Source organism: Lissotriton helveticus, chromosome 2_1, assembly GCF_964261635.1.
Source record: "Lissotriton helveticus chromosome 2_1, aLisHel1.1, whole genome shotgun sequence".
In the NCBI taxonomy this organism is placed as follows: domain Eukaryota; kingdom Metazoa; phylum Chordata; class Amphibia; order Caudata; family Salamandridae; genus Lissotriton; species Lissotriton helveticus.
Window position 1 is genome coordinate 1,647,350,814 of NC_136059.1, and position 72,089 is coordinate 1,647,422,902.

Genomic DNA, 72,089 nt, shown 5'->3' on the forward strand with positions numbered 1-72,089 from the left:
AGGGGACCGGGCACTGCTCAACATGACCGGACACAACAGCACCAAGGTGAGTAATGACCAGGGACTGGGGGACGGAGGGAGATGGGCACAATGGCATACATGCACAATTAAGTATAGCACATCTGTGGACAAACCATGCCCCAGTCCCCCAACTCCCACCAAGAGTCCAATGTACCCAAGTATGCAACATCTCAGAACTGTATAAGCACAGAAGTCAGAGGCACACCGCATAAAAGCGATAAGGGGCAGCAAAATCGGATCTGCAGGGGCGACTCCCCCAAAATGCGGCAGACACACATAAAATGCAGAGCACATCAACATTGACAACAATGTGGTACAAACAGCAAAACGTCCACAACTGGTGCCGCTTGTGTGTAGAAACTGGCCAATCACAATTGCCATTGCAGAGAAATGTGAGTTGACATTGTACAAGTAAAAAAACACATCTGTGATGCTGTCGAAATGTCCACTGTCCCGCATCAAATAGGCAGCTACTCCCAAACAGTCACAATGTACACTGTCATGCAGCCTGAATGTAAACATGAACAATGCGTCAACATACATGTGAACACAAAGTTAAACTCCCCTTCACATTGCAGAAGGAAATCCAACACCTCCTGCAGAGCAGCCCGAACCTCTCTTCTCATATGATGAAGAGGATCACCACACCTTCGATGCCGACGCCCTCCATCAGCTCATGGAGTGCCTCCACAACCCACCTCCAGGAGCAGGGCAGCCCGCTGTTACGAGGAGATGCCACCCCTGCACAGAACACACAGCAGGCAGCAAGCAGCAGGCAGCAGGCAGCATCCACCACCACGGCTGCCTTCCAGGACCCCCACAAAGAACACATGCACCTGCCAACGCTGTGTGTTGGGATGCCAGGAGAAGCTGGCTAAACAGGTGCGGGTGGGGTTCGACCACATGGCAGCCAAACTAGATGCCATATATGGGTGTCTAAGTCTCATCAGGAACCACTCACAGTCCCTAACGGACACCCACAGTCCGCTCCATGCTCTCCAACGAACCATGGCTGACATCGTTGGAGTCCTGACTCAGAGACAAGAAGAACTGTCTAGTCAGAGTGGCGCTAGCAATGTCACCCAGGAGTTGGGACACATGCGGAGGATCATGGAGAACATTGACAGGATGCAGGCGGAAAGTGCGGCTACCACGGCTGCACACCAGCTAGAAGTAGCTATGTTCCTCAACATCCTGGAGACCCTCCTCATGGCATTACTGCCACAAGGCCTGGCGCTGATCCATGCTACTGCTACCACTCCATCCACATCTCCGCCCCCTGAAGTGTCAGTGCAACAGAGTGCGGAAGACATTCCACCTCCAGCCAGCAGAGGACGAAGATGCGGATGAATCTGCCTTCATGGTGAGAAGGACGCAGTAGCATTCATCTCCGCCATATGGCCAGTTTCTGCTTGGTTCTGCCCTCTGCATCATCACCTTCCACTGTCCCCCGATACACTTTGTGACACTCACCTTGGACCTCGACTTGGACTGCTATAGTCTGTTTGGTCGCCAATGACACATGAATGAGACTGTGGACTGAGCTCTTCCCCTTCCATTGAACTTGTCATTCCCTGAAGGACTATGTCTGGCCCTCGATGTGCCAACAATGTAAAGTGGGGTTTGCATGGCCCTGTACTGCTCCAGCTAAAACACTCCACTGAATGTGCATTAAACATTAATATTCACACAGATGTGTCATGTCTATGATCTTTCAAGTGTGGAAGTATGGATGAATGTAGGCTTAGTGATTCCCCCTTATGTCCATGTTGCTCATGTTGTGGGACTTGGGTCACAGGGTGACACATTGCCGATTGCGGTCCGGGTGGCGCTGGCACTACAACAGGGACACACTAATTAGTTACTTCCTTGTCCAGCCCAGAACAGAACCATACCCAGAGCCCCGGGGTCATTGTTCACACCCTTACGTGGGACTGGCATATGCCAGGCCAGCCCACTCCGCTTACGCTCACAGGTGGGGGGACAATGCTACATGTCACAGGTCTTCCCTGTGGTGATCTGCTGATCACAGGTCTAGTTGTCAGCATGCCACAGACACTCCCTCATGGCTGGTTTACACCCACACCACACACATCCAGCACACGCCTCACAGGACATGTGACCCTGCCAATAAAAAGGGCTTGGCGCACGTGCTGGACGTCATTTCCACGCTCTATCTGGGTGTATCCGTGTGGTTATTAGTTATGCATGAGGGCCTAGGGCCCTGCCACTTCCCATTCCCCAGTGCCGGAGGTGACATGATGGTGTCCGCACCACGAGACTCAACCATAAAGGGTCCATGATTTGCGGGGCACAGACTTGGTGACACCGGATACACTGCGGCCGCCACAGGCACACTGCCACTGGACTGTGACTTTAGGTGCACTGAGGTAGGGGCACCTTAAGTGCTGAGTGGGTGTGTAGCCTGCCATGATGCCCCATTCTGGCGGTCTGGACTGGTGAGGATTTGTGTGAGCCCTGCTGGACCGCAGTGTAGGCCAGAGCCAGCGGGCAGTGCTGGCCTACCACCACTTGGCATTGCCTCTCGAGTCACAGAGTTAGTGGCACCTGAAGCGCTGAGCGGGTGTGCAGCCTGCGATGATGCTGTGTGCACTGATATGATCTCTGCCATAGTGAAATCAAGTCCCAGAACCAAGTGTGTGACCTGAAGGCCCGCGGAGCATGGCTGCATGATGTGGAGGGTGCCATGTTCGCGGGCTCCGGACTTGGGGCTTGCACCGGCACATGGTGGGCCCTCTTGGAGACACGCCGGTGGCGGAAGGTGAGTAGTGAGGCCTGGCTGCACAGAGGCGGGCAATCACCACTGGGCGGCGGGATGAGCTGGGGTGCAGCAGCCTGTGTGTGCAGGGGATAGCAAGCGATGATGGCGTGTGCAATTGTATGGACTCTTCCACTGCAGTACATACCGGTACGTGGTTGGAGACACACCGGTGGCAGCAGGTGAGCAGTGAGGCCTGGGTCCGCAGTGTTGGCACTCTTTCTCCCTCTCTTCTTTTCACTGTCTCTCTCTCTCTCCCTCTCTTTCTCTCTCTCTCTCTCTCTCTCTCTCTCTTTCTCTCTCTCCCTCTCCCTCTTTCTCTCTCTCTCTTTCTCTTTCCCTCTTTCTCTCTCTCTCTCTCTCTTTCTCCCTCTCTTTCTCTCTCTCTCCCTGTCTTTCTCTCTCTCTTTTTCTCTCCCTCTCTCTCTCTCTCCCTCTTTCTCTAGCTCTCTCTCTCCCTCTCTTTCCTACTTTCTCCCTCTCTCTCTCCCTCTCTCTCTCCCTCTCTTTCTCTCTCTTTTCTCTCTCCCTCTCTTTCTCTCTCTCTCTACCTCTTTCTTTATCTCTCTCTCTCTCCCTCGTTCTCTCTCTCTCCCTCTCTCTCTCTTTCTCTGACTCCCTCTCTTTCTATCTCTCTCTATCTATCTCTCTATTTTGTTCACTCTCTCTGTTCTTTGATGAGCACAGGCCACACATTCATATCTAGAATTTTGTCTTGTAGGCTGTGACCTACAGATTGTCCTGAGAAGACCCGCCATGACTCTTCAAAATAGTTGTTTGGAGTTTTTTTGAATAAAATGTTTTCTTTGGTAATTCAAAGATGAATGAGTGATTCTCTTTTTATCTGAACACACATGTGTATTGATTGTTGTAATTGTGCGACGTGAGGTGAATTGTTTTGTGCATGATTTCATGAAGTTGATGTAACATATCTTTGTCCGGGGGGCGGGTGGGTGGGCCTGGGTGTGGTGGCGGTGGGTGTTGTGGCCCTCTTGGGTGTCCGAGCTGCATGATCAGTAGCTCAGTAGCTCCATGGCATCTGTTGTTCTTCTGGTGTGACTCTGGGCTGAGCTCCCGTTTCTGGTGCAGGTTGTCAATCGATTTTACACCTGGTCAGAGCAGGTGTTAAATTCCTGCTGCTAACGCGCCATATTGCCTGTTTTGTGATCTTATCGCCGAACTGGCTGGTCATTGAGAATGTTGCGGAGTGGTGTTATCGCGGCCTTTTGCACGGGAACGCCTACTCTGCATCTCATTAGCGATAGTTGCCGTTGTCATCTATGGCGATGTTTTTGAGGCTGCTATCGCTGGTAAACTGGTGATATGGGGCGATAAATTTATCGCCACTTTGGCTGCGATAAAGTGCCGATAACTCAGCGATAAATCCTTGAGAATATGCCCCAGGGAGACTTAGTTATATTTTATAAATTTCGAAGACACAAGCGTTTTATGCTTCAAATGCAATAAACATTAGTAAAAATGTTACGAAAATAAGTCAATTGCAACAGATGTTAATTTGTGTATATTTGGTATTCAGTTCATAAAAAATAAAGTATACAATAATAAAAGCTGCTTATCCAATGTGCATGATACAGTGAAAGCAAGCGCAAATGAATTAATTATACAGGGACGGTTTGCAGAAAGCAGATTTGATAACAATTTTTTCAGACAAGTGAATATATTTTGATAGGCTGAATTGCAAAATATGAATGGCTTTGGTAGTTGTAGGTCTAAAGAAAATCCTGATATTTTCTTGCGGACTTCTTTTATGTAGGCTATTTCAACCCAGAATAACAAATCCATGAGCCATCTTTAGGACATAGATATAATTAGTTTGCATTTTTACAATTTAGAAGGGGACATTTGGAGGGTCATATAAGGTCACAGACATAGACACATTAGATGAAAAAAATGCCATAAATATAGTTTGGATTTGACGTAATAACTCACCTAGGTCCAAAAAGTCTTGAATATTAGAGCTAAAGGTATTTTTGAATAAATCTACATCCAAGTTGGACATTGACGGGCCATACAGGCATGCACTCACCATGTCTCACTCAACCAGTGGAGATACAGAGTATTGGCAGATTGACTCAAAGATGGATAGTGTCAGTTGAGAGACGTAGATGCAAGCTCAGTGTATAATCATTACTAATCCATGTAATAAAAAACGAATATACCCTGCCATCATTTCGTTTAAGGTGGACATTAAGGGTACCATGCCTCAACCTAAAATCAGAAATTCGACAGTTGCTGTGAGCTATGCAAACATTACTAGGCACAGAGGATGCTCGAGTTTACTACTTAGAGGGGGTCTCTAACCCTCATAACATACCTGCCTCTCAGACCAGGAGTAGGGGCAGAGCCTCAATGGAGCACTTAGTAGCGTGCGGAGACCTTCGTACATGGGTTGATTGAGTTTGCTGCTGCAGAGGGGGGACTCTAACCCCCATAACACACCTGCCTTCCAGGGCTCCGGAAGAGTTTGAATGTATTTGTAGGTACCAAGGTCTTTTGGCCGGCTAAGGCAGAAGGTAGATGCCCATCCACAGTGTTAAGTCTTACAACAAGTTCCACTTGCCCTGAGTCATTCTTGTGGGGCCTTTGTATATATGTTAGAAAGTACTGTGACCAGCAAAACCCCAAAAGGGGACACAGTCCAAACGTGGGTTTTCATGTAGTAAATAGAATTGCCACGTAGGAACAAGACACAGTGAAAAATAAAATTATTGAAGTATAATCAAACAACAGAACAGAAAACAGGTTGAACCAAACTTAACATAAGAGACAGGAGGCCTCAGAGTACGGTTACGTTGACAGCTGATGGAGGTGTCAGAGAGGGTGTCAGAGAGGGCAATGAAGGGCCTTGAGTCAGGCTGGAATATATTTGTAAAGGAGGGAGAAGCACTGAGCTGTAGCTCAGAGCATCTGGCTCAGGGATAGAAATAGATAGCTTATTAGATTTGGGATAGTACGACACAGATTTGGAATTGATTACAATATCCATAGACACATGGATATATATATTTTTCCTCACAATATCCCTCTTTTAGCAGAGATATATCACATACCATTGTAAAAATATATATATAAACATATCTATCTATCTATCTATATCTATATCCATATATTTATATCTATGTCAGAAAGTTTCTCCAAGGGCAAAAAACAGAAGCCACCAAGGGGAGAGAGAAGAGGTTCCTTTAATGTCAGTACAACCAAGAACAGGGCGGATGCATTTCGGCGTGTTGTTTAGCCTCTTCAGCGCCGGATGGTTGAAGCAGGATACGGGCGTAATCAGTGGTTAAATACCAATCCACCCACTGCCAGGGGATAACAGGCTCCGCCCCCCGATCAGCGTAAGGTAGAACTCGCTGAAAAGTTAAGCACATGCAGGACGCCCCATGCGTCAGTACTGCATATACCAGAATGCCGTAGGCTGGTCTTCTGTAGCAACGGGGGAGGATGGAATGTTGCGGTGCAAAGTCACCTGAAAATAACAGAGCTGGTGCCTCCTCGTCTCCCCTAAACTGCACCAGCCTTGAAGTCCCCGGCAAATTCGTCAGCAGGGGCGGAACCGGGAGTCCAGCCTGCCCAACGTGGTGTGCAATGACTCCAACACTGCTCATTTCATTTGCCGGCTCCGAAGGTGAGCCCCAGTCCTCCCAGTCACCTGGATGCGAATGTTTCAACCGAAGCAGAAAAGCCAGCGTGACTGGGGCCAACTTGCGGTGCAGGGGCCTCTGGGAGCGCACTACTGGCTGTTGCGCTAATTAAATGTCAGAAAGTTTCTCCAAGGGCAAGAAACAGAGGCCAACAAGGGGAGATAGAAGAGGTTCCTTTAATGTCAGTACCACCAAGAACAGGGCGGATGCATTTTGGCGTGTTGTTTAGCCTCTTCAGCGCCGGATGGTTGAAGCAGGATACGGGCGTAATCACTGGTTAAATACCAATCCACCCGCTGCCAGGTGATAACAGGCTCCGCCCCCGATCAGCGTAAGGTAGAACTCGCTGAAAAGTTAAGCACATGCAGGACGCCCCATGCGTCAGTACTGCATATACCAGAATGCCGTAGGCTGGTCTTCTGTAGCAACGGGGGTGGATGGAATGTTGCGGTGCAAGGTCACCTGAAAATAACAGAGCTGGTGCCTCCTCGTCTCCCCTAATCTGCACCAGCCTTGAGGTCCCCGGCAAATTTGTCAGCAGGGGCGGAACCGGGAGTCCAGCCTGCCCAACGTGGAGTGCAATGACTCCAACACTGCTTATTTCATTTGCCGGCTCCGAAGGTGAGCTCTAGTTCTCCCAGTCACCTGGATGCAAATGTTTCAACCGAAGCAGAAAAGCCAGCGTGACTGGGGCCAACTTGCGGTGCAGGGGCCTCTGGGAGCGGGCTACTGGCTGTTGCGCTAATTAAATGTCAGAATGTTTCTCCAAGGGAAAAAAACAGAGGCCACCAAGGGGAGAGAGAAGAGGTTCCTTTAATGTCAGTACCACCAAGAACAGGGCGGATGCATTTCGGCGTGTTGTTTAGGCTCTTCTGCGCCGGATAGTTGAAGCAGGATACGGGCGTAATGACTGGTTAAATACCAATCCACCCGCTGCCAGGTGATAACAGGCTCCGCCCCCGATCAGCGTAAGGTAGAACTCGCTGAAAAGTTAAGCACATGCAGGATGCCCCATGCGTCAGGACTGCATATACCAGAATGCCGTAGGCTGGTCTTCTGTAGCAACGGGGGTGGATGGAATATTGCGGTGCAAGGTCACCTGAAAATAACAGAGCTGGAATATTTATATCTATATCTATATATGCTATGGCATTTTGAAGGTCCTGCGCAAGATCTTGGATCTCTTACCTATTAGAGACAGGAAAACTCTGGTCCATGCACTGGTCACGTCCCATCTTGATTATGGGAATGCCCTGTTGTTTGACTAATCTTTGCGAAATTCACAAAAAAAAGTCTATCCAGGTCAGCTCCTATCCTGAAAGTTTGGGGCTGCTGAGAAAAAAGGGGCTCTCAAAACGCATTTTCCCCATATTAATTCCATGGGAAATTTTGCAACGAGCTACAGCCCGAACTGCTAACGGAATTACCCCAAATTTGGCAGAAAGGTAGAGCTTGGTTGAGAAAGTTACCTTTTTATAACTGTGTAAATCCGTTCAGTAGTTTTTGAGAAATTCAAAAAATAAGAATAAAAAAATCAATTTCCTATAGGAAACTTTGTGCAAGGCTACAGCTGAAACTACTGAACGGAATTACCCCAATTTGGCACAAAGGTAGTGCATGGGTCAGAAAGCAACCTTTTTTTTTAAATGGTGTAAATTCGTTCAGTAGTTGCTGAGGATTTAGCTTCACTGTGATTGGCTGCCAACATGCCAAACCAGGAAGTGTTGGTAGCTATCTTGTGGCTCGGTAGAAGCGAGTCGCTAGAAAACAGAGAAACAAAGGTAGAAAACAAGAGAAGGGGGCAGGGTAGAAACACCCTGACCCCCTAGGCTGCCTGCTCAGGGGGTCCCAGAAGGACCCCCCAGGGCCCAAATAACCATTAAAAAAGAAAATCGGCGTATTTCGCGCTAGGGTCGCGGGTTCCCATGTTTTATTTTTGTTTAATGAGGCCTAGGGGTGGGCTAGGTTCCGGGGGCATTTCTTAAAAAATAATAGCCGGGGCTGTCTGGGGCTGCGGGGGCCCGCTGGGGTCCCCGCAGACACGGGCTTCACTCATGTCGGGAAGGGTGTTGCGCGGCCCCTCTCCTGGAGCCCTCCATGTGCCTATAACTTTGGCGTCGTTTGACGAATGTTTACGAAATTTTCCAAAAGGTTTCTCTTTTTTGATCAGCTCCTATCTTGAAAGTTTAGGAGTGATTGGTCAAGGGGGGGTTGAAAAAAAAGGGGTTTCCGTAAACGTGTTTTCTCAATGCATTTTCGATATGAAACTTTAGACAAGGCTACAGGTCAAACTGCTGAACGGAATTAGGCTTGGTCCAGAAAGCACGCTTTTGTATAAATGGTGTAAATCCGTTCAGTAGTGTTTTGAGAAATTAAAGGAAATATATATATATATATATATCTGGTCGGTGCCTAACTGCCGAGCACGAGCTTGCCTCTGATTTGCTGCTAACACTTCAAACCAGGAAGTGTTAGCAGCCATCTTGTGCCTTGCATCGAGTGAAAATATAAAAGAAAGGTTCCGGGGGCAATTTAATATAGCGGAGCTCTGTGTAATGATGATTTGGACGCAGTGAAGGTTTAAGATTTATTAACAATAAAGGAGAAACAGGTGAGGGCCAGGCAGCACGACTTCCACTCCAGGACACCAGTAGGAAGATAACTCTTTCATGCTGTCTGTGCCCAACATGACCACTTCGCAGCTATGCCTTTAGAAGCCAGTCTGTCGGCTCACAGCTCTCTACCTTTGCAAGCTAGAATGCTGCTGTGGCTGTTCCTTTGGGAGCGGACGGCTCATAGTTCTGCCTCTGTGAGTTGAGCGGACAGGTCGCAGTTGTTCCTCTGCGAGCCTGGGTGCGAACTGGTTATAAGTCACACTATATGAGCATTGAAAAGCCATTTTGTGATTCAGTCCGTCAGCTGGCATCTGTTCGAGTCATTTCTGAAAACATACCGGAGCTCTTTCTGTGAGAGATACCCTCTTTCACGGTTGTCTCCAGGTAACGCACCTTCTTCCCACATCACCAGCATACCCCCAACAACCAACTTGGGCCAGGAAGTGTCCCTGTGCAAATCATTAATAAAAAGTTGCTTGTGAGGTTGGACAAATAAGAATCTTAGTCATGTATAGATTTACATATATTCATGTGTACAGTATCATAACAATATTATTAAAACTGGGAGAAATTATTTTATCGAACACCAAAACAACGCAATTATAAAGGTATATTTCCTGTTTAATAATATTCTTTGTAAAATTGAAAAACATATAATAACCATACAAATATAAACAGGTTTGAAACAAATTAAACAATAATTATAATACAAAAATAATTTATACAAAAACCATAAACATATCAATAACGAATGACGTGCTCTCTTGTACGAACTTCTCACAAGCCTATGTGGATATCCACGTTCCAAGAACTTCTTTCTCATTATAGTGGCCTGTCTATCGTAATCTGCGAGATTCGTACAATTTCTACGCAGGGTGCGTAGAAATTGTATGAATCTCGCAGATTGCGGCCTTGGCTATGTTGGAGAAACTTGTAGGTCTACTGGATGTTTGTTCTTAATACTTTTAAGAAGGGATTGAATAATGATATTCCGTGGGAGAATGCGATATTTTGATCAACTTATCGCATTAGTATTTGTGATTCATATCTCGTCTCCCTGACCTAAGTATAAAGACCAGACTGCCCTCTACTAGTTAGAGTCTCTGGGCGATCATATCTGTGATCTATGATCCCCCTTGACCAGGAGCGGGATATGATATACTTTGTCAATAGTGTGGAGGATCGCAATAATCCAATACAGATGTCGAGTTCCTCACATTTACATAGTGGTCTGCTGTATTTTTGAAATATATTTTTTATTTTTCACTTTCACCATTACCGTTAATGCTAATTGTGGAATGATATTTTAATCATTTACATAGTTTTATTGTTTTTGGTTTATTAAGTGTTTGTAACAATAAATGCATTGCCCAAAAACGATCCTCCCCGGAACCGTCATCTTTTTAGGTACCGGTACTTTAAGATCCCCAGGCAGACAGAAATGTGACCAACCATAGAATAGTTTTATAGGAAGTCAGCCGTCATCGCTGTTGATACCTTCCTAACGGTCGTAGAACGCCAGCCCTCAGGACATCAACCTGCCTATTCGGCCCTTTCCATCAACAAATGCCGACTACATTCCTGCTAATTAATTTTATTACCGGTAAGGAGTGGATTTACAGAGTATGCTATAATGGACTACCTTGGATTATATCAAAGTTATTTGTAGCTTTTCCTTATGGGAATAATTTAGTGTATATTAACATAAGTTGTATTTCATTATATTTTTTGAAATACAGATTCATTCGAAAACAAGGCAGGAAGTCCCCGTCCTGACGATCGTTTACAGCCCCCGACATGAATGATTATCGTCCGGGTGAAGAATACAATTGCTTTGTGCATTTTTAATTAGTAAGTGTCAATCTTCTATGCGCTACAAACCCGCTACAAATAGTCTAGGTCGCACGTTTCGAATTTAATAATAAACAATCTTTGACTTCCCTATTGTGGGGTTGTGTTTTACATCTGTAGGCTCGGTGAAGAAGAAAACTATCAACGTAATACATTTCTTAACCAGACTGAAAGCGAGTTTTACTCGAGGTTGGCTACACATCACGTGGCTCTAGGATCCCTTACGTGTATCGTTTGGTAAGCGCGTTTGTTGCTACAAGGCAATGAAATATGTCGCTCTCTATTAGCTAGTAAGACCACAGTTACAACAGATTTTGACAGCGTTTATTTTCTTCATTTAGGATATAACACTTAATATAGAATACTTGCGAGTCTTGATGTCCGCTTTGGAAGCCGACATCTGGTAACCAGATTGCTGATATCTAAGTAGAATACTGGGTGAGTATATTTAGCGTTTATATTAGAATAAATGTAGGAAATAGGAATTAGAAAATGACGATTTATCGTTCATAGGACTTATGTTATTTGACTGAACTGTAATATTAGATGTTTTGACTTTATAAACCACATGTTAAAAGATGGACTGTTTCCTGCAAGCCAAATTTACCCACAGTAGTAACTGCTAGGACGACTGTTTAGGACATATACAACCTATATTGTAGGTGTTTTATGCTTAGCATTGGCAACATTATAAACCTCTTAATCAGCAAGGTTAATATGTGGCAACTGCTCGAATATGCAAATAAAAAGCCTGTTCCATGTTTAAATGAATACTACATGATGTGAATTAGTTGGTAGACATGAGTGTTTTTATCTTATATAAAAAAAAGAGAGGGAAATTAAAATCAATAATTTCTTTCCTAATTTCTGTCGAACACTAAAACGTTTTGTAAATTTTTGGTATTAAGATGTTATTGTAAATAATTGATTGTATTTTATGTTAATTTATTTATGTATTTCAGAAATGTTTATGTGGCTCCTGATGAAGGCGCTGGTTTAAACGCCGAAACGCGCGTCGAGAAAGTATAAATTGGCACTTTTTACTTTTTCTTCCTCCCATTTTATTGATTGCTTTAACATGTATGAATTTTGTGATAAATTTTGATCGTCATTCGTTATTGATATGTTTATGGTTTTTGTATAAATTATTTTTGTATTATAATTATTGTTTAATTTGTTTCAAACCTGTTTATATTTGTATGGTTATTATATGTTTTTCAATTTTACAAAGAATATTATTAAACAGGAAATATACTTTTATAATTGCGTTGTTTTGGTGTTCGATAAAATAATTTCTCCCAGTTTTAATAATATTGTTATGATACTGTACACATGATTAATTTCCCTGTTCTTGAAATCATCAATTTTTTAACAGGGGGTCCTTGTTGTTTACACTATAGATTTACATATAAAACATTTTATTAAAACAAAATAAAAAATAAAACTATGTACAGCTGTGGCGTGTCATTGCTGGTCCATTTGTGATTCAGAGCCTGCAAGACAAGAAGAAAAATAAGATGGTGCGTCATGCATCCTGCAAAGGAGATAGCGCGAGAGAAAAAGAGTGAGAGAGAGAGAAAGAGAAAGAGAGAAAGAGTAGAGTAAGAGATAGAAAGAGTAAGATACAAGGGAGAGAGAAAGAGCAACAGTGTGAGAGAGGGGAAGACAGAGAGAGAAAGAGTGAGAGAGAAGAAGAGAGATAAATAGTTAGAGAGAAGAATAGAGAAAGAGTGAGCTACAAGGAAGAGAGAAACAGTGTGAGAGAGGGAAAGACAGAGAAAGAGAGAAAGAGTGAGATACCAAGAAAAGAGAAAAAGAGAATCAGTGCGAGAGAGGAAGAGAGAGAGAAAGAGTGAGAGAGGGGAAGAGAGAGAGAGAAAGAGTGAGAGAGGAAGGGAGAAAGAGTGAGAGAGGAAGCCAGTTAAAAAAAGAAAGAGTGAGACAGAGAGGAAGACAACAAGAGAAACAGTGTGGGAGAGAGGAGTAGAGAGAGATAAAGAGAGAAACAGTGTGAGAGAGAGGAAGATAGAGAGATAAAGAGTGAGAGAGAGGAAGAGAGAGAGCAAGTGAGAGAGGGAGAGAGACAAAGAGTGAGAGAGAGGAAGAGAGAAAGAAAGAATGAGAGAGAGAGGAAGAGACAGAGAAAGAGAGAAAGTGTGAGAGCGAGAAAGGAAGATATAGAGAGGGAGTGTTCACACTGGAGAAAATCTTCAAGCTCAACTTTGTGCCACCTGTGTGTCTCCAACTATGTGCCGGGCCAGTGTACTGTCAAGTTTAGTGATCTGAAAGACAGTATAGATTTAGTTATTGCAGAGTACATACAACTGCACACGCTTAATTCTCTGTTTGAACCAGTCTAGACCAATCTCCCTTCCTGTTTGCAAGAAGTGGTAAAATGAATGTGTCTATCACATCTGAAACTTAATAAAGAGAAAACAGAGCTTATGATTCTTGGTAGCTCTGCAGACGCACTCCCAAAAAATCTTTGCCCATCCACCATGGGCCCAGCACCGATCCCCAAAATTGAGATCAAATGCCTTGGAATCTGGCTGGACCAGAATCTTACCTTTAAAGCACAGGCAAGGAAAACGGCCGCCCTTTGCTACGGTCTACTGAGAATCATCCACAAAATTCTTCTACTTCTACCTCCGATTGCAAAAAGATTAGTGATCCAAGCTCTAATTTTGTCCAGACTTGATTACGGAAATGTCTGTATTTAGCTGCCCCAAAGGAGGTGATCTCAAAACTGCAGGTAGTGCAGAACTGTGCAGCGAGGATACTTACTGACACCCCTAATCGATGTTCTGCCGGACCATCTTTACATGCTCTCCACTGGCTCCCAGTACAGTGGAGAATACATGTTAAAGCTCTCTGTATAGCCAATAAGGCACTGAATGAAGGAAAGCCTATAATTACAAACGCCATGATCCCCCCTTATAGGGCTAACAGGAAACTCCGCTCTAATGAGCTCCATCTTGCAATGGTGCTAAGGATAAGAAGGCGAGAAGTGGCGGAAGGCTTTTCTTGCTAAATACCGCTAAACTCTGGAATGACCTCCCGCTGCACCTACAGAGGGAACGGTCCATCTAAAATTCCGGAAACAACTTATGACCTGGCTTTTCCCTTAAGAGATTGGCGCCCACAGCAACTTTTCACAGCGCTGGGATGCCTTCGGATTGCCATGTGCTATACAAATGTCAATACAGTACAGTACAAGGAAGAGAGAAAGAGAGAAACAGTGTCAGAGAGAGGAAGAGAGAGAGAGAGAAAGAGTGAGAGTGAGGAAGAGAGAGAGAGAGAGAGAAAGCGTGAGAGAGGAAGAGAGAAAGAGTGAGAGAGAGGAAGACAGACAAAGAGAGAAAGAGTGAGAGAGAGAGGAGGCGAAAGAGTGGGAGAAAAAGAGAGAAAGAGTAAGATACAAGGAAGATAGAAAGAGCAACAGTGTGAGAGAGGAAGAGAGAGAGATAAAGAGTGAGAGAGAGGAAGAGAGAGAGAAAGAGTGAGAAGGAGGAAGAGAGAAAGAAAGAATGAGAGAGTAAGAGACAGATAAAGTGTGCGAGAGAGAAAAGAAGAGATGGAGAGGGAGTGTTGACACTGGAGAAAATCTTCGCAGCTCACCTTTGGTGCCACCGGTGTGTCTCCAACTACGTGCCGGGAGATAGTGCAGCCCTCAAGTTTAGTGATCTGAAACATGTATAGAATTAGTAATTGCAGAGTACATACAACTGTACATGCCTAATTCTCTGTTTCGCCAATGCGCAATGAGGCTGGTGCACCCTATCCACTCCCACTGCTCGGAGGTGTCTGTGCGCTCTTGTGCGCCCAGACTGCTGCACACTATCTACTCCCACTGGCCAGAGGAGACTGCTTGCTGCTGCAGAAAGAAGTCTCTCTGCTTACCTTCTACCACCGGCGTGTGTGTAAGAGGGTCTATCATGTACCGAAGCAACTTTGTCATCCATTTAGGATGTCCACGCATCATCGCAGATTTTTCGCGCGTTCTGCTCTGGTGGTGTTGGGGGGTGAACGTCGATTCGTGATTCAAAGCCTGTTAGATAAAAAGCAAGATAAGATTGTGCATCATGCATCCATCAAAGGAGAGAGGAAGAGAGCGAGAAAGAAAGAAAGATTGAGAATTTCACACAGAGAAAGAGAAACAGTGAGAGTGAGGGAAAGAGAGAGAGAAAAAGAAAGAAAGAACGTGAGAGGAAGACAGAGAGAAAGAGTGATAAAGACAAAGAGAGAGAGAAACAGTGAGAGAGAGGAAGAGAGAGAGAAAGAGGGAAAGAGTGTGAGAAAGAGGAACAGAGAAACAGAGGAAGAGTGAGAGAGAAAGAAAAAGAGAGAGGGGAAGAGAGAGAGAGAGAAAGAAAGAGACAAACTGTGTAAGAGGATGAAGGAGATAGAAAGAGTGTGAGGGAAAGACAAGAAGAGATGAGGAGGGACACTGAGTGCCCACACTGTGTACAAAACCATCACAGCTTACCTTTACGCCACTGCTCTGTCGCCAACCACGTGCTGCGACCTAGTGGAACTCTCAAGCTCCCACATCTGAAAGATAGTACAGAATTAGTAATGGCAGAGCATGGTTGGATTAGGATTCAAAATCAGTCCGGGCATGCTAAAAAAAAAAGTGGCCCACATTTGCATATTGCCTTTCCTCAAAATACTGCTTCGGTGAAATCTTATTTTAAGAAGGGGGGGTGGGGAGATACAAAAAAATGCACTGATTTGTTTACACTGGGGATATAAAAAGAAGTGAGGCCACTTCTGTTCAGGCCCCCTGCCCAGCTAGGTAGGCATACATTAATGGGCCAGCCCTGCGAGAGAAAGAAAGTGACATCTCTGCCTGTTGCTAAACGTGAAGTAATGACACCCATCTGCCTCTAGAAAGGCCATTCAGACACCCACTGGGCCGCTGGCTGTATCCGAACAACAGCAACACCTCCCAAATCTGGCCCCCAGACTGCTCCAAAAAGCAGCGCACAGTTGAAAGTCAGCAACAGCCCCTCGGGCATTGCACCAGTGCCCGCATTACAAATCCGATGCTATGGCAGAGTATATACGAGTGAGTACGCCTAAATCGCTCTGCCATCTTTCTGCATTCAGAATGCTGTACCCCATCCACTCCCACCGCCCAGAGGTATCTGCCCGAAGCTGCGCACCTTTTTGCGGTCAGGGCACCCTCCACATCATGCAGCTCCGTTCTGCAAGCTAACAGGTCTCATATTTGGTACTGAGTCTTGATATTGCCATGGCAGAGGACATACTAGTGTAAATATCATCATCGCAGGTTGTACACCCGCTCAATGCTTGCGGTGCTACTAACTGAGTGAGAAGTGAGGCTCAGGCCTACACTGCAATGCAGCAGAGCACACAAAACATCAAGTGGCCAGTGTGAGAAGTTAGCCTGGCATATGATGTCCACTAGTTCTAGTGGGCACCTTGCACCAGTCTAATGGACCCTTATTGATGGTGGTTGTAAAGCCAACCTTATAGAAAACTATCTTAGTGGTAGCATGGACCAGCAGTCATCAGGCTAAGATTTCAGAGAGCGCATTAAGCAAGTTGTTTTACCAATTATAATCCCTTGAGTACCAAATGAAAGGACACCACACAAGGTATATATCAAATATATATGTATTTATTCTAAACACAACCCCTCTGCACTCTTTATGAGGTCGTAGGTAAAAGTACAATACAAGTTACTCAATTACTCTACGATAAGTTGCACAGTATACGTTATGCCCTAGGGGCCTCACAAACCATACACTAAAATAGTGGAATAAGAACCATGAGAGAATTAGAAAGCAGGCCTGGGGCCTGTGGAATTGCTGGGGCTAGTCTAAACAACCAAAGGTTAGGAAGTAGGAGGCCCACGGGAGACGCATGTAGAATCTAAGCACAGCTGCGGGTTACCATTGACTTTCTATGGGACACAAAGAAGTTATTAATTACAATTTAAGGATACTTCCAGATGGACTACGATGGAACCCTTTTAGACTTAGACACAAGGAGGGCCAATACCCTCGAGACTACCAGAGTATTCGTGTTACATCACCCAAGGAAGCCGGGTGCATAGGTGTCTTTTGATGTTGGGTTTCGTCGTCGATTTCAATGGAGAGCTGCAAAGAAGTGCTGCAGGCGACCAGAGGAAAAGTGTCCGGATGGATCCAAGGGTGGATCAAAGATCAGTGGAACCTGAAAGCAGAATGGACAGAGTCTGGGTCACTTGCCAAAGACGCGGGCGGCGATAGAAAGATGCCACCAGGTGTCGAGTGATTTCAGGTGAAGATGTGAATTTTGTCTCTTCAACCACGAGGACCAGGAGTCGTCGATGACAACCAGGAGCTGGATTTGAGCTGTCCCATAAAGGATCTAGTTGACTGCAGTGTCGGTATCCGGATTGGACCCAACAAGCCTTGGCAAACGCAACCCACGCAGGATGTCGAGATTGGCTTCGGAGCATACCAGCAAGGTCTGAGGAACTTCTCCTTTGTAGGGAAGTTGGAGCAATCCTGGAGCAACCTGAAAAGCAAGTTAGATTCAAAATGGAGTCTTCCAGGGGCTCACTAGCTGAAATGCAAAAGCGGGCCCACGGGTCACTTGTGGAGTGGGGGCCTCTGAGCTTCAGTGCAAATGATGCTCGGGACTGGGGATTCAAGCACCCCAATGCATAACTTCGAGTTACCTCGTGAAATGAGTGCAGCTTGCAAAATGCAGGATGTCCAGGAGTTCTGGTCCCACATCTCTCGTGTCCGCCACGGGTCTCAGCTTTGCTGTGAGCAAAGGTCGGGGTCAGAGATGTCTTGAAGTCCGTGTCCTGTGTCGCAGATTCTTCGGGATACAGCGGGAGCCTCAAAAATGCAGACCCGCAAAGTTGCTGTTGGTGTCTGTTTGAACAGGGTGGTTACTCCTTGACCACAAGGGAGATGTCTTCTATCTTCCAGTCGAAATGGAATGTCAAAGGTCCAGGATTTAAGTTTCAAAGTTTTGTCCAGGGTAATCTAAAGTCCTAGTGACTGGGCTCCTATACTTATACTAAGTTTAGGGGCTGGACTACTCTAAGGTCCCTCCTATGGGTGGACCTGGGAAGGGGGTAGTTACACCCCTTTCCCTTTGTCCAGTTTTGCGCCAGAGCTGGGGCAGAGTGCCCAGCAGCTGGTTTGAACTGGAAAATGAATGGAGCCCTTTGTGTGCCCCAGGCAGTGTCTGGAAAGCATTCACTGAATGCAGCCCTCCCTGCCCCAATACACTAAAGCCTGTCTGGGGAGGTGTTGGCACCTCCCTGGACAGGAAACCTATTGTCCAGGCCTCCCCTGCTGGAGTTTTGTCCAGCAACAGGAGGTCAGACTCGTGTCTTTGGCAGCAGCATCCATTTTGTGATGCTGAGGCTCTGTTGAACTTTAATAGGGTCAACCAGTAACTACATGTCTTCTCCCTCTAGAAGGGTGGAATGCTACCCCCGATGCTAGGACTGGCGGGGGGGTAGTATTCCAAAGTGTTTGACACCTTACACAACATGTTTTGATAAAGCCAAACCAAAGTTAGAATTAACCGCGAGGATTATAATGCACTTAAGAGTAAATGGTATGGCTATATCATAGAACAGCTATAAGGAAATGGTTCCAAAAGATGCAGAGGGGCTCAGCTCATGCTAGGGCACCCTCTCACATAAAACCAAGCACTCTGCCTCCTGGATTATTAAGGCGTGCCATAGGAGTGACTCATAGGTGTATATGTGTATACATGTTTATATAGATATAGGGATACTATATCTAAGTAAGGGGTGATAACACTGCCTTACCCAGGCTGTGTGAACAGACCTTTGGTGTCAGTTTGGAAGGCAAACCAGGGGTGGCACAATATATGCTGCAGCCTCTGGTAGGCTTAGGGTGCGCCTATGCCCTGGGTACCTATGGTACACTATACAGGGGCTCACAAGGGTGACCCAGTAACCAATCTGGTATGGACCTAAAGTACATGGTATCAATTTAGAGAGAGAACAGCTGGGCTGTGGGCCTGATTAGCAGGGCCACAGCCACACTAAAGTCGAACAACCAGAGAATCACAGCAAAAAGTGGGGGTAACCATAGGAAGCAGACCCTACTCTCCTACAGCCGGACCACTGGGACAGGCCATCACCGTGGCTGTGTGACTGTGCCAGGCACAGTGCATGCATTGTGAGCAACTCTAAAATGGCGTAGAGCACATGCGCCCGGGTTTTCTATATTAGCAGGGTCACGTGTCCTGTGATGCGTGTGCTGGATGGGTGTGGTGTGGGTGTATACCAGCCATGAGGGAGTGGCTGTGGCAGTGCATACTAACAACTAGACCTGTGACCAGCAGATCACTACAATGAAAATCTGGGCCATGTAGCGTTGTTGTCCTTCTCTGTAACCTTAAGCTGAGTGGGCTGGCCTGGAGTATGCCAGTCCAGCGTGAGGCTGTGGAGAATGACTGTGGTGCTATGGGTGTGGCTCCATCTTGAGCTCTATGAGGAATCAAGTGATGTGGGCAGTGTTGCCAGATTGGGCTAGATCACACACAATTGGGCTATAGTTTGCCGGTTGTCTGGTAAAATGTTGGTTTGTGCTAGTTGCCAGATTATAGATATACAGCACTCCAGCAAAGTAGTACGTTAAAGCGCTTTATTAGACAAATATTTACTTGCCATCCTGCTGCAACATCAATTCCAAAGCATTCACTGCCTGCTTGATGCTGTCCCTGCCCCTCCTTCCCTAAAGTAGCAATATTGGACTACTTTGGGCTACTTTTTGGTTGTCTTTGGGCTATAGAAAGCTTTAAAAATCTGACAACACTGGATGTGGGTGTCCTTGTTGGAGTGCTACCGTCTCCCAGGTTGCAAAAGCCAAAGTGTCACTCTGTGAGCCAAGTCCAACAATATGGCCAACATGGAAGGTACGGGAAATCACTGACCTTATATTCATCCATAGTTCCACACAAGAAAGATAGTGGACATGAGACATGTGTGTGGATATGAATTTTTATTGCACATTCAGTGGAGTGTTGTAGCTGTAGCAATACAGAGATATGGAAAGTTGAAGTTTCAGGTTTTGGCCCTTGGAGGGCAGCTAATTAGAGACAAGCTTATTGTCGGAGTTAGGCTGCGCCAACATATGTACTTATACAATCACTTTGCCAATCCCCACGTACTTATAAATTCACTATACACTCTGCTTCCAGTTACTCTAATGATGCAGTCTCTACGTACGTACTTGTACTCATACTCGTACTTGTACAATGACCGAGACAAAGTTACATAACTAAAGTTTTCCCCCCACTGTCAAAGGTAAGATGGTTGCATACGCTGTCCAGAGCACTATGTAATGTGGTACGGCCCAGGGGCAGCATGTTGCATACATAATGAACACACGGACACAGATAGATAGTGGAACTGGGTAAGGGAACGTGCGCTCGACTCCTTTTTATTACCAGGATCACATGTCCAGTGACATCTGTGGTGTATGCATGTGGGGTTATTGTAAGCCAACCGTTCGAGAATAGTTGGTGCTGGCAACAAGAACAACAGTAATCATTGGATCAGACACAGAGATTCAATTATTAAGGTTTAATGATTTGTGCTGCACTAAGGTACGAGTACCAGATATGAAATCATACAGAAAAGATTCTATAGTAAAGGGTTCATGACTTGTGATGCACTGAGGTAGGACAGCAGATGTGAAATTATACACAAAATATTGTATCAGAAAAGGTGCATGAGTTGTGTTGAATGAGATATAGGGGCATCAATAGCATTTAGCGTCTGCACAGCCAGCGATGATGTGTGGTGCGGGCAAGCCACACAATCGCAACTCAATGTGAATTGTGAGCCTTGCTATTGGTAGTGTACATCGAAGACAGTAGTTAGCACAGACATCGAGGAATGTTTTTAGTCACTTCCTTTTGACAAAGTTCGAGGACGTAGAGTACAATTCTCTCTAATAAATAAATGATGTTTCAATTTAAATTGTGAGCTGTGCTGACCGCAGTGTAGGTGTATGGAACAAAAGATGAATTTATGGAGTACACTGAGGAAATCTTGGTTGTTCTGAGTACAGTTGTAAAGTATGGTATTCTGAAGCAAGAATCTGAACTGGTCATTCATCATATCATCTACCTTTTCCAGTAGAGAACAGCTGTGGAAAACAACAAGCTTCCAAACTTGTGTCACACACACTTATAGGAGCTCAGTTTGCTTTTTTCATCTGGAACAATTCAATAGTATCTCCTATCAGTTCTTTTGAATGTAGAGGATGTATAGTATAATGTTCATAAATGTGTTCTTTTCTTGCATTGTCCACTTGAAATATGTGTTTCATCTTCTAAAGTCATTTTTTCTTCTTCTACATTTACAATTTTATAGTAAATATTGTTTTGCACCAGATATAATGTAGCCTTTTGGACTTTCGTGACATGTACTAACTCTTGCCATATTTTCCGATTGTTTGTGGGTACACCATTAACAAGAATGACTACAGGTTCAGCATTGTCTCTTTCTACACTAACAGTTTTGAAAAATGTCTTAAAATCTAAAGGTAAATACATGACTCTTCCTCTTAAACCTCTTTATAGATCTGTTGAAGGCGGCTTACCTGTTTTAGGCTGCATACGAATTATAGCCTGGAAAGGGTGCATAGATTGTATAAGGATGGTCTTATATGTATGTAAATCTGTAAGTTTAGGAGGTATAGCAACTAATTCTAAGTCATTAGGGACAGCTCTAGCTGACATTTTGTTTTGTTCTAATTTATTGCAACAATATTTACAAATACATTGTACAGTACGTAACTTAAAACAAGCTTCCACAAACAGATAAGCAGGACATTCTTTCTATTTATCATTGTTTTGCTTTTTACTTTTTATAAACACATCGACATTCCTAGTTTGAATTTTCTGAGTACATTGAGAACAAATACAAACATAGTTGAGATTTTCATAAGAAACTACTTTAAACTTTATTTCTTTTTCAAACTTCATATCAGTATTATGTTCCATCTCTTCTTCAACACGTACACTTAGCAAACTGTTATTTTCTCTAAGAAACTTAATTCTATATCATCACAAATGTGTTTCACTTCCAATACTGAACAATGCAAAAGAGCGGTACTAATTTCATTTAGACACAATGCAGGAGTTTTCACGTATTATAATCTTCAAACTAACTTTCGCATTTCGGAATGATGTACGGCCAACATTGTTAAATGATGAAAACGACTGACACACTTTCCTAGAAAGACAAGCCAGAGAATGACCTTGCAACCCTGTATTTCTTCTCACTTTGGAAGGATCTAGTTCTTGTAATATCTTAATATTCTGTTTCACGGTTTTTTATCTATATTGTCTTAGGAAATGTAGTAGAATATCAATAGATTATTGATATATACTACAAATACTACTACAATCCCATGTAAACACTGGAGCCTGGGTACGTCTCCCTTGAAGTTTTCCAGCTATTACTTTTTCAACATTTCTAGGAACTATCTTTTCTCTTTCAATTGGAGAGACATTTTTCACTTCATAAGAACGACCACAGGTATCAACTGAATGCAGTAATCTATTTTGTTGAAAATACCCAACTATTTTCTCAGAAAGGGTCCATGAGTTGTGCTGCACTGAGTTAGTGGCTCCTGAAGCACTCAGTGTGTGTTCAGCCTGCGATGATGCTATAATTGATATCAAAAAAGTTCTTGAATCAAGGATACTAAAAGGATATTGTGTAGGTTTGAGGGACGTTATAGTTAGTTGCCTACTCCACTCTGTAATTACTGACTGAAAATTTAATTTTATTTGTGACTTGATGACCACAGTGTAGACAGGAGGCAGCGGTTGTAGAAGGTAGGGCCGAATTTGACCAAGAACCCTTCAGTATTTGCCCGGCGTTAGCCGCCTCTCATACCATTCGAGATTACCAAACAAAGAGGCAGGCGCTGGAGACAGAAGGCAGGAAACAGGAGTTTATTCCGACGGAGCAGAACACGTCAAATCAGACAACAGGGTATCTTCTCGAGGTGCTCTAAACGCATCCTTGAGGCCTGGCCTCTTATACACAGGTTTATTGCCTTATTACATAAAACACATTCTTGTTAATGCTTTGATGTACGGAAAGGCATCCTCGGAATCTCCGCTCCAAACCCATTCCCACACATATTTACAGTAAAAGTCCCACCCTGATCTCAGTAGGTGATGACTATCGCGCAGCTGGATATCCCGCCGGCTCCCGGAATGTACGCGGCTGATCGGATCTCATGGGGTGGGGGACTTTATCATTCATAGATTCTTTGAAGAAGGACAGCTTCCTACTGTAAGGGGCAATAAACTGTATCCGCGGGGCTAGGTGATGGCCTGGGATCGGGCGGGACAATCAGGCACAGAGGAAGGGGGTTCATCAAAGGTTGCGTGATCATTAAAGGGACGGAGGGAGGTGTTAGTCGGGTACGGAATGTGGCTCCGAGGCAGGGCCGCGCTAAAGAGGTGGTTTATGGCCCAAGCATGTGAGAACGTGGGCTGTCAGTGCGCGGGGGATGCTGGCAGGGTCAGAGAGAGAGAGAGAGAGAGAAACGCGTGGGCTATCGGCAGTGGGTAGAGAGGCCATGGTGTTCAAAATGGTTGCTACTTACGCGCACATTTGAGCTAAAAAGGGGACAAGATGGCGCCGATAATGTTTACGTCGTAATCTAAATTTTAACAGTCCTCCCTTTTCAACATATCTAGCCAGCTTGTCAATTTATGTCTATCCCCATCATATTACGGATTTCTACATCATACAAAGCTTTCATGCGTTCAGCTTCAAAGTTCGGAGTCTTAGGGCACACACAGTTAGCAAATAGTGAACACAGAGGTGGCAAGCATTGAATACCCAGGCAGAGTCCGCATATCACAACGATTGGTATCAGTGCAATCATGAGCAACCTCCATCCCCAGTCTTTTACAGTATTCCATAACCAACTCCCGAGCGACCATCCTTCTTGTTCCTGATGAACTTCTGAGGAGAGTCTGTGGAGGTGTTCGATGGCCTTGTAAACGGAGGGTGATTTGTCTGGTATGTAGGTACAACAGCTGGACCCGATGATACGACATGCTCCTCCACGGTCCGCCAGAACCACGTCCAGAACAAGACGGTTTTGAAGAGCCACCAGACGGACGGCCTGAAGCTCGGCTGTATTGTTTGTGAGGATACCAGCTGTAATGTTCATCGTTGTCTCGACTGCCTGGGATAAATGTCGAATGGCACGACTGTTCGCCATCGGACCCCAAAGTGGAACGAGTCCTTTCATTGCATCCAAGAATTGTGCTCCGGTGGAGTAGGCCTGCTCGATGTCCTTTGCTCGTCTCTGTCGGTGATGGTTTGGCGGAGCCACATAGGTTGGAGGAAGGACGAAGGCTATGTAGCAGGTGCCTCCCCAGCCCTTTGGGAGCCAGGTGTAGGCTTTTGTACCACAGACGAAGTACATGTTTGGAGAGGTGACGAAAGAGGGTGGGTCGGTTGAGTACAAAGTTCTGGTGATGCGGCAAGTGCTGTGGCCCACCATTTGTGTCCCACGGCCTGTGATGCATACGAGGCCCGAGACATTGACGACAGATAGGGCCACAGTCAGGGTGGCAGCTGTTCGTTTCCGGAGGTAGGAGAAGGTGGGTCTGGCTGGATTGTTGAATATTTGCATCTCCACCCTTTCTTTGGCGGGGATGTCCATGTGAACAGAGGCATTGGAGGATAGAGGGCAAAAAGGAGCAGCAACTCTCCCGGTTTTGTTCAGCCAAACTCCATGATAAAAGTGTGACATAGTTTCGCTGGATGTGGCGTTGTCTCTGTAGCTCTCTTGCAAGAGGATCAGCCAGGCAAGGCAGGAGCCGTGAACAGAGAAAGGTGAAGGGATGAAGGGAATGGAATGTCCGGTGGCATGTGGTATCAACCCACAGATTCAGCAATTCGTGGCATTTGCAGCAAGGTTGTGTTGGTGCAGCAACTGTACGAAGGAGTTGTTCCAGAACTCCTTACGCCTTTCTTGGATTTGAGGTGAAAGAGAGACCAGGTAGTGTTCTTTCATGGTGGTAGGCTGCGCAGTCGTTAGAAATGTCTTATGAGCCGGTGCGTTCTCTTCCACGATCCAGAAGGTAGTCATGAGGAGGAGGCAAAAGAGAAGAGTGATAAGAAGAGCAATAGTCTTTGAGCTGTGCAAACTGTCAGTTTTCGGGTTCCTGTAGCGGGTCTTCAGATGTCCGGTTGCTTCCATCATCTTCGTATCGGGCGCTTCCATCAACTTCAAGGTGCTCGGTGGTGGGCAGAACCACAGACTTCGTTTGGTTTCTCTCCTGGCAGCCTTTGTTGTGTTAGGCCGCCGCTCTGAGAATGATAACGTAGTCAGTGGTCTACTTAGCCGAAGCCCCCTCCTTTCGTCGCAGGTTATACCCTTCTCTGGATGGCACAGTGGGATCAGGGAACTTCGCCAATTCGAGTGTCTCTGTCTCAGGTTAGCAGCTCAGGGATGGTCGGTCTTTGTTCAGGAGCTCTTCTTGGGTGGTCACGTCTTCGGTCGACGTCAGGGTCGGAGAGATTTTCTTGCAATGATGTGCGTGCAGCCAATTTCGCTTCCCCTCCACTCGAAGAGCTGTTCGGGTGGTGATCAAGACTTGCCAGGGGCCCGTCCAGCGAGGTTCCAGACTCTTCTCCCGCTGGAAGTTCCGAATCAGGATGAAATCTCCAGGCCGGATGGCATGTCCGGGGCCCCTGGAAGCATCGGGGATGGCTTGCAGCACCTGATGATGAATAACAGACAGTGTTTTAGTTAGGTTATACAGGTAGTCAGACATTAGGACGTCCGGGACGTCGTGAATAGATGTTGTTTTGGGTGCAGACCAGATACTCATAGGTCGGCCGAAAACGACCTCGTAAGGGGTGAAGTGGTGTTTGGTGGGGGTGGAACGCATTGACAGCAATGCTAGGGGAAGAGCGTCTGGCCATTTTAGTCCTGTGGTAGCCACTATTTTTGCTAGTTTTAGTTTCAATGTGGGATTGTGCCGCTCGACCAGTCCAGCAGATTGGGGGTGGAAAACTGCGTGGAACTTCTGTCGTACCCCCAGTCCTTTCAGGATGAGCTGGATAACCTCGGCTACGAAATGGGGGCCATTGTCACTCCATAAAATACGGCAAAGGCCGTAGCGAGGGAAGAACTCTTTCAGTAGTACTTTTGCAGTGGCAATAGCAGTGTTGTCACGCGTTGGGTAGGCTTCCACCCATTTGCTAAAAGCGCACACAACAACAAGTACATACTTCAGTCCTTGACATCTCTCTAACTGGATATAGTCCATCTGTAGGACTTCAAATGGATGGTTGGGGACCCCGAACCCTCCCCGGGGTACGACAGTTCCTTTCCCAGGGTTGTGTTGCAGGCAGACTAGACATTGTTGGACGAGTCTGTAATTCTATCGTTATGCCAAACTCGGGAGACAAGTTCGGCCATAGGGGCAGATCCTATGTGTGCAGGGGAATGGGCCATCGTCAGTATGGGGATCAGATACGAATTGGGTAGCAACCATTTGTTCGTGTCTTTTGTCCGCCAGCAGCCTTCATCATCCTTTAATCCCACCCGTGCCCATTCAGTCAATTCTTGTGGTGAGCTGGCCATTTGGATGTCCCTAATAGTTTCCCTAGCGTCCGTCCATTTTTCTGCTTGTGACCTAGTCACGTACATGCGAGTCGTCGTCCTGTTCTCAGCTGTGGTTCGGGCAGTGATGTCGGCCAGTGCATTTCCCTGTCCAATGATGTCTGTCACCTTTTTGTGTGCTTGGCATTTGATTACGGCAAGTTGTTTGGGGAGGAGAACCGCCTCAGTCAGAGCGGAGACTAGATCTCCGTGCAGGATGGGTGTACCATGAGATGTCAGAAATCCCCTCTCCTTCCATAAGAGCCCAAAATGATGAACCACCCCGAAGGCATACTGGCTGTCCGTGTAAATGTTTGCTGTCGTCCCCTGTGCTAGGATACATGCTTGTGTGAGGGCAATCAGTTCTGCCGCCTGGGCGGATCGTTGCGTGATGCGGGCGGTTTCAACTACAGTTCGGGCTGTGGTAACTGCATAGGCAGCTGAGGTGGTGCCGTCGGGGAGTTTAATGCAAGAGCCGTCTACCCATAGCTCTCCGTCAGGGTTTGGGAAGGCAGTGTCTCGGAGGTCTCGGAGGTCAACTCTACTCCTAGTCTGTTCGTCCGTGAGGGTCACACAGTCATGTATTGGGGGCACATCGGGATCGTTTTCAGGCAGAGGCAGCAAGGTGGCTGGGTTCAGCGTGGTGCATCGTTTCAGCGTGATGTGAGGTGCGAGCAGTGTCAGTTCGTACCCAGTCAGTCCCGCGCTGGTCAGGTGTTGTGTCTTTGTCTGGTTTAGGAGGGTGTCAACAGCATGAGGCACTAGTACCGTGAGGGAATTCGAGAGTACGATTCCCTCACTTTGTCGGATAGAGACAGCAGCAGCGGCTACTGCTCGAAGGCAGGCAGGCAAAGCTCTTGCTACAGGGTCAAGAGTGGCAGAGAAATAGGCACATGGTCGTTGTTTGGGGCCAATGGACTGAGTCAGGACAGACAAAGCACATCCCTCCCTTTCGTGAGTGTAGAGAGAGAAGGGCTTTGTATAATCAGGGGTTCCTAGGACGGGCGCTGAACAAAGGGCGTCTCGCAGCTCCTTGAAGGAGGATTGACATTCAGGGGTCCACAGGAGCGGAATGGGGACATCTTTAGCCAGTAGGGAAAGTAGTGGTTTCACAATGAGGCTGAAATTTGGCAACCATTGTCGGCAGAAGGAGGTGAGGCCCACCAAAGAGCGGACTTGCTTCGGGGTTTTAGGGATAGGGGTCTCTAGAATAGCCTGTATTCGATCGGGTGTGAGCTTTCTCCCGTCTTTGGACAAGAGGTGGCCTAGGTAAGTGACTTGAGGTTGGCAGAATTGCAACTTCTTGGAGACCTTGTGGCCATTTTCCGCGAGGAAGTGCAGGAGTTGGATGGTGGCTGTGACTGCAAGTGGAGTGGTGTCGGCCGCCAAAAGGATATCATCGACGTACTGTATCAACACCACTCCATCCTGCAATTGGACTGCGTCCTGCTGTCTCTTGAGGGCCTGGCTGTAGATGCTGGGACTTTCAGTGTAGCCCTGGGTGCTCTGCAAAATCTGTATGAGCGGGATTTTAAAGTGAAGCCGAAAAGGTAGCGGCTGTCCGCATTAATGGGGATGGAGAAGAATGCGTTCTTGAGGTCGATTACCGTGAAGGTGGTGACAGTGGAAGGAATCAGGGTCAGAATGGTGGTGGTGTCTGAGACTACAGGGTACTGGGGTACAACCACTTTGTTGACTTCTCGTAGGTCGATGATGAAGCGGTACGCTTTTTCATCTCCCTCACCCTGCTTCTTCACAATGGGTAGGATAGGACTGTTGCAAACATTGCTAACTACTTCTTCTACCACTCCTGCATCTACCAGGGACTGGATGATTTTTACCAACGCCTTCTCGCCTTCGGGCGATATCGGATACTGCGGGAGTTTGGGGAGTACTGCATCCTGTCGAACAGTTATGTGTACAGGGTCTATCATCATGCGTCCTACGTCCGAGTCAGTCTTTGCCCATAGGTACAGAGGTAGGGTGTCGAGCAAGGACAAATCAGTGTCAGTGATAGAAAACATGCGTTGTGTGCGGCAAGATCTGAGCAGTGTTGGGTTGTCGTACAGAATGACTCGAACTCCGTCTTGTGAACACCTAATAGTAGCTCGAAAGTGTTTCAATAAGTCAAGTCCCATAATGGCGTCGGGGGTGTTGGAGGAGAGCAAAAACGTCGTGTCAGTGGTGTTATTGTCCAAATTAAAAGAGATCGGTGTGGACAAGGGATTAGTGGAGGGCGTTCCATCAAAACCTATTGATGTCACATGTGAGCCAGACAAGGGTGCCCTGGGAATCAATCGCTTAGACAACGCACTACGTGTTGCACCAGTATCTACCAGAAATGGAGACTTCGTACCTAGGACCTTAGCGGTGACATAAGGGCCTTGCTGGTCAACATAGAGCTCGACTGGATCCCTTCCTTGCCCTTGGCAGTCCTATGCAAAGTCGTGGGCATTGTCGCAGTCAGACTGTTGGCACTGATTCTGTCGGGGACGGTCAAATGTATTCGGTCTACCAGGCCTGTCATTGTTGGTGTCGTTTGTGTGCCCTCGTCCCTGTCCTCTATTTCTCGGCCCGCCCGCTAAGTCTCTCGTGTCTTTATTTCTGAGTGCTTCTAGCAGAACTGGACATTGAGATTTCCAAAGGCCAAATCCTTTGCAAAACGCACACTGATTCTCATTGAGGTCTGTTCGTGGAGCGCCGGGTGCGGGTGTGCGGTCTCTAGGGGGTGGATTTCTAGGAGCATTCGACTGGTAGTTCCCTCTATACTGTTCCCTTCCTATAGTCACCCCTTGCAACTGAGCAATCATTACCCTCTCTTTCAAGTCCTTTTTCTTGTTCTCAGTCACTTGATCGTTCTCGTTCTTTTGTCGCTCATAGTATTGAGCCATCTGAAGGATAGCTGCGGGCTTGGAGGCCGCCCAACTACTTTCACTAGTCTGTAGTTTCTGCGAGACTTCTGGTGTCAGGCCTTTCACATAGTTCTGGACAAACAAGTGATGTCCGGTTGCAGTGGTCATGTCCTGGCCGCTGGAATCGGAGAACACCGTTTCAAACCGGGAGAAGTATTCTGATACGTCTTCCTGGGGTTTCTGGCGACAGGCCGTTACTACTGACCAGTCCACTTTCCTTTCTGGGACTAAGGTTTTTAGTTTCTGCACGATCTTATCTGGTAGGTCTAGAATGGCTTTCATAGGTTTCTGTCCTGGCTCTCGCTGTTTATCTACATCACCGAGTTGTACCCAGGTATGTCCGAACAGCTCAAGGTGGTCGACTTTCCGGATTTGCTTCCACACATCAGCTGGCAGACATAACCCGAAAAACAAATCGATATCCGCTAGGGTCATAATCGTTGAACCCAGAGCGGTGGCTAATTCTGTATAGAAGGCTGTGGGGTTCTTTCGCAGATCAGGCAAGGACTTTCGGAAAGTCAGGATGTCTTGCCGATCCCATGGTTGGTAAACCCAGTTGTAAACTACCCTCCCCCTCGCATCTTGGTGGTTAATATCGTCGTGTGTTCCCTGTCCTCGTGGGGGAACCCAATAGGGAGCGGCCTCCTTTATGGGCATCATGGTGTCAATTTTTTCTACTCTGGCTTCAGTCACTGCAGGAGTCGTGGTGTTAGTTTCTGGTTTCAGTTCCGTGAGGTGGTGAAAAACTTCAAGCGTACGCGTGAAGAGGTTCGTCACATCACACTCGTCCCCATCTCCGATATCAATTTTCCTATACAGAGTCGTTAGGTTTTCAGGGCCTTTTCCTTGGTAGCGGTCTTCGTAGGCATTAAGGGTATGGTAACAAAGGCGTACGACAAAGTGTCGCCTGTGGCTATCGGCATATGTATGGTACATATCCGTTATATAATCCTCATTTTCCTTTCGCACCACCAGTGTCTTTACGATCTTATCGATCCCAGCTCGTTCGTCCTTGCTTAATCTATTCGATCTCGCGGGGTCTTTCCTCCCTGCTTCGGGATCACCTGAAATTGCTGCTTGTGCTGTGCTGAGTGCAAGGGATTCGGTCGGCGCAGAGGCCATGAGGACCGAGGCTCCGGCACTACTCTCGCCTGTCGTTGGGGGTTGCGGGTGCTGTGCTAAGGGTTGGGAAGGGGCGTATGGAGGGGGCATGTAGATGATCGGGGGACCTAGTAGTAAATCGTCGTTTGTTCGCTGTTTCGAAGGTAGCTCGGGGTAAAGTGTAGAGGGTGTCCTGACTGGACACTGGCCTGATGATTCGGAATCTTGTTTTAGCTTGGTTTCCTCTCTTTCTTTTATTTCTTCCTTTAATTTGTTAGCGGCCAGGTGAGCTGCCTTGCGTAATTCCTTTTCTAACCTGACCTCATTTCTTTTCTTTCGCTGTTCTGTTTCTTTGCGCCACATGCCGAAGCTATCGAGCATAGTGGGTGTCGTCTTATTGTTATAAAGGGCTGTTTCCAGCGCGTTTATTTTGTCGTTATCGAAGGACCCTATCAGTGGCCACTGACTTCCCTGATCCTTTCTCGTGTATTTATGCCACAGCTTGCTATAAGCCACGGTGACTACTCCATATTTAGTAAACATGTCCTTATTAGGGGTGCCCTCCAGTGGAGCCGGATGGTTCACCTCTAATAAGCGGTCCGGGCTGAACCAACTACCAACAAACGGGGCGAAGATAGGCATGACGGGTTACAAAGGGGACAAAAGTCTGCACTACCTATCCTTCACTATCCGCAAAGACTAAACAGAGTAATGCGACCCTGTGCTTATTTGTGAATAGAGAATAACCCTAAGAGAACCAATTCCGAACGATCAATGTTCGGATAAACAATCAATCAAATGAGGGATAAAAATAGGCACGACGGATTACAACGGGGGCAAAAGCCTGCGTTACCTATCCTTCACTATTCACAAGGACTAAACAGAGTATTGCGACTCTGTGCTTTTTTGTAAATAGAGAATGATCCAAAGAGAACCAATTCCAAAACAGTAAATGCTTGGATAACAATCAATCAAATGGAGAGGGAAGCAGGCACGACGGGTTACAACGGGGGCAAAGGCCTGCGTTACCTACCCTTCACTATCTGCAAAGACTAAACAGAGTATGGCGACTCCGTGCTTGTTTGCAAATAGAGAATCTCTCAGAAACAATCAAATGAGTAATACTAGTATTTTCAAACAATCAAACAAACAATTCGCAATTCGTCGTGTTACACGACCTTACCCGGACCGCATGGACAGTTTCTCGTCTTCCGCTTCCAGCGCCTGATCGTCCTCCGTTCTCTGTAATTGCTGTGGCACTCCTGATGGTTCCCAGTCAGGACCGTAGATCACTCGAGAGAGGTCTGCTTGGAACCGGTGAAGTTCGGATGATCGGCTGCCAGACGAGGGTCTATCGGGCAGGAGCTCTTCCCGATCGTTGCAGTCGTTCACTCTGTCGTTGGCACCTCTCCCACTGGATCCATGCGTCGCTGATGGGCCCCACGTTTAGGACGCCAATTGTAGAAGGTAGGGCCGAATTTGACCAAGAACCCTTCAGTATTTGCCCGGCATTAGCCGCCTCTCATACCATTCGAGATTACCAAACAAAGAGGCAGGCGCTGGAGAGAGAAGGCAGGAAACAGGAGTTTATTCTGACAGAGCAGAACACGTCAAATCAGACAACAGGGTATCTTCTCGAGGTGCTCTAAACGCATCCTTGAGGCCTGGCCTCTTATACACAGGTTTATTGCTTTATTACATAAAACACATTCTTGTTAATACTTTGATGTACGGAAAGGCATCCTCGGAATCTCCGCTCCAAACCCGTTCCCACACATATTTACAGTAAAAGTCCCACCCTGATCTCAGTAGGTGATGACTATCGCGCAGCTGGATATCCCGCCGGCTCCCGGAATGAATGCGGCTGATCGGATCTCATGGGGTGGGGGCCTTTATCATTCATAGATTCTTTGAAGAAGGACAGCTTCCTACTGTAAGGGGCAATAAACTGTATCCGCGGGGCTAGGTGATGGCCTGGGATCGGGCGGGACAATCGGGCACAGAGGAAGGGGGTTCATCAAAGGATGCGTGATCATTAAAGGGACGGAGGGAGGTGTTAGTCGGGTACGGAATGTGGCTCCGAGGCAGGGCCGCGCTGAAGAGGTGGTTTATGGCCCAAGCATGTGAGAACGTGGGCTGTCAGCGCGCGGGGGATGCTGGCAGGGTCAGAGAGAGAGAGAGAGAGAAACGCGCGGGCTATCGGCAGTGGGTAGAGAGGCCATGGTGTTCAAAATGGCTGCTACTTACGCGCACATTTGAGCTAAAAAGGGGACAAGATGGCGCCGATAATGTTTACGTCGTAATCTAAATTTTAACACGGTGAGCAAGGGCACACAGCCACGTGGCGTTGAGTAGAGCTGCACAGTATTGGCAATTCAGTGTGCGTGCAACCAGCGATGATAAGTGGTGCACTGAGTTCGTGGCACCTGAAGCAACCAGCGTATTGGCACCCTGCGATGATACGTGGTCCGGGCCCGCTGCACTGGGAGCAATGTCTTTTGTCTATTGAATTCTGCCTTAATAAGGCCATGTGGCGATGACTTATGGTGCAGTTAGTTAGTAGTACCTTTGGCACTGAGTGTGTAAGTACCCTGCGATGATATGTGGCCCAGGGGGCCGCACTCAGAGCAATGTCTTTTGAATTCTGCCTTAAAAAAGCCAAGTGGCGATGACTTGTGGTGCACTGAGTTAGTGGCTCCTGAAGCACTCAGCGTATGTGCAGCCTGCGATGATGCTATACTTGATATCCAAAAAGTTCTTGAAGCAAGGATACTAAAAGGATATTGTGTAGGTTTAAGGGATGTTATAGTTAGTTGCCTACACCACTCTGTAATTACTGACTGAAAATGTTATTTTATTTGTGAGCTCTCATGACCGCAGTGTAGACAGGAGGCAACGGTGAGCAACGGCGCACAGCCACGTGGCGTTGAGTAGAGCTGCACAGTATAGTCAGCGTGTGTGCAACCAGCAATGATAAGTGGTGCACTGAGTTGGTGGCACCTGAAGCAACCAGCGTATGGGCACCCTGCGATGATACGTGGTCCAGGTGCACTGGGAGCAATGTCTTTTGTCTATTGAATTCTGCCTTATTAAGGCCACATGGCGATGACTTATGATGCACTGAGTTGGTAGTACCTTTGGACTGAGCGTGTACGTACCCTGCGATGATGCCTGGTCCGGGGGGCGCAATCGGACCAATGTATTTTGACTATTGAATTCTGCCTTAATAAGGCCATGCGGCAATGACTTATGGTTAACTGAGTTAGTAGTATCTTTGGCACTGAGCATGTACGTACCCTGCGAAGATGCGTGGACCGGGGGAGCCGCACTCGGAGTAATGTCTTGTGTCTATTGAATTCTGCATTAATTAGGCCATGCGGCAATGACTTATGGTTAACTGAGTTAGTAGTACCTTTGGTGCTCAGCATGTACGTACCCTGCCGCTGATACATGGTCCAGGAGGCCGCATTCAGACCAACGTCTTTTGAATTCTGCCTTAATAAGGCCACGTGGCGATGATTTGTGGTGTACTGAGTTAGTGGCACCTGAAGCGTTCAGCATGTGCGCACCGTGCGATGATGCAAGGTCAGACAAGGCCACACTGGGAGCAATGTATCTTGCGTACTGAACTGCGTCATCTTCAATCGCTACTCCATCTGAATTGTGAGGCTTGCTGTCCACAGTGTAGATCGAAGGCAGTAGTCTGTACAGACATAATTCTGCTGTGCTGTGCCGCTGGGTTCACAGGGAGCCTGTGTCGAGGAGGCCCATGGTCATGGCAGCAGGCGTGTGGCAGGGTGAGACCCGCCGCAGACTCGTTGGTCTTCACAGTTCACAAGTAAACCAAGCACAGAGCCCGGCTTATTTATTCATACTCCTACACTGAAGTGGCGTACGTTGGACCAGCCCACTGCGCTTTCGCTTCCAGATGAGGACAACACAGCTACATGTCTGAGATCTTCCCCACTGCCTGAGGTAACATGGTTGAGTCTATTGTGCACAACACTAGAAGCACCAGTAGTATTGTAACCATGGAGAAGTTTGTGATCTGCATAGTGTGGTCTGTCCAGCACATCACCGCTACCCTTGGTATTGTGTGCATTATTATTATTGATAGATGAGTTGCGTCCTTCACACATACTTGCTTGCCATATCTGCCAACATTCAAGTATTGTGTGGCTGCGGGACCATGCCGTTTTTGGAAGGTCCGCTGTCCTGTTCTGCCCTGCCTCAGTGGTAGTAGATAGGGGGTGGTCAGGAGGAGATGTCCTGAGGCTAGTGGCAGTGAGTGTTGTGGCCTTCATGGGTGTTTGAGCTGTGTGATCAGTAACTCTATGACGTGTTGGTCTTTAGATGTGATTCTGGGCTGGGCTCCCTTTCACACAGTAGGTAGTTGTCCCTGTTTATGGATCGCACCCCAGATTTGGCTGCTTGTTGAAAATATCGGGAACTGGTGCTTTTGTGTTCTTTTTGCATGGGGACGTCTACTCTGTATATTATTACCGTTAGTTGTTCTCATTTGTGATTTTTTTTTTTTGTGGAGGCTATTGCTGGAAAACTAGGGATATCGGCTGTTTTCGCTAGGTTGACAATGTAGTGATCATTTAAAATCACTGAAAAAACTATCACACTGATTCATGAACGAACAATCGGCTCGCAAAGGGCCAGATTCTCAGAATCTGGCCCTTTGCAAGAGCAATTTTTGCATTTGGAATTCATCATCCCAAATGCAATAATCGCTATTTGCGAAATCGCATATTTGCAAGGAATTGCATTTAAGGAATCTCTATTTGAGATTCCTTAAATGCAATTCGTTAACCAATTTTAAATTGCGAATTCGCAATTTTTGGCCGCTATTTACCACGAAGTCTGACTTCGTGGTAAATAGCAAAAAAATAGAAAAAAACACTTTAGTGCATTTTTCTCAGTTGCATGTTACACAGACACATGTCCTTTGGACATGTGTGTGCGCAACACCTGTGTAAATTTGCTTTTCAGGGGTGCTACAGGGTGTCCTTTGGACACCCCTGGCACCCTTGAAATCGCATCCTAAAGGCCCATAGGAATGAATGGGGAGTTATTCCTTATTTGCGATTAGCAATTTGCTAATCGCAAATAAGGAAGATGTAGGAATCGCAATATTTTTTGCAATTCCTACATGAATCCCGTTTTGCAAGTCCTTAATAGCGATTCCTTATGAATCGCTATTAAAGACTCGCAAAACGGGTCTTTGATGAATGTAGCTGTTAAGGTTTAAAGAAGAAAGTAATTAGAAATTAGCATTTAAAAAACCTTTGAAATTCACTGAATTTAACCATAGGTTTCAGGGATGTTATAGTTAGAAATTAGCATTTAAAAAACCTTTAAAATTCACTGCAAAACCATAGGTTTCAGGGACATTATAGTTAGAAATTAGCATTTAAAAAAACATAGAAATTCACTGAAAAAAACATGGGCTTTATTGACGTTATAGTTAGATGGACATTTCACTCATGCAAAACCATAGAAATTCCGCCGTTATAGTTAGTTGAGCTAACTATAATTTGCGCCCCGCAATGCACTGCTGATGAAGTCACATAGTACATCATTCATGACATGGTCAGTGACATCACTGACGACATCGTAAATTACATCACTGATGACATATATATATTGCTTGCTTCATCTCCATAACATCCAAGTTTCTCTTCCAGGAAAAGATGAACACGGATCCAAGGTTTCTGGTGCATGAATACATTTATTTGTTGCCCAACACCACCGCCTTTACCCGTTTCAGACTCTCAAAGTCCTTGATCACATGACGCGTTGTTTGTGTGTGTGTATATATATATATCTATAAATTATATATATTATATATATATTATATATAATATATATATATATATATATATATATATATATATATATATATATATATATATATATATATATATATATATATATATATATAATTCACTGAAAAAACCATAGGTTTCAGGCCTTATATAGTTAGGAATTAGCATTTAAATAAACCTTTGAAATTCACTGAAAAAACCATAGGTTTCAGGAGTTATATAGTTAGGAATTTTGCTAAGTAAATATGTAAGTATGATCCGTTGTTTGCATAAGTGAGTAGGATGACTTCATATGTGAATAGGATGCGTGCTGTTGTTTAATGTCGATATAGATGTATAAGTATTTTTGATAGTGTTCTATTGTTCATTGACAGCATGTATGAGTGAATCCATAGGTAAGTGATTAGATGTGTGTATACATCTATGAATCACTGAGTGGATTTTTCGATACTTGTATTGCTGTGACAATGGATTTAAATATGCTACTCTGTATTTTACAAACAGTGATGAAAAATTGTAATAGTGTATGAAAAGGTGTATGTGATTGTCACGTGGAAGATGTCATCAGTGATGTCATCAGTGATGTCATTTGAGATGTCATCAGTGATGTCACTGACCATGTCATGAATGATCTAATATGTGACATCATCAGCAGTGGATTGCGGGTGCGCGAAATATAGTTAGTACAACTAACTATATAGGAGCAATTTCATTGGTTTTGTATGAGTAAAATGTCCAGCTAACTATAACACCACTAAAACTTATAGTTTTTTGAGTGAATTTCAAAGGTTTTTTAAAAACTAATTCCTAACTATATAACTCTTGAAACCTATGGTTTTTTCAGTGAATTTCAAAGGTTTTTTTAAATGCTAATTCCTAACTATATAAGGCCTGAAACTATGGGTTTTTCAGTGAATTTCAAAGGTTTTTTAAATGCTGATTCCTAACTATATAAGGCCTGAAACCTATAGTTTTTTCAGTGAATTTCAAAGGTTTTTTAAATGCTGATTCCTAACTATATAAGGCCTGAAACCTATGTTTTTTTCAGTGAATTTCAAAGGTTTTTTAAATGCTAATTCCTAACTATATAAGGCCTGAAACCTATGGTTTTTTCAGTGAATTTCAAAGGTTTTTTAAATGCTAATTCCTAACTATATAAGGCCTGAAACCTATGGTTTTTTCAGTGTTTTAAAAAAAATAATTGATTGGTTAACTGGCTTATTAAGTGTATCTTAGTGAATACATATATTAGCGAGTAATGTTTAAATATTTAAATATATGCATGAGTGATGTAATATGTGACGTCATCAGCAGTGCATTGCAGACGTGCAAGTTATAGTGAGTCCAACTAACTATAACGTGGGAATTTCAATGGTTTTATGCGAGTAAAATTTCCAGCTAACTATAACTGGTGTGAAACCTATGGTTTTTTCAGTGAATTTCAAAGGTTTTTTAAATGCTAATTCCTAACTATAACTGGTGTGTAACCTATCGTTTTTTCAGTGAATATATATATATATAAAATTTCTATGGCAAAATGAAACCCCTCATTTTGTTCCTTTTCAAATTAAATGTATTAAGTGTTACCACTTTATTCCAATCAAGATGACTTCAGGTGTGCCATACTTTTATCATAAGTAAGACTGTTAGCGTTCTAGTTGTTCTTTAGAACACCCTGGGACATTCTGTCATTGGGCTATAGTTGGGCTACATCTGGCTGATATTTGGGCTACATTTGGGCTCTTTTGTCTCTGGTGGCCATCTTGGGAGACTGCATATCAGAATTTTTTTTAATGAAATATAAGAGGATTTGAGAAATCACTCAAAATGTGCCCTAATTTTTCTTTCTTCAGCACTAATCATAATTTCTATGGCAAAATGAACCCCCTCATTTTGTTCCTTTGCAAATTAAATGTTTTAAGTGTTAACACTTTATTCCAATCAAGATGACTTCAGGTGTGCCATACTTTTGTCATAAGTAAGACTGTTAGCGCTCTAGTTCTTCTTTAGAACACTCTGGGACATTCTGTCATTGGGCTATAGTTGGGCTACATCTGGCTGATATTTGGGCTACATTTGTTTTTTTGTCTCTGGTGGCCATCTTTGGGCTACATTGGGCTACATTGGGCTACATTGGGCTACATTTGGGCTCTAACATATATAGCCCAATGTAGCCCAATATATATTTTTTCAAAGTTAATTTTCGTAAAAACCACTGGAGCACATATCTTGAGACATAGCAAAGGCACATCGGGCTACCAGTCCCTACAATTTTCCCAAGTTTGGTGAAAAACCATTCAGTCGTTCGGGCTAAAAGTGAGTCCAACCGCCCTATGGAAATTAACATGGGGAAAACACGTTTTGGGACCCCCCTTTTATCTCGGCCCCCGCTTGACGAATCCCCCCCAAACTTTCAGGGAAAGAGCGGAGCGCCGCGAGGCAAAGTTAAGGAAAATGTCAGGAAGATTCCTCAACCGGCGTTAAAGGTATTCCCAATAGAATGATGCGATTTCCCTATGGAAAACAATCCTAACTATATATACCTATTGGCTATCGCCAGTAGGTAATATATATATATATAAAAGGAGTTTGGGTATACATTTGCGCGAGTGACCAGAATCGCGCTTTGGGACCTCCACACCACAAGCAGTCCGGCTGTACTGGTCGCCGCTTCATGTGGACTTTTTCTCTCTAGGGTACTGGATTTGCCGAGAACTCACCTACAGACATTGGGAAGGACGGAGGCGAGATGGCAGATTGTCTGCCCGATGGGTAAAGCATTGCGCTTGGGCCCCCGCGGACATAATTCCCGATGGATCTGGAGGTTGGTGTGCTGAGGATTCGGGAGGCTGTATGGCGGCGTGAAGCGGGAGGATCCAGTGCGGGCACTCAACTCCGACCTCGCACCCGGGATGCAGTAAGAACAATGCACCCTGGGACTTGGAGGCGCCATTGGTAAAAGGCGCGCCAGGAGGAACACAGGTGGTCAACATCACCACCTGGGGCGGAGCAGCTCGAGATACAGGGGAGGAAACAGGATATTTAAATCCGTCATAGAAATCCCTCCCCTGTGGACACAAACGGCGCTGACGAGGCGGGAGCCGAAATGCATACGCCGAAGAGACATTTGTGTTGTACTCTCCTGTGAAGCCAGCAATAAAGCCTTCCAAGCAATCCTCTTGTGGGTCTCTGCCTTTTTGCAAGAAAAGGAGTTTGGGTATACATTTGCGCGAGTGACCAGAATCGCGCTTTGGGACCTCCACACCACAAGCAGTCCGGCTGTACTGGTCGCCGCTTCATGTGGACTTTTTCTCTCTAGGGTACTGGATTTGCCGAGAACTCACCTACAGACATTGGGAAGGACGGAGGCGAGATGGCAGATTGTCTGCCCGATGGGTAAAGCATTGCGCTTGGGCCCCCGCGGACATAATTCCCGATGGATCTGGAGGTTGGTGTGCTGAGGATTCGGGAGGCTGTATGGTGGCGTGAAGCGGGAGGATCCAGTGCGGGCACTCAACTCCGACCTCGCACCCGGGATGCAGTAAGAACAATGCACCCTGGGACTTGGAGGCGCCATTGGTAAAAGGCGCGCCAGGAGGAACACAGGTGGTCAACATCACCACCTGGGGCGGAGCAGCTCGAGATACAGGGGAGGAAACAGGATATTTAAATCCATCATAGAAATCCCTCCCCTGTGGACACAAACGGCGCTGACGAGGCGGGAGCCGAAATGCATACGCCGAAGAGACATTTGTGTTGTACTCTCCTGTGAAGCCAGCAATAAAGCCTTCCAAGCAATCCTCTTGTGGGTCTCTGCCTTTTTGCAAGAAAAGGAGTTTGGGTATATATATATATATATATATCCAACAACTCAGGCGCACAAAAAAGGAAACCCACCGGAAGATTGATAAAGTGTCTTTCTTTTATTCAGACAACTTGCCAGCAGTCATCTTGCTCGAGAAACTGACATCTCTGATTAAAGCCAGACGCGTTTCAGGATCTTTGCATCCTTTCATCAGTGGCAGCAGAAAGAAATGAAAAGTTTGCTCTGCACACGGACAGTTTATATTCCAAACACCTGCCCTGGTAGGCGTGGCGCTCCTGCAGCCTCATGGTGCTTGTAGTTCGTGTGCCAATTTTCCCCAGTGGGTGCGCTTTTCAAACTTTCATTAATGCAAAATAAAACTCAGGTAGGTCGATGCCTTATTTTCAGAGCAGTGGCTGCCCTGCTTTGCAGAAGTCCAAACACACTTGTGCAAGCTCCTACCCTGAAAAGGAACTTGCACTCTTCCTCCCAGTAGTTCCAGCCTCACCTGAAGCCAGAATGGGTCCGCCTCACAGCAGTGGGGTTTCCTCATGGCTGTGCAAGCCGTATACATCCAACAACTCAGGCGCACAAAAAAGGAAACCCACCGGAAGATTGATAAAGTGTCTTTCTTTTATTCAGACAACTTGCCAGCAGTCATCTTGCTCGAGAAACTGACATCTCTGATTAAAGCCAGACGCGTTTCAGGATCTTTGCATCCGTTCATCAGTGGCAGCAGAAAGAAATGAAAAGTTTGCTCTGCACACGGACAGTTTATATTCCAAACACCTGCCCTGGTAGGTAGGATTTATACGGCTTGCACAGCCGTGAGGAAACCCCACTGCTGTGAGGCGGACCCATTCTGGCTTCAGGTGAGGCTGGAACTACTGGGAGGAAGAGTGCAAGTTCCTTTTCAGGGTAGGAGCTTGCACAAGTGTGTTTGGACTTCTGCAAAGCAGGGCAGCCACTGCTCTGAAAATAAGGCATCGACCTACCTGAGTTTTATTTTGCATTAATGAAAGTTTGAAAAGCGCACCCACTGGGGAAAATTGGCACACGAACTACAAGCACCATGAGGCTGCAGGAGCGCCACGCCTACCAGGGCAGGTGTTTGGAATATAAACTATCCGTGTGCAGAGCAAACTTTTCATTTCTTTCTGCTGCCACTGATGAAAGGATGCAAAGATCCTGAAACGCGTCTGGCTTTAATCAGAGATGTCAGTTTCTCGAGCAAGATGACTGCTGGCAAGTTGTCTGAATGAAATGAAATGAAATGAAATGAAATGAAAATGAAATGAAAAAGGGACTTCTAAAGCGCACTGTGGCCAAGCGGCTTCCTGGCGCTGGGGATCACCTCGATGTCTAACCAGAGTGCACGAGAGAGAAGGGTTTATTCAGGAAAGGCCTGGAGAAAGAAGAAAGTTTTAAGGGCTTTGCGAAAATGGGAGAAGATAGGAATAGAGCGGATAGAGAGAGGGAGAGAGTTCCAAATCTGAGGAGCCCGCACAGAGAAGCGTGTGCCACCTGTGCGGGATTTACGGAAGCGGGGGACGTGAAGAAGAGAAAGGGATGAGGACCGAAGAGTGCGGGTGGGAGCGTGAGAAGAAATCAGAGAGTTAATGAAGTGAGGGGCAGACCGGGCATGAGCCCGAAAGGCCAAGCAGGCGAGTTTGAAGTGGGACCTGAAATGAACGGGGAGCCAGTGGAGGGTTTTAAGGGCAGGGGTGATGTGGGAGAACTTAGGAAGACGAAGGACCAAACGGGCCGCCTGGCTCTGGATGGCCTGGAGACGGCGAGTCTCATAAGCTGGGATGCCGACATACAGGCCATTGCCATAATCCAGGCGGGAAGTGATGAGGGCAGTGATGATGAGTTTGAGGGCATCAGCAGAAAAAAACCGGGAGATTTTGCGAATGAGGCGGAGGGAAAGAAAACAAGAGGATACAACAGAACTGATGTGTGCGTGCATGGAAAGATCATTGCTGATCTTGATGCCCAAGGTCCGGACAGCGGAAACAGGAGAAGGAGGGGAGCCAAAGGAAAGGGGCCAGTGGGCTGAGGACCAGGGATTAGAAGAACCACCCGTGAGAACAAGCTCAGTCTTGTCAGGGTTGAGCTTCAGATGGTTGAAGCTCATCCACTGAGAAATAAAGACAAGGGTAGAGCTGAGCTTGGAAAGGGAGTGAGGGGGGGAAGAGAGGTCAAAGACGAGCTGGAGGTCGTCCGCGTAATTGTACACCGAGACCCCCAGCTCAAGAAGCGAAGAAATGAGAGGGCGGATGTAGAGATTAAAAAGAAGAGGAGACAGAGAAGAACCTTGAGGAACACCACAAGTGACGGGAAGGGAGGGCGCCGAAAAGTGAGAAAGATGAACAGCCTGTGACCGTCCCTGAAGGAAAGAGGAGATCCAGGAGAGGGCAGAGCCCTGTATGCCCGCTGCGCTGACACGGTCAAGAAGGATGGCATGATCGACCGTGTCAAACGCAGCGGACAGATCCAGCAGGACTAAGGCCTGGGGAAGATTACTGTCGGCCTTGCCCTTCAATTCATCCAGGACCGCCAGGACCACGGCCTCGGTTGAGTGGCCGGGTCGAAAGCCAGCCTGGTGAGAGGCCAGGATGTTATTCTCCTCTATGTAGGAGGAGAGACAAGAATAAAAGAAAGACACTTTATCAATCTTCCGGTGGGTTTCCTTTTTTGTGCGCCTGAGTTGTTGGATTTATACGGCTTGCACAGCCGTGAGGAAACCCCACTGCTGTGAGGCGGACCCATTCTGGCTTCAGGTGAGGCTGGAACTACTGGGAGGAAGAGTGCAAGTTCCTTTTCAGGGTAGGAGCTTGCACAAGTGTGTTTGGACTTCTGCAAAGCAGGGCAGCCACTGCTCTGAAAATAAGGCATCGACCTACCTGAGTTTTATTTTGCATTAATGAAAGTTTGAAAAGCGCACCCACTGGGGAAAATTGGCACACAAACTACAAGCACCATGAGGCTGCAGGAGCGCCACGCCTACCAGGGCAGGTGTTTGGAATATAAACTGTCCGTGTGCAGAGCAAACTTTTCATTTCTTTCTGCTGCCACTGATGAAAGGATGCAAAGATCCTGAAACGCGTCTGGCTTTAATCAGAGATGTCAGTTTCTCGAGCACGATGACTGCTGGCAAGTTGTCTGAATAAAAGAAAGACACTTTATCAATCTTCCGGTGGGTTTCCTTTTTTGTGCGCCTGAGTTGTTGGATATATATATATATATATATATATATATATGTATATATATCCAGAAATAGCGCAGGTACCCATTTAGGGAGAAGCCACCACACGAAATGGATGCAAAACCTCCTTTATTTCAACAGCTTGCTAGCCGGCTTCCAGCACCAGCATGATTCACCCCAAGGCTGCCATACGCGTTTCGAGAGGCCACGCTCTCTTCATCAGTGGCAAAAGTTCATCGATGGCTTGGGTATGCCTCTTAAGTATTCAGTCCCCGCCCCCTAGGCGTCTTAGGTCACAGAGGCATTTCTGGGATCTGTAGTCCATAAAGATTCAGGTGGAGCATTCCAGCTTACATCGATGAAAAAATAAAATCACAGTGGATTGCAAAAGACACTAGCGCCGTCCACCAGCTCTGCTTCTCAGTTGTTGAAGGAGTGGCCATGGTCCTCCCCTGCAGAGTCTCATAGCCTTCGTGTACTTGTTGTCCTTAGTGGGTATCAACAATGGTTTTGCGACCAGCGGGCTTCATCCCCATGACCGGGACGGCCGTTAAAACATCCAGAAATAGTGCAGGTACCCATTTAGGGAGAAGCCATATATATATATATATATTAAAAACATAGAAGTAACAATGTATCCATAAGGTACATATTTTTGAATGGCATTAACCCATTATGCAGTGTTTAGATAAAATACACGTATTGTTGCATCAATGCACACCTAGGATATAATCATTATTCAAAACACATACAAAATTATATGCCAGTATTCAATGAATTTATATGCTACAGATCCATAGCCATTAATTCAAATGTTTCTTTTATGTGCTTAGCCTGGTTGTATTCTACGATATCTATGGGGAAGCTCCGGCTCTGTATGAGGTAGGACTTTAACTGCAAAATTTGAATGGATGCACTTACAACACAATTGCTGTCTCATGGAGCAACAACACTGAAGACAACACAACATTACCACTATTGCTATAACGATACCAAATAGCACTAGAACTAAGCTCTTCAACAAACTGGGTGGCAGCCACAACAATAGCCTGGACTAATCATCAGAATCTGCCATTTTCTCTGCTCCACATAATATTTAAACTGCATGCTTTATTTGTGCCACATCCCTTGCTATGTTTCCACTTATATTTAAAAAATAACAGCAAGATGAATTTAATAAAACACACCGTCCTCATGTTATGTAGTGTCAGGAGGTCAAGTGTAATTCTATGTTAAATAGACATGGCAGCCACTGAATTAATTTCCACCTGCAACTCTTGCAGTGCATTTCTTGTTGTACTGAATGCTATAACTAGCTCAGCGGACATGTTAACAAGGGCCAATTCTAAATCATATACCCCATATCCAGGAATGAATGTAAGCATTAGCTCACAAAATAGACCTTCTCTAGCCTCAAGAATAGGTGCATGTATATCTCTTTTATACCTATGAGTGAAACTCCCCAAATGTAATTGCTCATGGCCTGCAATATGCAGCACAACCAACATTTTTGGTGTAAGATAAGAAAAAGCACACATGCTTTCACATTGCATGGGAAGCACTTTGTATGCTTTAGTGCCACAAATCAAATACATTCCGCACTGTAATTGTGTGTCCATTATGTGATATTTACTGAGTGGAAGGCCTACCCCCTTAGGAAAAGTGGTGTTAAATTGATCACACCATTTGTAATCAATCTATGTAGTATCTACAAGTGTAGCATTTGACCACTGCACTATGTAAGAACAGTGAACTGACCATAAGGGATATTTCAATATTTTAGAAATCTTTGGTTTCCTAGCATAATCATTCTTTTGCTCAACTAATGGATTGTACAGAAGCTAACCGGGTGTTAACAGTCTCTCTCCAGCTAAAGTGATGTTCCTGTAATGGAACGTGTAGTTAACTTGTTTCTCATGTCCCTTAGTTGTCCAGTTCCTACTCACTGTCTGTCCCTTATATTCTAATTACCCGTGGTATCGTCAAATACTTATATGTTAGGACACTTGCTTCTTTCTAAATATCCTAAGAATCAGGAAGCTGGGTTACATCCGGAAACACAATGCTTTATACATAGAGGAAATGCATTATCCTCTGTCTTGTTTCCCACAATAGGTGACACTTGGTATTGGGCTTGTACATTTGGCAGTATGGTACAACGTGGGTGCTATGCAATCCTTACTTCTCCAAAATCCCAAGTTACACTGGATATAAGACATGCTTTTACATGTGCGTAATTCTGGATATGCACAGGTGTCTCACATGGGCAAATGGGGTCACTGAGGAGTCTGGATAACTCTGTACAAATCCAGCCATTTTCAAGACCTAAATCTTGGGATACTTTCTTATGTACTGCAATAAGGGGATGGTCAGCAGGTGGTTGCAATACAGGTAGCACACACATAAGTAAGGTACTAGAAAATATTATTTGCTCTATGCAATGTATTTTCTTCAACATGTTAAGTAAAGATATGAAGTGTCATTCTGTTATTCAGTTCCAAGGCACTTTCTCCTAAGTGTCCATACTGAAAAGGTTTGCAGTGGGCTGTCATTTGCTTCTCCTCCTGGTCCGAAGTTGTCTTGTTCAGGGGCGGTTTTATAGACGTGCCATGTGTTGTCCTCTTCAGTCTATTTTTCGGCAGGTTCAGACATCACCTTTTTTCAAGAGTTCATTGCATCCTTCACTCAACTGCATCTATTGGTGTCACTGTGTCTGTGATGCTTGATGATGGACCCTCGCGTGGCTCTTAGGAATGGTCTGGTCTGTCTTCCCTTTTTTTTGGATGTTGTGCTGCTCCACGGGTGGCTGGTGCTTATCCGTTAGAGGTACCTCTGCCTCAGGTGTTGTTGGTGCAGCTCTGCATTTTGTTTCATGCAGCCACACAGGACTTCTCTGTACCTTCACTGCCCCCCGTGGCACCACAAGCACAATATGGGGTCCAGTCCACCTAGAACTGAGAAAAACATTTTATTTATTTCACCATGACTATGTCTCCAGCTTTAAAACGGTATGTGGGCTCTAAGGATGGATGGGGAAAAGCTTCTGTCACCTGGAGATGGTGATGCCTCAAGACTGCTGAACAATGTGCAGCGTACTCAGAAATATTTTCCTCTATCCACAGCAGTGCTGCTTGGGATGCTGTGAGAGATGACCTCAATCCCATCAGTACCTCATGGAGGGGAGAAAAGAGTTGTTCTAGATGGTGTCGCCCTTATGGTATGCTGCACTAAAGACAGAGCATCAGGTAATTTCAGACCTGTTGCGTCAGTTGTCTTTGATAACATAATTTTGTATTGGGGAGTTCATCCTCCCCACCTAGACTGAGCTTAGGGGTAGTAAGGAGCATGAGGTTTCTACTCTATTCCAAAACAGTTGCATATCTTTGGCACAACTCCAGCCACAAATTCACCCCATCTGTTGCTATTTATGCCCAGTGAAACCCCAAACCACGGCATGATATCTTTCATAAAGCACCGGTTTGTCAACCATTTGAACCTTTTCAGTAGACAGCAAACTCCCTGAATCTGGGAATGAGCCTTAGAAAAAGAAGAGGCAGAGATGAGCCAGTCATCTAAGTAAGGGAACACCTAGATCCCCTTGAAATATATATAAGCATTTGTAAAGCGCACAGCTACCTCCAGAGAGTTGTACCCGGGCTGGGGGCTGTCGCGAAGATTAAGCGAGCTATTGCCCAGAGTTGCTCCCAAGCACTAAGAGAATCATGAGAAAGGGCTGACAGAAAACGCAACTGCTGCTGCAACAGAGCCAAGTTCTTTGTGGGATCTACATCCAGAAGCATTTCCTCCTAAATACACTTGGAGACCTTTAGCATTGACTTTACCATGTAGCTGGTATATGCTGCTGACCTGATTGCCAAATTTAAGACCTTTAGCATTGACTTTACCATGTAGCTGGTATATGCTGCTGACCTGATTGCCAAATGAATCACATATGACTTTTCTGATATGCCTTTTGATATGAGGGCATGAGCAGGATCCTCTTAGGGAGTTCCGCAAGGATCCATCCTCTCTCCCTCTCTCTTTAACCTTTTCATGGAACCCCTCACACTCATTCTTAAACAAGCCGGGATCAACTACCATCTCTATGCCGATGACACCCAACTTGATTATAAGATTAAAACCCATGCTGACATCCTTCACCTCAACAACACTCTCATCAAGATTCAAGCCTGGTTCCACACTAACCACCTCAAACTCAACCCTAAAAAAACTGAAATAATTATTTTTTCCCCTAAAAACAACCAGCTCCCTATTCAGAATTGGATCTCTGACCTTAATGCCCTCAACTGCTCCTTATCTTTGTCCTCCTCAGTCAAATCACTAGGTATCTCACTTGACGACCTCCTAACCCTCAAGACACACATCAACAATTCTGCCAAAGGAGCCCTCTTCACTCTCCGCCACCTTAAGAAAATAAAATCAAGCCCTTCATCCCTATCGATGATTTCAAACTAGCAGGCCAATCCCTTGTTCTTTCTCGCATCGACTATGGCAATGCCATTCTCACCGGAATTCCCAAGATCCACCTCGCACCGCTTAAATCTGTGCTGTACCTTGCAGCTAGGCTTACCTCAGACTGCAAGCGATTCGACCACATCTCCCCTACCCTTAAAATCCTTAAATGGCTCCCCATTGAAGGTAGATCCACGTACAAAACAGCCTGCATTACACACAAAATTCTCCATCAGAATACACCGACTTACTTCGCTAACAAACTCACAAAAGCCGGTTGCTCCCGTTCCTTGAGAAGCACAAACACCTTCCTTCTTATCCCCCCCTTCAAAAAAAGAAAACCACACAGTCTCGGTCCTTTTCCGGCAACGCTCCATGCATTTGGAATGCCCTTCCAACTGACCTTCGTTGCAACCCTTCCTACCCTTGCTTCAAAAAAGAACTCAAACTACATCTCCTCAATAAATATTGGGGACCATAATCCATATCTACTATCTTCCACTGGCCACTTCTGTCCGACCTCAGATACATCCGCCTCCCTTCTTTTCAGCCTTACTTCGCCCTTCCTCCTCGTCACTTCCACCTCCCTGTTTACCACCTTCACTCCTCCCTGCACCCCCCTTCCCTTGTCCTCCGTCTCTCCTCATTTCTGCTCCTCCTGCTCTCGTCCTTACAAACCCAATCTGACCACCAACCTCCCTATTCTCCTCTGCAATTTTCCGGCTCTCTTTTCAATGTATGACTGGTTATTTTTGATTATCACATCTCCCACTTTTCGGTGTTCTTATTTTCCATATTTATCATTTTGAAATATGTCTGGCGGAGACTTATATGTTGTTTATACTCACTTATGCTATGTATGACCCATGTCTTACTGACCTTCTTGTCTCAAAAATGTAAAACGATCTGATACCCCTGGGTCCAGCCAGCGCTATATAAAACCTCTAAATAAATAAATAAATAAATACATAAAATTAGCTGCACCCTACAGCTCACCAGGGGCCTCATTTATGAGAAATCACGCATCGCTGCGTGAAAGCAGGGATGCGTCACTTCTCAGTGCACACTCCTTGCGTCATGATTGATGCATCAAATTTATAATATGATGCACCATGTCACAAGGAGTTACAGATACGTCAGTGTTTCTGACGTATCTGTAGGTGCAAAAGTGACGCATTGCTGGAGTGTGTCACAAAAGTGACGCAACTCCAGCAATGTGTACTTTCACATGGGTAAGTCCCATGTTGTTAGTGCCTGCGTCAGTCTTATGCCTGCCATGAAGCAGGCGTAAGATTTTGACGCATTAGCGGCCAAGAAATGGCACAGTGAAATCTTTTAGTTTTCACTGCGTCACTTCCATGATCCTTTCTTGCGTCAAAATGACCCCCTTGCATACATTATACCTGGCGCAGGTATAATGTGACGCAGGGGTTTACAAAGTGACTCATCTACCTAGATGCGTCACTCTGTAAATATGGTGCAACAAGGCACATTTTTTACGCCACTGGTGTGTCACAAAAAGTGACGCACCGGCGGCGTAAAAGTGACGTACGGCCTCATAAATGAGGCCCCAGGTCTGGTTCATTTGTGGTTTTTTGGTTTTTTTTTTGTTAGGTTTTTGTCATTGCCATAAGGTCCCTTTAACTGAATAACATGTTTTAAGGGAAGGTGAATGGAATCCCAAAGTTTACCAACAACAGTCAGTAACCTTTTGTGAAGCAGTACTCCCCATACCATGTGCCACAGTTAAATGGTGTACATTTTTCTTTTCGAAAAAGATTCTCCTTTTTTTATTGAATCATAATGTATAAACTAAGCAAGTGCATTTTTTCCACTGACTAAAAAGTGTGTAGCTTTTTATTTTTCACAGAAGATAACATTTCTGCATTTCTTAGAAGACAGTCGTTTGACCTTCAGTGAATTCTGAATGGTCCTGTCCAAGCACTAGGAGCAAAGCGAATTGAATGATTCATGTCCTAAAGCCAGGCAGCATCACCCTTATGATTTTAACAATGAACACCGTTATTTTCTAATTTTAGAAATAAAAACTGAACCGAACAATGCATGGTAAATGATTTGGTAAAACTTGATTGGTGAAAGTGACACTAGTTTTTTTCATTTTACATACAAATGTGTGTGTGATTATCAACGGTATCTCATAGAAGCTGGTACCAGCTAATAATGAATGGTATTTTGCCGAAGGGATGTAACAGAACCCTTTACTTTGTGAAGACTTAATGTATTTCTATACATCTAAAATATTTAGAAAACACTGTTCTGTAGTCCTGATGCTCAAGTCGCATTTAATTTGTTTGCCATTTTTCCTGTTTAATTCGCCTAACACTCTGACCGAATCTCAGCTAAATACATAAATCTTAACTGCAACATCACTTGCATGTGGTTTAACATCCTTTTATCTTCAAAGTCGCTGGTTTCTAAACAGGTAACACATTGGACGTGAGTTTTATCATCCTCGGGGATTACGTTCTGCCGTGTTGGACACATCTGCCGGAAGATAGGGGCCTCATCCATCCGAGCGCGTGCACCATGATGGACTGTAATGGTTTTCTCATAATTATAACTTGACAGACGCGCCTCTACCATTTTTTTCGAGCTCTCATCTGTGTGCCGTCTCCAATCAAACGTCTCAAGACTTATCGTGAGGTAAAAATGCCTTAACACGTCTCTGTTCACGGGAAAAGAGCCTCTGACGCACACGTGCGCAGCAGATGCCCGCCATAGCCCCTCTCTTGTGATTATTCCATTACTCACTTGCTGTTTGTGCAATTGTTGGACCATCTTGAGTTGTTCTTTTCCACATTCCGGCTGTCAAACGTGTCAGGCCCACCCAGGGTGATTAGCTTTATAAGCGCGCGGATATGACACGACGGTTGGTTGCTGTCAGTGCAGACGCGTCTTCCCTCGAGGGCCGCCTTTTGATTGGGCTGGAAACTCAAAGGGCTCCACATACGAAGCTAGTGGTACATCGCACTGCTCGCTACATTCCACGCCAACGCAACTTGCTTTCTGTCCGCATATTTGTTTTATTATTGTTTTCCGAACTAAAGGCTTAAAATCCTGTAAACCGAATTATCATCTGCTGTACGTTCAAGTGTGTGGTAATTGCTTCTCGAAAAAAATGCAGCTCTAGTGGTGGTCGCACAGCTCCTACGAGCATGTTCAAACATCACAAACACTTCATGCAGGAAAAATGCACATTTATAGAACTCTGACTGCAATGTCATAGTCCTTCCTGCCAACCACACATATTAAACTGACACAAAAAGGGAATGTATGACGTTACAACGAATTCCGTTGCAACGCATGCCTTTACCACGCATGCGTTACAACGGAATTCGTTTTCCACGCTTAACCTTTACCTCGAATATTCCTTTACCACGCATACATTTACAACGTTTTTCATTGTAAATGTATGCATGGTGAGGGCATAATCTTAATAAAGGTTATAACTCTCCCCTTAAATGCACCCTGCCTCCACTCCTTATATTTACCCCTGCCCTTAACCCTTAATATATATATATTTATTTTACTAAAATGCCCCTTACCTTTTAACTCGCCTTCTCTCCTTCTTCTTTGGTTACATCGGTCGTACGTCGTTGAGAGGAAGCGGAAGTTACTTTCTGTTTCCTCTCTAACGACGTCGATTGCTTCAGCTTCGTCTTCACTTCGGCTCTTCAGGTAAGTTTTTTTTTTGGGGGGGGAGACCCCCCCCCAGCCCCCCACTTTATCCCAACGCTTTATTTTTTTTATGGGGGAGACCCCCCAAACCCCCCCTTTTTTTTTTCATTTACCACACATGCCTTTACTACGTATTTCGTAGTAAAGGTATGCGTGGTAAAGCCCCTCGTTGTAACCACGCATGCGTTGTAAAGCATGCGTGGTAAAGGATTTCCTGGAAACGGCTTCGTTGTAGAGGCCGTTTCCCCAAAAAAGGCAGACCCCATCTTGTTGTTATTCACAATTCATAAGAAAGCGTGGCACAAAACCTTCCATAATCGTTCCAATTATATGAAGTCAGATTCAAAACATTTCTGGGTACATAGTATTGCACTGAAAATAAGCAACTGAAATATTCGTATTTACAAAGCAACACAAAGAGATGATGGACGAAGTGCTGATACTTTTCAGATACTCACCACCAGTCACAGATCTGGGTTGAATACATCATTATTCTTTAGCTTACTTCGCCACCCCAGTTCAGACCCATCTATATGCAAATTAGTATCGACCCTTTTTCCAGCGTGGGAAGAGTACAGCCCGAACTGCCAACCAGGTCTTCTCAGGAGCAAAAACAAGTATCCTGGGACTGGTTTCGGGGTAACAACCCTCATCAGGCAGGCCAGCTTGAATCCAGTGGCAAAGTGAACAAGGGACCCATGTCTGGGCGTACCCTGTCAACGTAGGGTGAACAAAACAAACACAAGAAGATGATGGACGGAGCGCTGAAACTTTTCAGATACTCACCCCCGGTCACAGATCTGGGTTGAATCCATCATCGTTATTTAGCTCACTTCGCCACCCCAGTTCAGATCCAGCTATATGCAACTCAGTCTCAGTCCTGTGCCTCATGGAAACAGTCCAGCCCGAACTGCCAAGCAAGGGCTTCCCTGGACCACAAACAAGCATCCTGGGACCGGTTTCAGGGTAACACCACTCATAAGGCAGACTAGCTTGAATCCAGTGGCATAGTGAGCAAAAATGTTTTGCACCGCACATTATTAAAAAAAAAATGCTACTGATAGAACATATTGTATATATTTACTGAAAACTTTAACCAGGGCACCGTGCACTCTCTTGGTCGGATCACCAGTAGCCCAAAACTGGTCACAACTCTTGAACACAAGAATCGTTGGCAACCCTGAGAGACGAGGTGAAAAGTTGGGCACCATCTGGTCAGCTACCCCTCTACCCTGCCCCAACTCGAATGAAGAGTAGGGATTAGCGTAACTCGAGTAATTCCATGTAGAGTAATCATAGAATTCTACAGGATTACGCTTGAATTACACGAGAAAAGCAATTCTGTGTTTAGTGCTATTTCTTGGTGCAAAAATGCTCCTTCGCACTAAAATTGGATGCAGGGACGCATTTTTCACCAAGAAATAGTGCCAAATGCACTAGAACATGTATAGAGAGCAGCTTTCTAGGCTAAATGCTCTCTTGGGGTAGTATTTTCCCCAAATTACTACCAGCATTTCGTGCTATTTTCTTATCATAAAAAGCAGTCTTGCATCCAAAATGCGTGCTTAAACATTTTGCAGTAAAATAAATGCTGCTAAGTGCAACATAGTATGAATAGTGAGCGGCCACTCGCACTCACTAAATGGGCTCTCACCGTAGAATTTCCCCCCACAAAATTACTCTTAATTATGCAAGCAGGAGTATTTGCGTAATTATTGGTAAATCTGCAATAAAAGTAATGCAGGAGTACCGAAATTACTCTGACGTAATTTAAATTCCGCCCAAGTCTAATGAAGTGGGTTGAGCTGTAGAAAAGTTATGTCTCTTTAGGTTACTGAATTATATCTTTTGTCATTATTTCTGCCAGAGGAAGATGAAGTCACTGATTAACTTTCCCTGCCCCCCACCCACCAACATCGGGGCTAATTTTAAGACTTTTTTCAGTTATTGGTTAAATTTTTTGTTGACATTATTGATTGTTTTGTGGCAAGTATTGTACCACACCAAACGGTATTTCCTCTGACAAGAATACTGACATTTTCAGTAGTCTCTGTCTCATCCTGGGTGTTGAAAGAAGCCCTTCATGGAGCCTCTTCTCTCCAGTGGAGACATGTAGTTGCCACTCATTATAGCACTATGTGGGCTTGGGAGTCCACTCAAGTTAAGCCCCGCCTCAAGTCGAGGTAACATGTGGTCAATCTCCAGTTCCTCAACCCAGACTCAATAATGTACAAAACCTGTTACAGCCTGGAGAACTCTCAAACCTCTCAGCCACCCTGCCGATAAAAGAGCACTGGCATATTTTGCCAACACCTCACATTAGGACTTAGCACAGCGGAACCAGTCATAATTATGACATCTTCTCACACGCTTGCCTTCTGCAGGGTAGTACTATACAAAAAAAGAAGAAAGAGGCAGGAATACGCTGAGAAGGATCTCGTGTGGCCACCTGATCCTGAAGGAGTGGGATGAGAACCCTTCCAGGGTGGTCCAAATCATGCTGGCAAACGAGGATAACTGCATGCAAACCAAGGAGGTGGTTACTGTTTGCATGTAGTAATAGGGTGGGGTTACCCTCTTATTCCCCAAAATGCAAAAGTGTTGTGGCTATGTAAAAGAAGCACAAGTCACTAGACCTAGATCCAGCTCCTTGTCCCCCCTCCCCCATTTCTTGTGCCATGTCAACTAGACCATAAACTTCTAGAGTGGCTCTGTGAGATGTACACAGGCACCTCTACCCTCCATATCCATTTCAAAACTTTTGACCTTCATTTTTAGCGTATGGGGAAAGAACAGCATGTCCTCAAGTTTGACACACACAAGTGCAACAGGTTGAGACCTAGCCACAAATTATGATATTCAGAAGCATCCAAAGAATGCTAGCCAGTATGCCAGGCTGAACAGCCTCGACTTGTAGGGGAAGAAATACACCACCTCTTGGGTCCCTGTCACCACAGCCAGTCTGGTAAAGTCCATGGACCTTCCTGTGTCTTGCTGAAGTGGACATAGTCACATCCACGCCTTGTAGGCTTTCTTAAGTTTGAAGCTCTTTGTCAGATCTTGAACCCTGTTGAGTGGGTTAAATAATGCAGCACAGGGCAGCAGCAAGGATAAAGCTTAAGAATAAATGAATCAATTTTCTACTAGTCTCTTTCTATTTGTTTTTATTGCAGGATGACCTATGAGTTCATAAATGAGAAATCAAATCAAAATCCTCTGCACAACATTTATGAATCTTACCTTCTCTTGCCTCCTTTTTTTAGATAAGATATTGTTGAACCATAGATTGATCTTGTTTCCCTCCCCTCACAAGTATGGTTTCTGGGAACCCCGCCCAGTCCTTGAGCTGCGGTGGGCTGGTGATCTTGCAACTGGTTTTAATTTTAACGAGGTTTTTGCTAAAAAGGCCCTTTGTTGCATAAACCCTTACATAAAGACAGAGTCAATTAGAAAAGAAAGGACATAATTAAAAGCGCATTGTAGTGATTAATGATTAGTTGTCCAAGTTTTCCCAATTTCACAGAAATTGTCAATTTGACAAATTACCATTGAAAGATGCATAGAATTGTGTACCGAACAGCTACATGAAATGGCCCGTTCATAGAGACTAGTTGTTTTATAGTGGTGGTGTCCAATTTTCTAGTCAGTTGAGCCTAGTACTAAGTGTCCAGCCACAAAATCTATTTAAGTTCTTCATTGTTGAGTAATTGTGCATTGTTGCCTCATCTGCTGGTGTCATAATGACTAAAATCACCTGCCATTTCAGATCATCCCCTGAGTGTTTATTCTGCGTAAAATTTCTATTTATGGAGTAGTAAGGAACTTACACCTGAGTCTGCTTCTGTGCTGACACATCTAGATTTTACATTTGTGGGGATTTTGGCCGATATATAGAAGTTTGTGAGGACAAAAGATGGCATATACCACTTTACTGGTGTTACATTTAGAGAAATCTGATACTGTCAATTGTCAGTGAACAGACACTGCACTGCTTGTATTTATAGTGCCCCCAGTAAGGAGGGAGTAGCCCATGGATCAGTGATGGTGTGGGGTACAGTTGGGAGGGAGTGCAGCGTGGAGCAAGAAGTCCTTATGGTTTTTACATTTGTTTAAAGAAAACATGGGGCTCTCAAGTGTTAGGTTCCCAACTGTTTGGAAATTGCAGTGCTTCTTAATATGGCCGGATTATGCAAAATAAAAGGGCTATACATATTACTTAAAAATAAGCGAAAGCATAATCTTGAAGAGAGGCTAATAAGGAATGTACAAGCCTTTGGAATGTGATGGAAGCACCATGTAGGTCAAAAAAATTCAATTGTAATTTGAAATGGACCATCAGGACTGGAAAAAGTGGTTTTCTGTTTATCAGCATGATTCAAAGCAATTTGTCAATAGTCCTTAATTAGGTCTTAAGGTGATATATATTGAAAATCTATCAACTGTTCTACCATCTCGTGTAGCCTAGGTAATGGGTAGGTGACAAATTGAGAGGTATCATTTATTTTCCTTAAGTATAGAGCTATTATTTTCAGGGACTAGTACTATGCGGACGTGAAATGTCTGAAAAATTTCAGACCAATTTCTCAGCTTCAGTTTTTTGCGAAAGTATTGGAGCAACATGTTCTCAACACTCTATCGGAACACCTGGAGACCAATTTGCTGTTAGAGCCGAATCAGGCAGGTTTTCGTGCGAATCACAGCACGGAGCTGGTTATGCTGTCAATTGTAGATGAGCTAAGGAACAGAGCAGACAAGAAAATTCTGGGTGCCCTGGTGCTGTTGGACCTCTCCGCGGCATTTGATACCGTGTGTCATGAACAACTATTGTCGCGGATGAGGGAGTTCGGCATTCAGGGCACAGCACTTGCTTGGTTCACATCCTTTCTTCAAGGGAGGATGCAGAGAGTGCAATTAGGTGACCTGCTTTCCACCGCAACATCGATCACCTGCGGAGTACCGCAAGGGTCTACTCTGTCACCCCTCATGTTCAATATGTATCTGCAGCCTCTGATTCTAATGCTCAATCAAATGGACTGCCAGGTGTATAACTATGCGGACGACACCCAACTCATCATCCAATTGGATGATAGTCAGGATGCCCCTGCAAGATTGCACAATATTTTGAGAAGCACAGCTAATTGGATGTCCGAGAACTCCCTAAAAATCAATCCGGATAAAACTGAGGTGTTGCCAATCACCATCGCTGGCAACCCATGGAGTGATCAATTCTGGCCCAGGGAGCTGGGTATCCCCCCGGAACCGGCGACAGTGGTCAAGAGCCTGGGCATCCATGTGGACGGTAAACTGTCCATGGAAAAACAAGTTATAGCTGTGATAGGTACCTGCGTCGGCCTTCTCCGACAATTGAGGAAAGTTTCATCGGTGCTGTCCTTTTCTTCCTTGAGGAGTGCGGTCTCTGCTATGATTTTAGCCAGGTTGGACTATGGCAATTCGCTGTACATAGGACTACCACAAAGACTTTAAAAAAGAATGCAGATTGTTATGAACGATGCTGCGAGACTTATTTTCAAAAAACCAAGGCATACTCACGCATCCCCCCTTCTGCGTGAACTACATTGGCTGCCAGTCAAGCAGAGGCTAATGTTCAAGGGGCTGTGCATTGTCCATAAAGCTCTTTATGGAAGGGCACCCCACTATATGAAAGCACGTCTGCTCCCCTATAGACCGGCTAGGGAGCTTAGATCTGCGGAAGCCTTCCTCCTTGTCCAGCCACGTTGTAGACTGGCCACGGTGGGAGGTCGTGCTTTTTCACATACTCTACCAGTTCTGTGGAATAAACTGCCATTGGAACTGCGTAAAGACACCAAGCTAATGTCTTTTCGAAAGAAACTAAAAACGGTGCTTTCCCAGCAAGCGTGGGGCTGCTCTTAATAGGTAAACCTGCTGCATCCTTCCGAATTGCCTAGTGGACCCTGTCAAAGCGCTTAGAGACCTCTGGGTTATAGTGCGCTATATAAATCAAATAAATAAATGTGAGAATTCTATTAATTTTTGTAGAGTCTATTACACCCAATTGTACCAGCTCTTTCATTTCACTCACAAAAACCATCCTACATGTTTCTAGTATCCAATAGCTTCTTTGTCAAACAATTTTTCCTGGTTCATTGACAATGTGGGGTGTTACTGCATGCGTCCTTGTTTCCTGCTTCATTGCTGGAAAACAGTCACTGAGACGTGTTAGATCACTCCTTTGTGGATCCTTTAATTTGTAGTCATTGTTAAGATCAACTGCAGCTTTACAGTACTCACCCAATATTATGAGTAGATGGGGGTTCCCCCCATTTTGTTCTATAAGCAAATTTTCATGGAGAATCTGTCTTCTTTCTTTTATACAACTCCATTTGATGTTACATTTCCTATTTTGTAACTCCCTATATTGACCTTGCCTTTTGGCCAACATTATGTTTTCACTGGATTGTAATAAAAGTAAAACCCAGATTCCTGTACTTAATTCTCATAATCTGCTGCTCTGGTCATATTATTTTTACAGCTGAGCTTAGGCTTTCTTTATATATATTTTTATTTTCCAAAGTCAAAGTTCGAGTTGAGAAATGTATTTAAGTAAGGGTATGCCAGTCTTAGGTGGTTATTCCAATACTACTTTAACCATATCTGTAAATGTGTATGGTTCTCTTTCAAACAGTTCTTCAACCCCATATTAACCTGAATTTAGCAGTGTTTAGTGAATAAAGTTATAGGAAACGTTTTGCCCCAATTCTCTTCTTCTATGTCATGCATTTTTCTCAATGTTAATTTTAGCTTGTCACTATATTGATTAAGTAAGTCATCAGTGTGTGGGTGGTGGACACCATTTCTCAGTTGTTTAATCCTAAATTGCATTCATATTGAGTCAATCATTTGGAGGCACACTATGTACTGTTATTAGTCATAATCCTTGTTGGAAAGCCAAAGTGAGAAAAGACATCTATCATGGTATTTGGTATTTTGGTAGATTCCAGCTGTTTTAAGGGTATTGCCTCTGCATACTGAGTCAAATAATCCAGCATCAGTAGACTACATTTGTTCCCTTGAGAGATAGTTGTTAAGGAACTGACCAGATATCCATACTCTCTTTCAAATAGCATATCTATTGTGCTCATGAACTGAACTTGTGCTTTTCTAGGGGTCTGAGAATTATCCATCCAACAAATACGACATTGTCTTCAATATTGTTTAATGTGTGAATAGATACCTGGCTGATGAAATTGTCTCAAGACATTTTTAGGTTTTCTCCCACCAGATATATAGCTGTAGACTAAAAGGAACATTTGGTCTTGAAAGGGGTTTAGATCAACAACTAGGGTGACTGTTTTTTACTTTCTTTTCTGTGTAGCACTCTATTTAATAAAATATAGATAATGGGGTCCTCCAATTAATTTTCCTACCAGTCCATATTACCTTCCCAGGTAACCCTATAATTAGGAACACAAAGACTTGCCCAGATGCTCCTTTTTCCTCTGTCCTTCTATAATTTCTAGTATGTAGCTGTTTAAATAAAATATTAGGGTTGTATATTCCTACTATAAATGGTTCTTGAAGATTAGGAACAACTCCCACCTTGACTGCAGTTGAATTTTAACCCCTTCCCATTTGAATGTGTACTTGGGCCTAGGAATATTTTCTCAGATTTGTATGTACTCCCTTTATAGTGACTGGTTTCTCATGATCAGTCTGTTCTGGGTTCACACAGCGACTCTGATTATTGACTGCTTACACTTTCATAGTGCAATGAAAATATTTTGGCTGATCATCTGTATAATAAATGTTCCTGTTGACCAACCATATCTTCATAGCCTTTTTCTGTCAAGGACAAAATCTGGCATTAAAGCCCCAGTACTGACTTGGAACCCAAAGGGAACAATCACTTTGGTTTCTTTCAGTGGTGGCTTCTTTTGATTTCTCAGGAATACTTCTTTTTCTTACAGTAACTTCAGGATTATTCCTTCATTCCCAGGTGTGGAACTAAGCACATGCCACACGGAGGGCAGACATTAGAATGTTTTTTATATTGGCGGAAGAGCATTTAACAAGTGCTCTTGATATATTTTATCTATTATTCCCTCTGCATCCAGTTGTGGTTGCAGTGATTTATCCCCAAGGTCCTTAAAGCGATAAAACAAAGCCCTTGATCTAATGCCCGAAATTCAGTTCTCCTTTCTGAAGCTTAATATTTAAGTTTGAGTCTGCACAAAGTCTCTACAGAATACTACGCTTTTATGTTTCAGGATAAGGGTGTAACTCCTCCCTGATTTGCATTATTGAGTTCTTAGGCCATTAAGGGTGCTACATATTGACCATCCCCCATGGCTCTAGAGGCTAATCTGTACTCTGAGCAATGTATTAAAAATGTATTAAAAAATGTAAGATCTTCAGCCACCATATCCATACTAATATTATAAAGAGAGAGCCCAAACCTTTGAGGCGGGTAATCTCAGTAACCACAGCACCAATCACAACACCCAATACAGCGTTGGAAAGGGCAGTTGCAGCAGAAGGACATAGGCTATGCAGACGGATAAAAAAAGTATTGAAAAAAATTGCAAAAAACTACATCATCCCGAGGGCCAAAATAACATCAAACAGGAAATTATGTAATAATGTGACTCACTATATTGAGACTGAGAGCCTGGAGCCAAATTGATCGTGAACAAGGGATATGCTATCCCGAAACGCGTAGATTTGTGCCTGCCTGCTTGAGAAACTCCATGCTGTGAGGATTAAATAAAAAAGCACATAAGTGAAGACAAACACGAGTTCGTCCCGTTTTTCTCCCAGCCGGGGGAATTGGTTGTGGATTTAAATGCGGCATGGTTCTGCCGTGGGGATTTACGAACCGGCGAGAGAGCGCTGCAAATTCTGGCGAAAAGGAGCCGAGAGGTATCAATATATATATCCATACTAATATTATAAAGAGAGAGCCCAAACCTTTGAGGCGGGAAATCTCAGTAACCACAGCACCAATCACAACACCCGATACAGCGTTGGAAAGGGCAGTTGCAGCAGAAGGACATAGGCTATGCAGATGGCCACCATATACATTTAAAAGGTAAAAGAACCGTGCCAGCAAAGTAGTCCCTTGTGGGCGTGTCTGCGTTCTGCTGTGGGTGTGTGCTGGGGGCGTAACAAACGCTGGGGGCGTGTGTAACGTTCCGCCCTTCATGCCATGTGAGTCGTAATTGCACTGCATCAAGGGACACGCTGGGGGCGTGACAAGCTGGGGCCCTGACAAATGTTGTGGGCGTGTGTCCGCGCTGTGGGAGTGTGTCCGCCCTTCATGCCATGTGAAGCGGCAATTACGCAATTGCGCCGCATCAAGGGGCACGCTGGGGGCGTGACAAACGCTGGGGGCGTGTGCTATGTTCCGCACTACATGCCATCTGGGTCGTACATTAATCAGATCATCTGCTTTGGCCGTGTGCTGGGGGCGGCACAAAGGCGTTCACCTCGAAGCGTGGTAAGTAACCATTCGCAAGACTCCCTTGGGGGACTGCCCGTTGTCTCACACATACTGGGGGTGCCGAATGCAGTGTGTGCCTTGTCCTGGGTGCGCCTGAAAGGGCCGAACGCAGTGTGTGGCTTGGCCTGGGTGCGTCTTAAAAGCACTCGGGTCGAAGAGCATCGATGTGGGTCATAAAAAACATAAGAACAGCGGGAAACAATCATTCAAGACTCACACAATTCTAATTGTTAGACGGTCGTCGCTGGCCCTCAAGCGGGGGCACACGCGTCTGAGCGTGTCTGCGGGGACAATTACTGCAGCCTCTCATGCGCTCTGTTACTGAACTATCACATTAAATCAAATTACACACACCTGCTAACATCAGCCAGGGCTGTTGCCGGGCTCATGCGGCGGATCACTACACTAATTACATGCGCCTGCTTACATCAACCAGGGCTGCAGCTGGGCCTCAAGCGGGGGAACACGCGAATGACCGTATCTGAATACACACATTCTATTTCATACCCGGACAACGTTGGGACGGGCTGCTAGTCAATAATACAGCAGAAGGTACGTTCAGTCCAACTTGATTCTGAGAAAGCACATCTGCTAATTTATTAATGTCAGTAACGTTGAGAAACTGACACTTGCGCTATCTGTTCTGAAAAGTTTTATAAAGTTTGTGGCATAATATTCCTCTCCTGATGTGAATTGAATATACCATTGTAAGGCCTAATCCAAATGGTTTGACTTTCTACTACTTTTATATTACGGACTCCATTGGAGTTGCTGAGGAGTGTGTTAAATAATAGAAAATGTATTTATTTGATATCATTCTCTAGCTATTCATTTTAATTTCAGAGAAGTCTGAGTTAATTAGCGACATAAAAAACCTAAACATTTATTTGATCTTTTTTTGGACTGGATGTTGTAGAACTGTACAAGGCTCTTCTCACATTCCCTCACCAGTCTGGTTCCCTGTAACCATGGCTGGTCCTCGACCTATGGTGGATTGCCAAATTTTCAAATGATGGGAGCATGAGAAAACTACAAGTCCCCTGTTCATATAGTCTAAACTTCCATTCCTGTGTGTGCAGTTTACTGCCATTTTGACTTGGCATTTAAAACTACTTGTCAGGCCTTAAACTCCTGTTTTATTACATGTAAGTCACCCATAAGGTGGGCCCTAATTGACCCTAAGGGCAGGGTGCTATTAAAGTAAAAAGTAGTTTATTTATTTGTATGTTTTGCATTACCTGGTGGTGACAAACAGGTTTTTTTGTTTTTCACTACTGTGAGACCTATCCCTCTCATAGGTTAGCATTGGGAATTCCTTAATGTACTTTTAAGCTGTAATTCCTGATCAGAGAGAATTCGTTTTTCACGTTTAATATGTTTGGAAATGTAATGATAAATCCTTTTTATTAGTGAGGTTCGATTTAACATTACTGTTTTAGAAATGCCACTTTTAGAAAGTAGACATTTCTCTATACTTACTGCAGTTTGTGCCTGACAGCTGTCTCCCATACAAGTCTGGGTTGGGTGACAGCTACACTTTGTGCATTCCCTCTAGACAGCCACAAGCACAGGAAGATGAGGCCCATCTGCATTCTGAGCACTCATCTGCATTCTGATGGGTCTTCCCGGGCAGGGAGGAATAAGAGGGGCTGACACTTACACTTCAATAGGTAGTGTCCTGTCAACACACAATGCACTGATTTACCCCCCACTGGTAGCCAGGCAGACGAGACTGGGTTGAACAGGATCCTCGTGCTCTTCAGAGAGTTTTTTTTAAGCCATCCCCTAAAACAAAGGCACTTTTGGGTGTAAGTACTGGGTCGATGACCCCCTAACATCTGACACTTCTGGATCTTAACTGAACTGCTGTCAGAAGGACAGCTGTCCTGCTTAAATGAAACAACTGGACTGATTTTCTGGAAGGACTGCTTTTCTGCTTGTTGTCTTGCTGCTCCCTGACTCTGATGGACGGAGAGCTGGACTCTGCCTTACCTCCAGGTGATCTCTAAGGACTTGCTGGCTTACCTCCTGTTTTCTACTGTCTCAGGGAAACAAAATACTTTCTGCAATCCTGCTGGTGCTCTGCCTTCTGTGAGTCCTACCCTTGCCTGAGGTCCTCCCTCCAGGTTCTGAGCCTCAGAAATGGGGTCTGTAGCTGATTTCTGTAAAAACAGATGCATTGCATCGACTGCTTGAGAAATTCCACCGCATTACCCTTCGATGCAGAGGTAGCTCAATGACAGTGGTTCCACAGCCTGACCGGTTCGACGATGACTCATTGCATTTACTTCAACGGAACTCGACGGCGACGCAGGACCCTCTTTGTGCGGCTTGATGACTCTGCAGTAGGCTCTAGATGGCGACACTTGGTCCAGCCAAGGTATTTTTCCAGCAGGACCTGTCGGGGCCATTTAGCAGGCCTGCCCTCCATCGCGGTCAGACTGAACTCTGGATTTGTACTGCTCCTATTGCGTCTTCCAAGTAACCTTTTGAGCGCTAGTAACTTTCAAGAACTATTTTTGGTTTATTCTTTAAAAATTAATAACTTATTGCATTTTTGTACTTAGTCTTATTTGCTGAGAAAAATATTCCCTACTCTAAACCTGTGTGGAGTCTTTTTGTGGTGTTTTCACTGTGTTACTGTGTGGTGTGTTGCGCAAATACTTTACACATTGCCTTTGTAGATAAGTCTGACTGCTCTGTGCCAAGCTATCAGAGGCTGAGCACAGGTTATCTTATTGTGTAACTAACTTACCCTGGCTAGAGTGGTGCTTCCTGCCTGGCCTGGGTGCATCCAACCAGGAAATCCATTACTAACAGGAATCTAGTTCAAGAACCAAGAAAAACAACCAGGCTCTTGTTTCTTCTCTTCTGCTAGTGGAGCTCCCAGTGCCTTTGCTACCTCTCAAAAACCCCAGAAGGCATGGCTGTTAGCCTCAGAGCACGGGGAAGGGTGCTATGATCCAGATATCATCAAGATAGTGGACTATATACTGTTTGAACTCATTTGTCCTTGCCCATCCATTCCAACAGGAGGGTGAATGTCTCTCAAACTGTACAATACCAATGGAGCAGCCAATGAACATGCACTTGTCCACATACAGTTTTCTTCCAAAGTAAAGGCCGACCACTGAAATTTTGCTTGATGAACAGGTACTAAGTGGAAAACAGATTTAATAACTGACTTAAATATTGGGGCACCCCTACCCAACATATATGGTTTGATCATTGCCACATCAAAGAAAGTTTCAGAAAACGTGTTATTAATTTGGTAGTGGGTAAACCCTACCAACTTAAATACATCCGGTTAGGCCAAAACACAGTTCTTATAAAATATCTGCTCAGCTTCAGTTAACTATGCAACAAGGTACAGGGATCGCCACAAGAGAGCGATGCCCAAGACGGGATCCACACACCTGCCACCAGGGATGGTGGAGTGGCCCCTTGGGCAAGGGCTTGTGCTCCCAATTTTTATTTAAAAATATATTGTTACTACCCCCCTGGAGGGCAGATGGGGGCAGTAACCCCCTATCTTCCCCCTCAGGGGGCTGAAAGCCAACTAGACACCATGGATTACTTAATATTTGTTAGGATTATAGGGGTGGGGCTACCCAGCATAGACATGGAAATGCCCCTACACCCCAAAATATGACTATTACCCTGATCTACCACCCAGGGTGGCATAAAGCCCACTAAACAGCAAGGATTTTTGTTTTAAACTTACTGGATGGGGGCTGCCCAACGTGTGCATGGCCATGCCCCCACCCCAAATAAATGCGGCCCCAGGAAAGAAAGCCCACTACAAGCCAGGGATTTGTTTTTAAAATATTGGGGTGATGGCTGCCAGCATGGGCATGGCTATACCCCCATCATAAGTAAATAGGGCAACAGTCTATCTTCCCATTCTGGCGGCAGATGGGGTAAAAACCATTGATCTGTCCACAGGGGGAAGAAAGCCCACTAGACTCCCAGTAAAGGTGCTTGTTTTGTTTTTTAAATATAGGGGTTGGGGGCTGTCCACAATGGGCATGGTTATGCCTCCCCCCAACTATAGGGGGCAACTGTCTTTCTGCCCCTCTCCCACAGGGTAGATTGGGGTATTATCCCAATCTGCCCCTTGGGGGCAGAAAGCCCACTGTATGGGACCAATATATATTTTTGGTAAAATAATGGGTGGATCTTTTCCAGCCTAACATCAGGCCCATGCTCAACCCTAAAACCTCAACAGTCTTTCTGCTCCCCGCAGAGTAAAGCATCCCATACCATTGGCAAACAAGAGGACATTTGATTCTTTTGGATGCTGTGTCTACAAATGGGCCAGGAGAGTTTGACTAACTCCCAGTATCATCCCACTTGCAATGGTGATCAACTGCACTTTTTGGGTTTTGGTAGGCTGCCCCCTGTAAAACTCTACAAGACCCAGACAGTTCTGAAAACATCGACATTTGGGGGTAATCTATGGTGGTGTGCTTCTCAGGCATCCCACACCCTTTTCTTACCCATAATGCCCTGGAAACCTCACACTTTGATTAAAACATACATTTTCCTCACACTTCTAGAAAAAAGCCTCAGGAATCTCTGGGGAGACACATATTTCCTAACACACAGCATTAGACCAAGTCTCCCAACAAAATGGTACTCCACCTGTGCGAGTGGACCAAGAGACTGACACAAAAGGCCCTAAAGTGCTACTTGGAGAGATTAGCAACACAGGTAGCTTCAGGATTTGAGGCCATGCTCAGCCGACACCCACGGAAACCTACCAACCACAGACATTTTTAAAAAGTATGCAATAAGGAGATTTAAGAATGGCATGCCTTGTGTGACTCCCATGAGGTTTTCTTATCCACAATGTCCTGAAAACCACAAATGGTGCCGGAAATCATGCATTTCCATACTTTTCTGTTATAGAAACTTCTGGAATCCGCAGGAATCCACAAGATTCCTAACACCCAGTATTGCCCCACTATAGCTGATAACAATGCTATGCCACTTGTGGTTGGGCCTTGTGCCAGTGACAGGAACGGATCAAACCAAAGTCAATTGGACTCGCCTCACAAGGGCTCCCATTGGCCTTGGTTTGATCTGTTCCTGTTGCAGGCACGAGGCCCAGGCACACAACTGGGGTAATGTTTTTATCAGCACAGGTGGGGCAATGCAGGGTGGTCGGATTTTCTGGATTTCTGCAGATTCCAGAAGTTTCCATCTGACAAATGTAACAAAAATGAGTGATCTTAGGCAACGTTTGAGGTTTGCAGGACATTGTGTATAAATGAGATGCACACTAGTCACCCCATCCTGGATTCCCTTAGGTGTCTAGTTTAAAACTATGTACAGGTTTGTCTGGTTTCCCTAAGTGCCAGCTGAGCTAGGTCCCAAAAGTTTCAGCTACCCACTTTGCAATTACACAGTTTTGGGAGTGGAAAATTGTGATGAATCCACATGTTTAAGGCACTAGGCACTAGGCCTATCCACACAAGTGAGGTGCCTTTTTTAGAAGAAGATCTAGGGAAATGCTGGGTGGAAAGAAGTTTGTGGCTCCCCACAGATTCCAGAACCTTTTAACATTGAGTTGTGAAGGAAATGTGTTTTTAGTAAAAGTTTTAGATAGTAATTGATTCTGGGTAAAGCAAAATGGTGAAAGCCACGCAAGCCACCCCATCCTGGAATCCCATAGGTGTCTAGTTAATTTTGTTTTAAGGTTTTCTAGGTTTCCTTAGGTGCCAGATGAGCTAGGGCCCAAAATCCACTGCTACCCACTTTACAAAAAAAAGGTCAGTACCATCTCCTGTTGCGGAAACTAGGCCTACCCCCACAGGTGAAGTTCTATAGACAAGTGGGAGCATTGAATAGTAGGATCTTTATTACCAATTGATTTTCACTGCATTTGTGCCTTCCTAAGTTAAACTAGTCTGTAAAAAAGAAGACATTTTGAAAAATACTCTCTAAATCGTATGCTAGTATGGGCACCCACCAACTCAGAGATTTACAAATAACCACTGCTACTAAACTGCATTTCTTGTGCCCATTTAATAAATAAATAAGTTTCCTTGATACACACTTTTCACTCTACATATTTCACCATATGAATTGGTCTATACTCGGTACACAATGAAAAACCATTGTACGGTGCAGATCAGTTGTTGGCTTTGGGGACCTTGGGTTCTTGACAAACCTACAAACCCTATATATCTTCGCAATCAGAAGGGCCTATTGGACCTAATTGTATATTGTTTTTGTAAAACAGTCATTGTGACAAAATTACAGATGAAAACGTTTTTGCAAATGCTTGTTTTTTCGTACTCATTTTCAGTATTTATTTCTACAGTTAGTTTCTTTAAGTAAACTTTGAGGGATCTACAAATATAAACCCTTGCTGAATTTGGAATTTTGTCTCCATGTCAGAAATCCTAAAGCTTTTATGGATCACCTACGGGTTTCATACTAGTTTCCACCAAAAACTAGAATAAGGATGAGAGCACACAAATAATAGGAAAAATGGGCTACCTCTTTGAAAAATGCCAAAACAGTGGTAAACAATGTTTCTGTTTATTCAACTCTGCATGTTTCTGAGAGCACGACAAGCTATTATTTCATGCCATTTTTAGAGAAAAAAAACTTTTATCCAGATCACAATTTTGTATTTTTCCCCAAAACTCAAAACTTAGCACATTTTTGCCTATGTTCTCCATCCCCCTCCAGGGTAATCAACAAGCCATGGGTACTTTTAGAAGCCCCAGGATGTTGGAAAACAAGGATAGAAATTTGGCATGGATACCTTATGGGCAAAAAAGTTATGGAGCCTTAAGCACAAACTTTATTTTTATTTATTTTTAAGGTTTTATATCGTGCGAACAAGACCCTTTTGGGTATCAGAACGCTTTGCAATGAAAGAAAGATGAACAAAAGAACACTGTATAACATAATTATGTTCTGCATTGCAAACATCTGTTATGAGGGTTAGATACATTGTTCATGTGAATGTAATCATGAGTAGAGACCTTACTTCTTTCGTGAAAGAGCCAAGTAGAAGGATTCACTCTGGTTTCTAGGGGCAATGCGTTCCAGAGAAGGCACGTTTGTAAGTTTTCTTTTTGGCAAATCATTGTGGTGTCAGAAGAAGAGTGATGGAACTTCTGGAGGATCTCTTTACCACATTAGAGCACCACCCCAAATAACCTAAAAGAGGCTCAACTCTGATGGGGAAAAGGGCCAGCGTTTAAGGGGTTTATATGGGAAGTGAGTTGGTTAACAATGGAGAATCAAACCATTAAAGGAAGTCCTGTTCTGTTACTTAGTATAATTAGGTGTTTTCGATCCCATCAAAGGATGTTATAAATGTATAACCAAGAGATAACACAGATTACCAAAGTGTGTAAGGCTCTATTGTAAGTGCCAATGTAATTTTATTCCCTACAGTCTGTTCATATGTTTTACAAGCAGCCTGTTGTGGTGACACACATATGCTATTAACTCTTGATGTCTTGGTGGCATTATTTTGGAGTGATGTTTATACTTTTTGTGGACTTATCTCATAGATGCTCTGCATGGGCATCACAATAGAAAAATACTAAATAGTGATGGCTGGAATGCTTGAACTAATCTCGGCTACTAGTAATTACTGAAGCTGCCTCTTGATCAATTTCTTTTTTTTGCCCTTGCCCACAAGGCCTCATAACACCAGATCCAGCCATATGCTAATCAACTAATAGGAACAGTCTGTTTTTTTTAACCAAACCACATAATTGGGTCTAATCTGAAGTGGCATGGTGGGAAAAAAAATAAACTGTAGACTAAGATGAGCCCCAGAGTTAATTCACTGAGACAGAGATTAATTCCAGCTTTCCATCCATCACTTTTGGATTCGTGTTTGGGAGAGTCTAAGAAGAACAGGACATTTAATAAAGGTGTTCTCAGAATATGGGTGAATTGAAGTCATGATATTGCATGTTGTTAATCACCAATAATCAAAATGTTATACAATTTTGGAAAAACGTTCATTATTAAATTAGTAATATATACGATGTTAAGATTTTCATTGACTTTCTCTTTAATCATAATGAATAATAAAGTCCATTTTTGAATTGTGCATCTGGTTTGAGGTCTGATTTTTATCTGACGCTTTTAGTGATTCATTACACTAGCAGAATTGCACCTCAACAAAAAAAAATCATGATCAACCATAACAACATTAGGAGGTAAAATATTTTGGATAATAAATATAACCGTTGTGGTGTATCTTGAAGTATGACCTCTTACTGTGTAAACCATGGGTTTAACTATATGCTGCACATGGCTAACGTCAAGCCAATAGATTGGTAAATTAATTGTTGCAATCTATCGCTAGCCAGCATGACTAATTATTTGGTCAATTTGATTGTTTTCAATATAAACCACAATTGTAATTGCAGATAAACTTCACAAGATAGGAGTCAATGACTGGTAGATATGACTGTTAGTATGTAAATCAAATTCTTTGCTACTGTATATATAGTGCACATTTAATGGATATTCCCTTGTGCTTATCAGTTTCCCAAAAGGAAATGTAGAACAATTGAAGATCAGCATAATGGAATGTGAAAACATGTGTTACTTCATTTCTGAATGGACTTAATTGGGTGATGGATAATAGGATAAAGGATTTAGGTGGACTTTCTTAGTTGAGATTCGAGAGTGTTCACTTGTGACATTTTCTATATGTTTAAAATTAAAGAGTACTTCAAGGGTAAATATTAATTGAAACTGATTAAACTATTAATAATTGTAATTACCTATCCCTGTAATTAACCATAGTAAGTTCTTCGAACCAAATGATGTATTTGGATCTTAGTATTTTGCTAAGGAATACCTCCTCATCTATCATGTTAACCCTGCTGTATACCCACAAACCTTACTTTATCGATATCTTTTTTAGAATGTTTTTCGAACATTTACTTGACCATTGACTAGTTGGTATCTCTATTTTGAGAGCCCATTTAACGTTATTCAATCTTTCCTTCCACCTCCTCATCATGAACCAAACACACTGGAGCCACAAAGACAATGGTTAAATGCAGCATTTTACATTGCAATTAATGAAAGATTCAGTTTGATTCTTGCTTCTTTTTGGAATCTTGAAAATCTTTGTTTTTGTCCGAAACATGTTTACAGCAAATGCAAATATTGTATTTCTAGTTATCATTAGGGGTCGCTAGTAACCAGATGATTTCACTTGTTTGTGTAATGTTACCTATTTCATATCTGTGACTCACTGTGTTTTGTAGTGTGGATGCACTTTTATTTGTTACTAGCTTGCCCGTCGCACGTTGCTGCGATCTCAGAAGAAAGGAAATTTAAGGAAACTTGTTATGATAACATTCAATTTACACTGTGTCATTTTTATTGAAACTTATTCATTTTAATATGGAAAACATTTTAAAGTGTTGTTTTATTTCTGTTTTTTATTCGAGTGCTTGTGGATACACAATATTTTTTGTTTTTCCGTCTGGAGCGTAGACGAATAAATCAGAAGGTTTTCCGACGCGTGAGCTGGCCACATACAGTTGTCCATGTGAGAAGCACGGATTCTCCACATCTAGTCCACACACTTGCAGCGATTGTCCTTGTGCTTTGTTGATGGTCATTGCAAAAGCGAGTCACACCGGAAAGTGTAAACGTTCAGTATTGGAAAGATTATGAGGGCCCTAGGTAGCCGGGGGGCCGATATTTAACAATTATTTTCTTTTTGCCAGAAACCTTCACAGGAGTGTACTCAACAACTTTTAACACATTTTTTTTTAAGCCAGAAACCTTCGCGGGAGTGTACTCAAGAACTTTCCAAATTTCCATGCCGATCGATGAATGGTGTAGTAATGCATAAAGGACAAATGGACATACTTTTTATATATATAGATAAATGGTCTTAGGTGATGACATTTTGTCAGATCTTCCACCAAAATACAAAATGCCCAAATGTTTCATCAAGCTCCATTAAAGTACGTCCTTATCTTTACTGAATGCTGTGTTGACATGAATTTCATCTACGTGATTTTCAACTATCTGGGATTTATCTTTAGTAGTTTAGTACATGTGTTTCTCTGCTCTGTTTTTAGCCTCTTCTATTGTTTTATCAAAACCTTTCATAAAAAATCTTAATTATGTAATGTGCTACAGCTTCAGTTAACACTTAATAGCTTGCCATAAAGGATGTCATTTTTCTGTTTTCTATGGTAACATAATTGGGCATGTAAGGCAGAGGTAGGCAGCAGTGTTTTCTATATATTCTAGATAATAATGTCCCTCTTTCAATATAAAGCTCAACATAAAAAAAAATATTTTTCACAAAACCTATTCCAAAGTGAGTTTGACATTAAAATCAGTCATGTTCAGATACTCATTACATGCAATCAACTCTATGATAGTACCTTTCAATATACTTAGAATATTGCCAATATAATTACCCCAGTGTACTATTTTGTTAGGTTAACAGAAAGGCCCATTCTAAGCATGCTCCCTTTTGTATACACCTTTCGTATACACCCATTAAAAGGTAACTCTCTTGAGGGAGCAAGCTTAATATAAACAAATTGTGTTAGGGAGGGTAAAATCTATGAATATAATGTTTTGGGGGGGAAACTGGCAAAATTCATTAACAAATAATTTTGTGATTTCTAGTCCCTTACTATGTTCAGTGTGAGTGTATAAGCTACCCACATGCATGGCAACTAATAAGTAACACGCTTTCCATGGAACATTCAGTTTCTTTCAGTAAGTGTTTTGCATCCCTGATGTACGAGGGTAACATTGGAAACATAGGTGATAAATACATTTCCACAGTTTCTAAATCTTTATGTCCGTGGAACCTAAATCCCAGATAATGGGTGTTTCTTATGGGATCATCAAATTTAGTTACATTTGATGAACATCTCCTTTTAAAGTATGCCACTATCTTTCAAAACCAAATAAAAAAAGGTGTACATTCTTTTGTCTGGATTAACCCCTTGT